This window comes from Sus scrofa, chromosome 6 (genome assembly GCF_000003025.6).
Source record: "Sus scrofa isolate TJ Tabasco breed Duroc chromosome 6, Sscrofa11.1, whole genome shotgun sequence".
Taxonomy (NCBI): domain Eukaryota; kingdom Metazoa; phylum Chordata; class Mammalia; order Artiodactyla; family Suidae; genus Sus; species Sus scrofa.
In genome coordinates this window covers 51,851,236-51,917,467 of record NC_010448.4, presented here as the reverse complement: position 1 = coordinate 51,917,467, position 66,232 = coordinate 51,851,236, and the positions used below count along the sequence as shown (strand labels likewise).

Genomic DNA, 66,232 nt, shown 5'->3' with positions numbered 1-66,232 from the left:
TCTGGCGTAGGCCGGTGGCTACAGCTCCAATTCGACCCCTAGCCCGGGAACCTCCATATACTGAGGATGCAGCCCTAAAAAGACAAAAGACCAAAAAAAAAAAAAAAAGAAGAAAGAAACTCATGATGGAGTTCCCTGGTGGTTCAGTGGGTTAAGGATCTGGTGTCAGTGTTATTGCTTGGGCTGTGGGATTGAACCTCTGCATGCCACATACCCCCAAACATTTTTTTAAAAAAGAAACTTTTGCACACTGGCTCACAAAAGCCTCAGATGGTGTCCCAAGGTCTCTGCCTCTCCCATCTCCTGGCAGTCCCTGCTGTCCCTATGCTGGATTCCCTGTTGGGCAGGCCTTGCCTGGAGAGAGCCACTCCAGGAGAAAAGGGGTTCATAAAGCTCCTGCCTGGGAGTCCCCGTCGTGGCTCAGTGGTTAACGAATCTGACTAGGAACCATGAGGCTGTGAGTTCGATCCCTGGCCTCACTCAGTGGATTAAGGATCCAGCGTTGCCATGAGCTGTGGTGTAGGCCACAGATGCGGCTCGGATCCAGTGTTGCTGTGGCTCTGGCGTCGGCTGGTGTCTACAGCTCCGATTAGGCCCCTAACCTGGGAACCTCCATATGCCGGGAGAAGCAGCCCTAGAAAAGCCACACACAAAAAAAAGCTCCTGCCTGAACCATTGGCTGGGACAGTCATCGCTGAGCTGGCTACTGTGATGCCACGGGGCCAGGCCACGGTCCCTTGGCCCCAGTAGAGGGAGAGAAAAAGCAGGTCCAAAGGAGAATTGAGTGGGCATCATTCACACACTCGCTAGGTAAATGTTTGCTGAGCACCTGCTGTGCTCCTGGCCCCATTTTAGTAGCTGGAATCAGCCAGGAGCAAGATAAGGTTGCCATCACCATGGAGCCAGCATCTAGTGCAGGAAACAGTAAGGAAATGAAAACTCATCCAGTGTCTCAATGATCAGGCTGAAAAAGAGTTCAGGTGTCATGGGGTCGCTGGTTTTTATTTTTGGCAACATTCATGACATGCAGAAATACTTAGGCCAGGGATCAAACCGGTGCCACAGCAGGGACAATGCCAGGTCCTTAACCCACTGAACCACCAAGGAACTCCCGAGAATGGCTGATTTAAATCAGGTGGTCAAGCCAGGAGCTGCCAGAGAGTTCAAAGGTTATTATTACCTATAGAGACCCCAAGGCTGGTGTGGGGTTGACTTCTTGCTGGGACAGCAAGAGGTCCTACTATCAGAATAGAGCAGGGATCAGTGGATCAAGGTGCCAGCGCTGCCTGTCTTTGTGAATTAAGATTCACTGGGGAGTTCCCATTGTGACTCAGCAGAAACCAACCTGACTAGTATCCATGAGGATGCGGGTTTGCTCCTTGGCCTCGCTCAGTGGGTTAAGGATCTGGCGTTGCCATGAGCTATGGTGGAGGTTGGCAGCTGTAGCTCAGATTTGACCCTAGCCTGAGAACTTCCATATGCCACAGGTGCTGCCCTGAAAAAGCAAAAAAAAGAAAGATTTATTGGGGGAGTTCCTTTTTGGCCAAGCAGTTAAATGGTGCTGTCGCTGCTCCGGTGCAGGTTCAATCTCTGGCCCAGGGAACTCCACATGCTGAGGGTGTGGCAAAAAAAAAAAAAAAAAAAAAAAAAAGATTTATTGGGACATAGCCACACCCATTTATTTATTTTTTTATGGCTGTTTTTGCACAGCAGTAAATAACCATATCTCTTTCAAAGATGAAAATGCTTATTCTCTAGGCCTTTCTGTTAAGAGTTTACCAGCCCCGGGAAGCAGGGGGAGAAGGATGGGCAAAGGGGTCAGGAGGACAAAACCTGGCCCCCTTGCCTCAGGTGACACAGCACTGGAGGGTCGTACCAGCTCCAGCACCCTGGCAGGCAGGACCTTCCTGCCTGGTCCTGCTTCTGTCACCCACAGGACCTCCTCCCCATCTCAGAGTCTCCATCTCTGTCTACAGCCACAAGGCACAATGAAACGTATGGTTTCTATCGTACACCATGTGCATGTTTATGTAATAAAGAACCAGTCAGCCTATATATATGTAGGGTAAATGTTGAGTAATTCATGCATTGTGTGACATGACAGAATATAAAAATACATTTTATGGGAGTTCCTGCTGCAGTGCAGCAGAAATGAATCTGACTAGTATCCATGAGGTTTGGGGTTTGATCCCTGGCCTCAATCAGTGAGTGGATCAGGGATCTGGCGTTGCTGTGAGCTGTGGTGTAGGTCACAGACGAATCTCAGATCCTATGTTGCTGTGGCTGTGGTGTAGGCTGGCAGCTGCAGCTCTGATTCAACCCCTAGCCTGGGAACTTCCATACGCCACTGGTGTGGCCCTAAAAAGCAAAAAACAAAAACAAAAACAAACCCATTTTATATAATATGTCACATAACCTATGTATTGTGTGTGTTGTGTATTTACCCTTGAATGAAAGTCACTAAATAATTACCTTTAATATGTGCAGCACAAGCTGATATTTACTTTTTTATTGTATTGCATTTCATGAAGAGGAAATACAGATATATATAGTATTATACCTAATGTATCATAAACGTATAAAATCCATTGTATTACCTAATACATGTACGTTAATATCGTATGTTGTCTATCTTGTTGGAACAAAAGTTTTGCTAAACAATAATTACCCTTGGAGTTCCATTGTGGCACAGCGGATTAAGGATGCAGCATTGTCACTGCAGGTGGCTTGGGTTGCTGCCATGGCACAGGTTTGATCCCTGGCCTGAAAACTTCCAGTTGGCATGGGCGCGGCCAAGAAAAATATTGCCCTTACTTTGTATGGTGCACTGTCACTTTCTAGTCAATGTTACTCTGTTTCATAAAGAAAAGCAGACGCCTGTGTACGGATTATACAGACCTACATAAAGTGGGCCACCTCAGGCGACAGGGACGACTTCAGCTTTTACTGTGCGGTGAGCAGGAGCCAGGCAAGGGCTCTGAGCAGAGAAGGGACGTGAGCTAGCTTAGTTGTAACAAGATCTCCAGACAGACTATAGGGGACAAAGGTGGAAGCCACCAGCCCAGAAAGAGGCGTCCGTGGTGGCGGGAGCGGGGGATGATGGTGGCAGGACCAGGCGGAGATGGCAGAGGTGGGGAGGGGTGGGAGCCTGGGCGTATTCATATTCCCGAGGTGGAGCAGACGGGATTTTCTGAGCCCTGGGAGGTGGGGAGTCACTGATGACTTCAAGGCTTTTGCTCTGCAGACCACGAAGGGACATGTTGGTCCCGAGATGAGGGGGCGAAACCGATAGCCTTGCCCCTTACCCGCTGGTGGCCTCTGATTTTGGCCCCCTTTGATGCTGTGGTTATTTGCTCTGAATTGGAGCTGGTGGAGTCCGTCCTGGTCTCTCTGCTCTCGTGTGTGACGGACGTGCTTTATCTCGCTGGTGCCTCCACCAGGGGGCGCTCCTGGGGTCCACCTGGGACGTCCTGGAGGAAGGAGGCAAATGGAGGTGGTGGGCTTAGACCTGGGACCCTGGTCTGAGGGCTCCCCTCACCCCTGGAACTGCGGTGAACAGACTCCCCAGAGGCACCTCCAGCAGGTGAGGGGGAGTATGGCTCTGGGGGCACCGGGGGCTCTGTCACATCCAAGATGCCTGCTTCCCTCAGAGGGCACATCCGTGTGCCTTGATACTCTATTTTATTTATTTGTTTTTGAAACTGCACAGTCTCTTCCTAAAGTTCAGCCATTTGAGAGAAACCACAGTCCCCTCCCTGAAAGGAATCCTATCTCCAGTTTGGGGGAGTATCAGCCTCCTTTGGGGAGTGGTCTGGCCATTCGAAGTCCACTCTAGGGTCCCCCCTGTGGGGGCCCAGGTGCTGTCCCCCTCTTGCTCCTTGCAACAGTGAACCGTCTGCACGTGCCTCTCTGGCCAGCATGAGTTTCCTCAGGGAGATGCCAAGAGCAAAAAGAACTGAATGCGTTAAAAACATTTATAGGGGTTCCCTGGTGGCTCAGCGGACCAGCGTGGTCACTGCTGTGGGGCAGGTTCAGTCTCTGACCTGGGAACTTCTGCACGCTGAAGGTGCGGCCAAAAAAAAAAAAAGAGTTTAAAATAACTTACAGTTAATATGAAAATATTCCCCAAAGCTCTGCAAAGTGTCCGAGAAACTGACAGCACTTGCAGTTATCAAACTTCAAGAATTTTGAAACCAGAGAGTTCCCGTTGTGGCACAGCAGAAATGAATCCGACTCGTCTCCATGACGATTCAGGTTAGATCCCTGGCCTGGCTCAGTGGGTTAAAGATCCAGTGTTGCCATGAGTTGTGGTGTAGGTTGCAGATGCAGTTCAGATCTAGCGTTGCTGTGGCTGTGGTGTGGGTCAGAAGCTGTAGCTCCGATTCGACCCCTCGCCTCAGAACTTCCATATGCCACGGTATGCCCTAAAAAAAACAAACCAAACACGTGCACAGTGGAGTTTCATTGTTCTTGTATTTGGCGTTTTCTTTTTTCTTTTTTAAAAACTGATTTTTATTTTTTCCATTATAGTTGGTTTACAGTGTTCTTTCAGTTTTCTGCTGGACAGCAAGGTGACCCAGTCACACATACATATATACATTCCTTTTCTCACGCTATCCTCCATCCCGCTCCATCATTAGTGACTAGATGTAGTTCCCAGTGCTATACAGCAGGAGCTCATTGCTTATCCATTCCAAAGGCAATAGTTTGCATTTATTAACCCCAAACTCCCAGTCTGTCCTACTCCCTCCCCCTCCCCTTGGCAACCACAAGTCTGTTCTCCAAGTCCATGAGTTTCTTTTCTGTGGAAGGGTTTATTTGTGCTGTATGGTAGATTCCAGATATGTGATATCATACAGTATTTATCTTTCTCTTTCCGATTTCACTTAGTATGAGAATCTCTAGTTCCATCCGTGTTGCTGCAAATAGCATTATTTTGTTCTTTTTTATGGCTGAGTAGTATTCCATTGTGCCCACATCTTCCTGATCCAGTCATCTGTCCATGGACATTTAGGTTGTTTCCATGTCTTGGCTACTGTGAATAGGGCTGCAATGAACATACCGGTGTATGTGTCTTTTTCAAGGAAAGTTTTGTCTGAGTATATGCCCAAAAGAGGGATTGCTGGGTTATATGGTAGCTCTATATATAGTTTTCTGAGGTACTTCCATGCTGTTTTCCGTAGTGGTTGGACCATTTACATTCCTACCAACAGTGTAGGAGGGTTCCCTTTTCTCCACACCCCCTTCTTACAGTGTAGGAGGACTTACTCATTTGCGGACTTATGCATGATGGCCATTCTGAATGGTGTGAGGTGGTACCTCATAGTAGTTTTGATTTTCATTTCTCTAATAATCAGGGATGTTGAGCTTTTTTTTTCAGTGCTTGTTGGCCATCTGTATCCTCTTTGGAGAAACATCTCTTCAGGTATTTTGCCCATTTTTCAACTGGGTTGTTGGTTTTTTTGCTGTTGAGTTGTATGAGTTGTTTGTGTATTTTAGAGATTAAGCCCTTGTCAGTTGCATCGTTTGAAACTATTTTCTCCCATTGGTTGTCAGTTTGATGAGGTCCCATTGGTTTGTTTTTGCTTTCATTTCTGTTGCTTTGGGAGACTGACCTAAGAAAATATTTGTAAGGTTGATGTCAGAAAATGTTTTGCTGGAGTTCCCGTTGTGGCGCAGTGGTTAACGAATCCAACTAGGAACCATGAGGTTGCGGGTTCGGTCCCTGCCCTTGCTCAGTGGGTTAACAATCCGGCGTTGCCGTGAGCTGTGGTGTAGGTTGCAGATGCGGCTCGGATCCTGTGTTGCTGTGGCTCTGGCATAGGCTGGCGGCTACAGCTCTGATTAGACCCCTAGCCTGGGAACCTCCGTATGCCGCGGGAGCGGCCCAAGAAATGGCAAAAAGACAAAAAAAAAAAAAGAAAAGAAAAAGAAAATGTTTTGCTTATGTTCTTTTCTAGAAGTTTGATGGTGTCTTGTCTTATGGTTAAGTTTTCAAGCCTTTTATTTATTTATTTATTTACTTATTTTTTGGCTTTTTAGGGCTGCTCCTGTGGCATATGGAGGTTCCCAGGCTAGGGGTCTAATAGCCACTGTAGCCACTGGCCTACACCACAGCCACAGCAATGCCAGATCCTTAACCCGCTGAGCCAGGCCAGGGATCAAACCCGCAATCTCATGGTTCCTAGTCGGATTCCTTTCTACTGTGTCACGATGGGAACTCCCAAAGCCATTTTGAGTTTATTTTTGTGCATGGTATGATGGTGTGTTCCAGTTTCATTGATTTACATGTGGCTGTCCAGTTTTCCCAGCACCACTTGCTGAAAATGCTGTATTTTCCCCATTTTATATTCTTGCCTTTTATGTCAAAGATTAATTGACTGTAGGTGTCTGGGTTTATTTCTGGGTTCTCTGTTCTGTTCCATTGGTCTGTGTGTCTGCTGTGGTACCAGTACCACACTGTCTTGATGACTGTGGCTTTGTAATACTGCCTCAAGTCTGGGAGAGCAATGCCTCTTTATTTGGTTTTGGTTCCCTAGGATTGCTTTGGCAATTCTGGGTCTTTTATGGTTCCATATCAATTTTTGGATTGTTTTTTCTAGTTCTGTGAAAAATGTCATGGGTAATCTGATAGGGATTACATTGAATCTGCAGATCGTTTTGGGTAGTATGGCCGTTTTTACGATAATAATTTTTCCAACCCAGGAGCATGGAATATCTTTCCATTTCTTTGAATCCTCTTTAATTTCCTTGATTAATGTTTTATAGTTCTCAGCATAGAAGTCTTTCACCTCCTTGGTCAGATTTATTCCCAGGTATTTAAATTTTTGGGTGTGTGATTTTAAAAGGTTCTATATTTTTGTATTCCTTTTCTAATATTTCATTGTGAGTATACAGAAATGTGACCGATTTCTGAATGTTAACCTTTTTTTTTTTTTTTTTTTTTTTTTTTTTTTTTTTTTTTTTTTTTTTTTTTTTTTTTTTTTTTTTTTTTTTTTGTCTTTTTGCTATTTCTTGGGCTGCTCCTGCGGCATATGGAGGTTCCCAGGCTAGGGGTAAATGTTAATCTTGTATCCTGCTCCTTTGCCGTATTCATTGATCAGCTCGTGTAGCTTTTGTGTGGAGTCCTTAGGGCCTTAGGGTTTTCTATATATAGTACCATGTCATCTGCATACGGTGACAATTTTCTTCTCTTCCATTTTGGATACCTTTTATTTCTTTTGTTTGTCTGATTGCTGTGGCTAGCACTTCTCATACCACACTGAATAAAAGTAGCGAGAGTGGGAGTTCTCGACGTGCAGCAGAAACGAATCTGACGAGGAGCCATGAGGTTTCGGGTTCGATCCCTCACCTCACTCAGTGGGTTAAGGATCCGGCATTGCCGTGAGCTGTGGTGTAGTTTGCTGCTCTGGCGTTGCTGTGGCTGTGGTGTAACCTGGTGGCTACAGCTCCGAATTGACCCCTAGACGGGAATCTCCATGTGCCTCGGATTCGGCCCTAAAAAGACCAAAAAAAAAAAAAAAAAAAAAAAAAAAGTAGTGAGAGTGGGCACTTGACCTGTTCCAGATTTTAGTGGGAAGGCTTTCAGCTTTTCTCCTTTGAGTATTATGTTTGCTCTGGGCTGTTATTTGTCATTTTATTGTTTACCTGTAGGTTGCGCAGCTTTTCAGCCACTGTTTGGACATTTGCACTGCTTTTGGATAATGCCTTTATGTTTATTTCTCGTGTGTTTTGTCCTACTGAAGTTTTTTCACTTTAAAGTAACCAAATCTATGAGTCTTTTTTCTCTTAGGCATTTTTTTTCTGTCTTTATTTGCAAAGGGCTCCTCTACCCAAGAATTTGTATCTCCAACTCTGCCTTCGAAGATTTTTATGGAAGTTTTCTTTGTGCTCAAGTCGTTCATTGAAATTGTGTTGCGCTGCGTTTTGGATTTTGATGAATGTGAGACTGTGGTCAGTGTTCTTCAGTTTCCAGGGGAATGAGGGGCTCAGGTCTCAACTGCAGGGAATGATCCACTTCTCCCCTCCTCGCCTGAGACTGCACATCAGTGTCTGACATGTACCCTGGACACAGGTCCCTTTTTCTCCATCCTGTTCTGTCAACCCTTTGTCCATCTGTCCCGCACCCACACCAACACCATTGTCTTTTGAATGATAAGAGCTTGGAATATGTTTTTTGGTCTCTTTAAGGCAACCTGACAGTCTCGTTCTTATTTTCAGACTTATCTGGGTTATTCTTGTGCTTTTGCTCCTTGATACGCATTTTTTTTTAAGTTAATAGGCTTTATTTTTTGAGCACTTTTAGGCTTACAGAAAAATGGAGCAGGAGTTCCCATCGTGGCTCAGTGGAAACAAATCTGACTAGAATCCATGAGGACTCAGGTTCCATCCCTGGCCTCGCTCAGTGGGTGAAGGATCCAGTGTTGCCTTGGGCTGTGGTGTAGGTCACAGATGCAGCCTGGAGCCCGCATTGCTGTGACTGTGGTGTAGGCCAGAGGCTGCAGCTCCAATTTGACCCCTAGACCGGGAACCTCCATATGCCAGGAGTGCAGCCCTAAAAAGACAAAAGACAAAAAAAGAAAGAAAGAAAAGCAGAAGAAACCTTCAAAATATTTAGAATCTTGTTTTTTACTTCTTTTTGAGAAATTGGCTAAAAGAGGGTAGGTTACAACCAAAACCTCGGGTCAGCTGGCAAATTAGTATCTGACAGTTAACCAACAGGCTTTGTAACTTCGTCTGTTTCTTCTCTGCTCTACTACTCGGATGTTTGGGGGCAGCCTAAGGTACAAGATTGCTGAAAACTTGCATTCATCTAGGTGAATTTTCTTGTATATGTGTCAGGAAATACGTGTTTTATAAACCCTTTTCTACTTAAATTCAGCATCTCTCTAATAGAGAATATACGATTAGTTTATCATAATCTTCATTAAGGTTGACATTGCACATGAAAAACTTTTTGTATTTATCAAGTGTCATACAGAAGGAAGTTGTTTTTGTTTGTTTGTTTGTTTGTTTGTTTACCTCCCATGAACAATTGTCATGGTCTGGGGTTCCCGCCATGGCGCAGTGGGTTAACGATCTGGCGTTGTCTCTGTGGCGGCACGGGTTCAATCCCCAGCCTGGCACAGTAGGTTAAGGATCCAGTGTTGCCGTAGCTGTGGCATAGGTTGAAGCCTCAGCTCAGATCTGACCCCTGGCCCGGGAACTTCATATGCTGCAGGTGCACCTGAAAAGGAAAAAAAAAAATTGTCACGGTCTTTGAGCTGAAAATATATAAAGTTGATATATTCAGCATAAACTTTTAAAAAAAGTTAGGATTTTACTATTTATTAATACTCAGTTATTTCATAATCAGCATCTGGAGGGCTCATCTCAGAGCATGGTGTGGTTGGAGTTCCTGTCGTGGCTCCATGGTTAACGAATCTGACTAGCATCCATGAGGACGAGGGTTCAATCCCTGACCTCCCTCAGTGGGTTAAGGATCCAGTGTTGCTGTGAGCTGTGGTTTAGGTTGTAGACGAGGCTCGGATCCTGGGTTGCTGTGGCTGTGGTGTAGGCCAGTAGATGCTGCTCTGATTGGACCTCTAGCCTGGGAACCTCCATATGCTGCAGGTGCAGCCCTAAAAAGCACACACACACACACACACACACACACACACACACACACACACACACAGTTTTAGTCCTGGCTTTCCTCCTTCTTTGTAACTCAGAGAAAGTTATCCTCTGAACCCCAGTTTCCTGATTTCTTCAAACAGAGGTGCAAAGACTTGATGAACTGGTGGCAAGTAATGAGAACATTGAACAAGCATGACTCAGAGCATGATCAGAGCAGACAAAGAAGAACGGAGTCTCCCCTTGGGCTTTGGGGAGAGAGCGCAGCCCGGCCAGCACCTTGATTTCAGCCCAGTGACGATGGTTTTGGAATTCTGTCCCCCAAGCCCGTGAGTGAACAAACCTCTGTTGTTTTAAAGCATCGCGGTCACAGTAATGTGTTATGAGAGCCGTGGGAAACAAATACACTCGCACAGTCTCTCTGATGGCTGGTCCTGAGTAGCTCTGATGTCTCAATTAAGAAAAGGGAGTTCCTGCTGTGGCACAGCCGAAGCGAATCCGACTAGGAACCATGAGGTGGCCTCACTCGGTGGGTCAAGGATCTGGTGTTGCCATGAGCTGTGGTGTAGGTCACGGAGGTGGCTTGGATCTGGCATCGCAGTGGCCCTGGGGTAGGCCGGCAGCTGTAGCTCTGATTTGACCCCTAGCCTGGGAACCTCCGTATGCCGAGGGTGTGGCCCTTTAAAAAAAAAAAAAAAAAAAAAAGCCAGTTACAGAAAGAACAAGCTGGAATCCCCGGTGGCTCCAAGTTAAGGAATCCGGTGTCGTCAAGGCTCTGGCCTGGGTGGCTGCCGTGGCTTAGATCCTGGCCCAGGAACTTCCGCACGCTGCACACGCGGCCGGAAAACAGGCCTCACTCCACTTAGCTGGGAATCTGGGGAGCCAGGAATCTGGGGAGCCAGGACAGGACTTTCCAGAGACGTCTCCTGACTGTGCACTCTGTTCCTCAGCTCTGGACCTGGGTGTTTTGACAGCACGTTTGGTCACGTGTGTCGGAAGGGCTGTCAGTCAGCCCTTTCCTAGCTCACACTCCGTGGAGGGCTTTATTTTCTCCGGATTGTCAGAACGCTGTCTCTAGGCTGGGATCATCGTTCTCATTTTGCGTGTTTCCCTTTTCGTCTAAATTTTTTTTTAGTTGGAATGAAACAAACTTATCATAATGTACACACTGGTGTATGGCTCACTGGATTCTTACGAATGGCGAACACAGGGCTCCAGCACCCAGACGGAGACAGAGGACCCTGCAGGAGCCCCGAGGGCCCTCCTGCCAATTCCCAGCTGTAACCGGATTCTGAAATCCATCACCGTAGATTAGCTTTGCCTGTTCCTGAACTTTGTATCCATGGACTCAGAGAGAATGTTCGTTTTTGGATCTGGCTTCTTTTGCCAGATATTTGCCCAATACTCTCTGGGAGACGCATCTGTGTTGTTCTGTGGCGCGATTGCTGGCCCTTTTTTGTTGTCATGTGGCGTCAACTAGACCATGCAGTACGCAGCAAACTTGTGGGCACTCGGTTGTCTCTAGGCTTCCCCTGTTCCGAGCGAGGCTGCTAGGACCACACTGGCACCAGGCTTTGGTGGGCATCACACTCATTTCCCTTGGGAATATTCAGGAAGGGGATTGCTGGGGCATAGGACGGGTGTATGTTTACCCTTAAGAGTCAATGCTGCTTTTTAAAAATATATTATTATTATTCTTTTGGGGCTGCCCCGCAGCATATGGAGTTCTTGGGCCAGGGGATCAGATCCAAGCCACAGTTGCCACCTAAGCCACAGCTTCGGCAACACTGGAGCCTTTACCCACTGTGCCTGGGCCGCGGGGATTGAACCTGTGTCCCAGTGCTTCCCAGATGCTGCAGATCCCGTTGCGCCACGGTGGGAACTCCTGATTTTTTTTTTTTTTAAGTGAGTTTTCCATGTACTATCCTCCTCCTGCTCCCTCCTGCTCCCTCCCACCCCGTATGAAAGTTCCAGCAGCTCCACCTCCCTGCAGTGCCCCATACTGACAGTCTTTTCTTTATTCTCTTTCTTTTTAATTGTAACTATTCCGGTGAGTATGTAGTGATGTCTTACTGTGGTTTTCATTTGTCTTTCTCTGCCGAGTCATGAGGTCGAGCATCTTTATATGTACTTATCGGCCGTTACCACTCCTTGGGGGGGAGATGATAATTGCATCTGTTCAAACAATTATTTGATACTAATTAGATCAGTTCACGTCCATTGTATGTGTTTCCTGTGGTTGCTGTCTCAAATTACCCGAAATTTGGTGGCTTAAAACAATGCACATTCATTCTCTCCAGTTCCCAAGGCCAGAAAACTGGAGTCAGTATCTCTGGGCTGAAATTGAGGTGTGGGCAGGGCTGTGCCCCCTCCAAAGGTTTGAGGGGGGAATCTGTTCCTTGCCTGTCCCAGCATCTGGTGGCTCCAGGCTTTGCTTGACTTTCGGTTGCATCACCCTAATCCCTCCATCGTCACGTGGGCTCCTCCTCCGTGTGCCTGCATCTTTTCTCCTCGCTCATATAAGGACACTTGTCCCTGTATTCAGGGCCCCCCAGGGAAATCCAGGATGATCTCAAGATCCTTGAATTCATCACATCTGCAAAGACCCTTTTGCTAAAAAAGGCAACGGTCACATGTCCAGGAGTTTGGGTATGGACCGATTGCAGGGATCAGATCTCCCCGCCTCCCTCTCATAAGGACACTTGGGATGCTTTTAAGGCCCACCTGGGAGTTCCTGTCGTGGCTCAGTGGAAACGAATCTGACTAGTATCCATGAGGCTGTGAGTTCAATCCCTGGCCTCGCTCAGTGGGTTAAGGATCTGGTGTTGCCGTGAGCTGTGGTGTAGGTCGCAGAGCCAGCTTGGATCTGGTGTTGCTGCAGCTGTGGTGTAGACTGGCAGCTGCAGCTCCACTTTGACCCCTAGCATGGGAACCTCCATATGCCACATGTGCAGCCCTAAAAAGACCAAAAAAAAAAAAAAAGCCTCCTTAGATAATTCCCCATTTCAAGATCCTTAACCCTATCACACCTGCCAAGTCCTTTTTGCCACATAAAGTAAGAATCACAAGCTCCGGGGTTGGGATCTGGACACATACGGGGGCCACTATTTAATATACCACATCCCCTGTTTTTGTGGCTGCATGCACAGTGGCACACACAGAAGTTTCCGGGCCAGAGATCAAATCCTGCACTGCAGCAGTGACCTGAGCCACAGTAGTGACCATGCCGAACCCCCAACCCCTCGACCTCCAGGGAAGTCTTTGGGTTTGTTTTTTTTTTTGCCACATCCATGTCTGTTCGGCTGTCCTGTCCTTTTGTTCTAGTGATTTACGGTGCTTTTCACAGAGTCTGCACACCACCACCCCTGCATTTGAGACGAGAGGATCCTTGTTGGCAAACCTCCCTAAGAGCTTTGGGGTGAGAAGACTGGCGCCGGGGGTGGGGTGCGGGGTCGGTCTGTGCTTCCCTGAGGATCCCAGCTGGGCTCAGCACACCTTCCACTGTTTATTGGACATTTGAATTCCTGCAACAAATGTCTCCTTTTCTTACTTGTTCTTCATGCTTGTTTATGGAGTTTCCTGACCTATAAAAGTCTTTCAGTTTTAATAAACCAGATTTCCCCGTTTTTCCTTTATCGCTCTTACTTTCCCTCCCTCTCTGGGAAGAGCCTCTTTGCCCCAAGTTATGCGCATCCCCACCCTGGGAGTTCCCTGGCAGTTTAGTGGTTAAGACTCAGTGCTGTCACTGCTGCAGCCTGGGTTCAATCCCCAGTCTGAGAACTGAGACCCCATAGGAAGCCGCTACATGCCACAAAGTGATGCTAATCCCTGCTTTGCTGAGGAGGAAACTGAGGCACAGAGGAAATGAATCTCTTCTAGGTTTCATTCCGTAGGTTCCTGGCACTGCGAGGATTCTACAAAAACCATATCTTTGAACCCTTGAGTCTCCTTGCGTCGGGGGTCCCCCAAACCACCCTCAGACCAGGTGATTTGCTGAGAAGGACTCCGAGAACTCAGGCAAGCTGATATGCATGTGGCTATAATTAATTAGAAGCGAAGGATACAGAGCACAGTCAGTAAAGGGAAAAGGTTCTTCAGGGCAAGTCCAGGTGCAAAGGAAATAGCAAGTGCAAATTCAGCTCGGATCCTGCGTTGCTGGGGCTGTGGAATAGGCCGGCAGTTGCAGCTCCGATTCGACCCCTAGCCTGGAAATATGTCTTCCATATGCCACAGGTATGGCCAAGAAAAGAAAAAAAAAAAAAAAATGGCCTAGTCCTGGAGCATAGGGAGGAAGAGGAGTCAGTGGTCAGATCACGTGAGGCCTGAGGGCCACTCCATGTCTTGGGTGACTTGCGTGCTGAGGGCCTGGTGATGAAGTCGGTACTTCAAGTGTGGTCACTTCTTTGCTTCCCAGTCCTCATTTTCTGTAGATTTCAAGACACAGCTGGAGTTCCCGTCGTGGCACAGTGGTTAACGAATCCGACTAGGAACCATGAGGTTGCGGGTTCGGTCCCTGCCCTTGCTCAGTGGGTTGACGATCCTGCGTTGCCATGAGCTGTGGTGTAGGTTGCAGACGTGGCTCGGATCCAGCGTTGCTGTGGCTCTGGCGTAGGCCAGTGGCTACAGCTCCGATTCGACCCCTAGCCTGGGAACCTTCATATGCCGCGGGAGCGGCCCAAGAAATAGCAAAAAGACAAAAAAAAAAAAAAAAAAAAAAAAGACACAGCAAGCTCACTGCAGAAATTACAACAATCACTGAGAAAAAAAAAAAAATGCAGTGAAAAAAATCATCTGTTGGGTAGGGAGTTCCTGTAGTGGCTCAGCAGTAAGGAACCTGACTGGTATCCATGAGGATGTGGGGTTCAGTGCCTCTCCTCGCTCAGTGGGCTAAGGATCTGGCGTTGCTATGAGCTGTGGTGTAGGTCACAGACTCGGCTTGGATCTGGCGTTGCTGTGGCTGTGGTGTAAGTTGCAGATGTGGCTCAGATCCCACATTTCTGTGGCTGTGGTGTAGGCCGGCAGGTGCAGCTCTTATTCAAACCCCTAGCCTGGGAACCTCCATATGCCTTGGGTGCGGCCTTAAAAAAAAAAAAAAAAAGAAAGAAAAAAAAAAGAATGGAGTGGGGTTCTGGGGCCAGAGGGAACAATCACAGCCCCATCATTCCCCAGCTTTCCAGGGGAGCATGAGGCCAAGACCCCCAACACCAACCCCTCACCTGAGCCATCCCACCTCACCCACCACGTTTGCACTGAATATTTATTTCAGCCCAGCCTCCGAGCAGTTACCTGTGACGTGTCAATCAGGGAGCTAAGGTTCCAGTCTCGGTGACTCGCACTCGGAGCCTTGGGTTGGTTCTGAGGTCTCCCGCCCCAACGAGCACCGCCGCCACCACCGCCGCTGCCGCCGGGAAGGCAGGTGGGTGGGCTGCCTTGCAAAGTGGGTACTGCCTGTGACTGGGCGTTAGTCCCTAGCACATAGCCTCCTCCCCGGGCGGGTGAGTGCATGCTCCTGGGAAGGGTTCCCTTTTGGAGATGGCTTGTGTCCTTTCCTTTCTCTCACACCTGCTCATATTCACCAGTAGGAAAGGAAAGAAGACTTGGAGTCCCAAATGTCGAGCCAAGAGGACATTGTGGTAGTAGGATTTGCTTTTCACCAAAATCAGATCAGACTGTGGGCCCTTCAGTATATCAGGCTCCTTCCATCAAGGACAGCTTTGGGAAAAAAAATTAATTTAAAAAAAAAGGATGGAGTTCCCGTTGTGGCGCAGTGGTTAAGGAATCCGACTAGGAACCATGAGGTTGCGGGTTCGGTCCCTGCCCTTGCTCAGTGGGTTGACGATCCGGCGTTGCCGTGAGCTGTGGTGTAGGTTGCAGACGCGGCTCGGATCCCGCGTTGCTGTGGCTCTGGCGTAGGCCAGTGGCTACAGCTCCGATTAGACCCCTAGCCTGGGAACCTCCATATGCCGCGGAAGCGGCCCAAAGAAATAGCAAAAAGACAAAAAAAAAAAAAAAAAAAAAAAAAAAGATAAGCGTTCCCGCTGTGGCTCAGTGGATTAAAAATCCGACTAGGAGGTTCCCATTGTGACTCAGCAGTAGTGAGCTCAGCGGGCATCTGTGAGGATACAGGTTTGACCCCTGGCTTCACTCAGTGGGTTAAGGATCTGGTGTTGCCGTGAGCTTGGGTCCCACGTTGCTATGGCTGGCAGCTGTAGCTCCAGTTCACCCCCTAGTCTGGGAACAGCCCTAAAAAGCAAAACAAACAAACCCAACCACAGCTTTTCGGGTCACTGGCGGCACAGGTTTGATCCCCGGCCCAGGGCAGTGGGTTAAAGGATCCTGCATTGCCGCACAGTGTAGGTCACAGCTGTAGCTCAGGTTCAGTCCCCGGCCTGAGAACTTCCCTACATCTCAGATACGGTAATAAAAAAAAAAAAAAAAGAAAATGAATGAAGGACAGCTTTGCCTGCAAACACACATGAATCTTATCACCATTCTTCATTTTATTCTGTGATCTACAGAGAGAAGAATGACTTGGAAAGCTCCAGACTCCTTCTGTTTGGAGAGAAGTTCTTGTGCATACCCTTTACTTGGTGACAGGCAGATTTGGCCCAGAGTGGGCAGGACACTTGTCCAAGATCACACAGTGGGAAGCGGGAATGCAACTAAGTTTCTGGCACAGACCCGCTATCTGGTAGCAGACAAGGCCCCCGTGAAGGCCAGAGCTCCCGGGAAGAAAGGAGAGAGAAAAAGGTCTCTGTGACCTCCCCCCGCCCCCCAGAGCAGAGGAGGAAGCTGCCCGTGGGGCCAGGACTCACCCAGAGTTTCCAGGGGGTAGGTCCTGCAGCCTTCAGCCTCTGACTTTTCCAGGTCGGCAGGGATGACCACGACCTTCCCCTAAGTCTGGCAGCACCTCTGGGTGGGGTGGTGGAAAGGGTAGACCTCTCTGCAGCAGCTCCACTTGTGGTCCTTGGGGTCCAGCGCCACGCGGCCACAGAGCTGCCACCGCTCCTTTGTCACCACCACCAGCACTGAGCCTGCAGGGCTGACATGGCTGGGCGTGAGGTCCTGGGCGGGGGAAATGGGGGGCCTCTGCCCACACCCTGCTCAGGGTCCTTATCTCCCTTGCATCCATTCGTCTTGGGTTTTTTTTTTTATTTAAATACCTTCATTAAAATAAAGTTCACATATCCTACAATTCACCCATGTCAAGGGTATAAGGCAGTGGTTTTTAGTAGATTCGCAGGGTTCCGCAGTCAGCACCACAGGCTGAGAACCCGTTCATCAGCCTACGAGGAAACCCCACGGCCATTAGCAGTTGTTCCGCATTTCCTCGAACCTCCCGCCCCGGCCCTGGGCAGCCAGCAGCCTGCTCACTGTCTCTAGACTGGCCTGTTCCGGACAGTGCCCCGTTTTCCGCCCCATCAGCAGCATCTAAGTGTGCTGATTTCCCGATTTCCCCACATCCTTGCCAGCGCGCTTGTCACCCGACTCTGGGACGATAGGCATCCCCTAGTGGGTGGGAGTGGTATCTCCTTGTGGGTTTTTTTTGCTTTCTGGGGTCCGCATTCACGGCATATGGAGGTTCCTGGGCTAGGGGTCAAATCGGAGCTGTAGCCACTGGCCTACACCACAGCCACAGCAACGCCAGATCCAAGCTCACAGCAATGCTGGATCCTTAACCCACTGAGCGGGGCCCAGGATCGAACCCACATCCTCATGGATGCTAGTCAGGTCATTACTGCTGAGCCACAACGGGAACTCCATCCTTGTGGTTCTGATGTGCATTTCCCGACCTCCATTCATCTTTTCCAGCACTCTGAGTGCGGTGCAGTTGGCCTGTCCCCAGAGCCCTCTTTCCTCTGGTCGCCTCCTTCTCACCCACCTTCTTCCCGGCCCATGGAACAGGTCCTGCGCTGTGGCTCTCAGGCCCTCAGAGGGCGGGATTGCCGACCATCCACCTTGGGCACCCTCCCACCCCGGCCCTGGTCACTCAGGGTCCAGGAAGAGAATGGGACAATGTGATGGCCTCACCCACCTCTCAGAAGAGCCAAAGGATCCAGTTGAGTCATGGACCTGATAGGTGGTTGGACAGAGGGACTTGAGCACCTCCCTGTCTCCTCCAGCTTGTCCCTGCCAGGGGAGCAGGTCGGGCTGGGCAGGCGAGGGTGACATTCACTGGGTGCCAGGCAAGGGGCGGCAGTCCCCACCCCTCTGTTGTTGCCACACATGCCCCTAGCCTGGGACCCTCCATATGCTGCAGGTGTGGCCCTAAAAAGCGAAGAAAAATTGGAAAAAAAAAATGGAGGAGGCTTGCTGGGTCACGGATTAAGCTCCCTTCTCCTCCTCATCTCAGGCACCTCACCCCTCTGAGCCACACTTTTCCGAGCTCCAAAGTGGGGTTCTCTGGGGGGTTCCCTAGTGGTCTAGAGGGTAGGCTCCAGCACCTTCACGGCTGTGACCCTGGGTTCAATCCCTGGCCTGGGTACAGAGATCCCACCTCAAGCGGCTGCATGCTCCAGCCAAAAATAAATAAAAAATAAAATGGAATCATCGGCTTTTTGGGGGTGTCACCCAGACTGAACGTGGCCATCAGGTCGTGGGGTTGAAATAAGGGGTAATTGATAAAGCTTGGCCAGCTGGGTCTGTGGTGGGATGGGACTCCTTTGGCTTTTTTGTTGTTGTTTTGGCTAGGGGTCCAGTCGGAGCTACAGCTGCCAGCCTACACCACAGCTATAGCAATGCCAGATCTGAGCCATATCCGTGACCTACACCACAGCTCACAGCAATGCCGGATCCTTAACCTACTGAGCAAGGCCAGGGATTGAAGCCACATCCTCATGGATACTGGTTGGGTTCTTAACCTGCTGAGCCATGACGGGAGCTCCCAGACTCCTTTGGCTCTTGACTCCCCTTCTTCCTCCCAGTCCAGCAGATGCCCCATTTCTGCTCCCTCCCAAGAAGCCCTCCCTGCCCCCCCCATCACCCATTGTCAGTGCAAGGGGCTGGCTTGGGGAATCCTCACAGAATCTACCCCAGAACCCAGGGATGGGAGGCGGGTCAGAATTCCACACTCAGCTGGCGTTTCAGCTGAGCAGGAGCGTGGAGGTGGAAGCCGGTGGGGGCGGGGGTGCCCTCAGCCCTGCCCCCCACCCCGGAGAGGTCACAGTTCCCTGTCCCCCACACCCATGCTCACCTCTGGAGGGAGGGTGCCGTCCATGCAGGCACGGGAACAGCAGGAAGAAGAGAGCTGCAGGGGAGACAGATGTGAGCGTTGGGGAGCAGGGCCGGAGGAGGGGCTGGGGGGAGGCCTCTACCTGAGCCGATGAGGAGCCAAGACTCCCAGCTGCCACTGGTCCTGGGCCCTGGCCTGCATCTGGCTGCCCCGGCTTGGCTCATGTCCCGGAGACCAGTGGCACCTGCGAAAGACAGTTTCTGTCTTCTGCCGTCTGCTGTCTGCCCTGCACCCCGCTCACCCCTGAGCTCTAGGTGCTCAACTGTCTAGAATTATGAGTAATAAAGGATGCATCTAAGGTATTTCGAAACCCGGAACTCGATACTTCATTCGTAAGTTCTCGAAGGATAGATGTGTCTTTGGTGTGCGATTGATGACTTAGCTCGCATACAGTGTAGAGGGTTGAGATTTTGTTCTTATTTTATTGGGAGTTTTGGAGCTTGAGGTCACTTGCCAAAGATTTCATCATTCTTTTTTTTTTTTAAACTTTTGGCCACCCGCGGCCTGTGGTTCTCCCAGGCCAGAGATCAGATCTGAGCCGCCTCGGCGACCTAAGCGGCAGCTGCAGAAACATCAGATCCTTAGCCCACTCTGAGGGGCTGGGGATCGAACCTGAGTCCTGGCGCTCCCAAGACACCACCGCCGATCCTGTTGCGCAACAGCAGGCGCTCCCTGAATTACTGAAACTGATGGAACCGTGGGAGCCTGAGTCTGTAGCCAGTCAGTTGGGAGTGCACGTGGCCCGGGCACCTCCCTTGTGGCTGATGTCCGCGTCGGGAAGTTCCATGGGACTGAAGCCGTACCTTGTGGGGTCTGCACGAATCCGGGTGATTGTCATCAGTATCCCATTGCAGGGCACCTCATGGGCATGGACCAGTCGGGGGAGAAATAGAGCAGTACCTAAACCGATTTCTCCTCAAAAGTTACCTTTTCTTTTTACATTGTGGCAAGATACACATAACATAAAATTGATCATTTTAACCGTTTCTAAGTGTACGAGTCAGTGGCATTAATACATTAAGTGTATTCACAATGTTGTGCCAGCATCACCACCAAATATTTCCAGAACTCTTTCATTATGCCAAACAGAAACACTTTTTTTTTTTTCTGTCTTTCTAGGGCCGCACCCGCGCCATATGGAGGGTCCCAGGCTAGGGGGTTGAATCTGAGCTACAGCCACTGGCCTACACCACAGCCACAGCAATGCCAGATCCGAGCCGCGTCTGCCACCTACACCACAGTTCATGGCAACGCTGGATCCTTAACCCACTGAGCGAGGCCAGGAATCAAATCCGCAACTTCACTGTTCCTTGTAGGATTCGTTTCTGCTGCGCCACGACGGGAACGCTCCCAACGTTTTATTTGTAAAAAATTAATACATTAAGTGTATTCACAATGGACCCCAAGAGCCCTTACTGGAGTCATCACTCGTTGACACTGTGCCCTGTTTGTATCCTTCGGATCTAGATCTACATCCATACCCACGTTCCTGGCTTCTGCGTGGCTGCTGTCACAGAAGACCATACGCTGGGTGCCTTAGACCACAAACATATTTTCTCACATTCCGGAGCCTAGAAGTCCAAGATGAAGGTTCTGGGCAGATGTCATTCCCAGCCAGGTCCTTCTCCCTGGCTGGTAGACGCCGCCTTCTTGCCGCGTCCTCACAAGGCAGAGACCACTGGTGTCTCTTCTTATGAGGACACGGATCCCATCGTGGGGCCCCATCCCGCCCTCATGACCTCATCTAAACCTAGTTACCTCCCAAAGACCCTGCTTTCAAATACTGCCCCACGGGGGCTGAGGGCTCATCGCGTGGATTTGGAGGAACCACATTCAGTCCATAACATGACACGTATTTCTATGTCTCTCTATATACATAGATTTCCTTCCTGCCTACCTGCCTTCCTCCCTCTCTCCCTCCCTCCCTCTTTCTTTCCTTCTTTCACTGCACCTGCAGCATGTGGAAGTTCCCAGGCCAGGGATCGAACCCATGGCACAGCTGTAACCAGATCCACAGCCGTGACAACGACAGGTCCTTAACCCACTGAACCATAAGGGAACTCCTATACAGATTTTCTTGCTAGATCATTTGAAAATAATTTGCAGACTCCGTGGCACTTCGTCGTTAAAAGCTTAAGGGTAGGGAGTTCCCGTTGTGGCTCAGCAGTAACGAGCCCAACTAGTATCCCTGAGGATGCAGGTTCGATCCCTGGCCCCACTCAGTAGGTTAAGGCTCTGGCATGGCCGTGACATGCAGTGTAGGTCACAGATGCAACTCAGGTCCCAGATTGCTGTGGTTGTGGTGTAGGCTGGCAGCTGCAGCTCCGATTTGATGCCTAAGCCTGGGGAACTTCCATATGCCACAAGTGCGGTCCTAGAAATAAAACAAAAACAAAAAGAAAAAAAACACCCAACATAATCTCTGTGAGGATGTGAATTCAATCTCTGGCCTCGTTCATTGTGTTAAGGAGCCAGTGTTGCTGTAAGCTGCAATGCAGGCTGCATATGCGGCTTGGATCTGGCATTGCTGTGGCTGTGGCATAGGCCTGCAGCTGCAGCTCTGATTCGCCCCCAAGCCTGGGAACTGACATATGCTGCAAGAGTGCCCCCCCAAATAACAATAGTAATACTCCACTACAGGAGTTCCCTGGTGGCTCAGCAGTTTAAGGATCTGGCGTTGTCACTGCTGTGGGTCTGGTTACTTCTGTGGTGTGGGTTTGATCCCTGGCCCAAGAACTTCTACATGCTGCAGGTGCGGCCAGGTAGTAATAAGAATAATAATACTCCACTGTATAAGTATACTGTATTTTATTAGCTGTTCACAAATTGATGGTCTTTTGGGTTGTTTCCACTTTTTTTTTTTTTTTTTTGTCTTTTGTCTTTTTTTTGTTGTTGTTGTTGTTGCTGCTATTTCTTGGGCCGCTCCCGCGGCATATGGAGGTTCCCAAGCTAGGGGATGAATCGGAGCTGTAGCCACCGGCCTACGCCAGAGCCACAGCAACGCAGGATCCGAGCTGAGTCTGCAACCTACACCACAGCTCACGGCAACGCCGGATCGTTAACCCACTGAGCAAGGGCAGAGACCGAACCCGCAACCTCATGGTTCCTAGTCGGATTCGTTAATCACTGCGCCACGACGGGAACTCCGTTTCCACATTTTGACTGTTGTGAATAACGCTGCTGTGGACACGTGTGCACAAGAGAGTGAACATATGTTATTTCTCCCGGGCAGCAACCTCGGTGTGGAATTGCTGAGTCATGTGGTCAATTTGTGTTTAACTTTTTAAGACACTGTCAGACTGTTTTCCAAAATGACTGTGTCATTTTACATCTCCACCAATGAGAGTTCCTTTTGCTCTGAAACCTTGAAAGCAATGGGTGTTTTTTGCTGTTTTGAGTATAGTTGTTAATAGTGGGTATGCAATGAAATCGCATCCTGGTTTTGACCTGTGTTTCTCTGCTGAATAATGCGTTGAGCATCTTTTCACTTGCTTATTGGAAATTTGCATATCTTCTTCAGTGAAATGTCCATTCAGATCTTTTGCCCATTTCAATTGGGTATTTATTTCCTATTGTTGAATTTTAAGAGCTCTTTATGTGGTCTGGAACAAGTCCTTTATCAGATATATGATTTGTAAATGTTTTCTCCGAGTCTGTGGCTTGCCTTCTCACTTTCTTTTCCTTTTTTTTTCCTTTCCTTTTTTTTTTTTTTTTTTTTTTTTGTCTTTTTTAAGGCCACACCCATGGCACATGGAGGTTCCCAGGCTAGGGGTCTAATCGGAGCTGTAGCCGCTGGCCTACACCACAGCCACAGCAACACAGCATCCAAGCGGCATCTGCGACCTACATCACAGCTCACGGCAACGCCGGATCCTTAACCCACTGAGCGAGGCCAGGGATTGAAGCCGAGTCCTCATGGATCCTGGTTTGGTTCGTTACCACTGAGCCACGATAGGAACTCCAAAAAACAATTATTTTTGATGTATAACTTCCATGGAAAAAGCTGTACTTTTTTTTTTTTTTTTGGATGAGTTTTATTTATTTCACTTTTCTATTGCCCAGGAGGAGATGTCCAGTATAATAGTAAGTAAACGTTGTAAGAATGTGCATCTTTACGTTGTTCATGCTTTTTTTTTTTTAATCTTTTCCTTTACCTGGAGCCCTATTTTTTTTTTAATAAACTGTACTTACTTTTAGTGTTCACTTAGATGGGTTTTATCCCAGGTATTTGCCATGAAATCACCACCGCGCTTAAAAATAGTTCCATCACCCCCTAAACCTCCTTGCGTCCCCTTGCGGTTCATCCCTCCTGCCACCCATCACCCCTGCCCTCAGGGAACCACTGACCTGATTTCTGTCACTGCACATTCATCAAAATCTTTCCTTCCCCAAATGGCCCGCAAATATAAATATTATTTCTTTTGAAATAATATTTTACTTTTTGGGGTGGGCACACCGCAAGCATGTGGAAGTTCCCCGGGGTCAGGAAGCAAACCCATGCCACTACAGTGCCAGCACCAGATCTTAACCTACTGAGCCCCAAAAGAATTCCTATAATCTGGGCTTCCCATAGTGGCTCAGCAGTAACAAGCCCGACTAGGATCCATGAGTACGTGGGTTCAATCCCTGGCCTCACTCAGTGGGTTAATGATCCAGTGTTGCCGTGAGCTGTGATGTAGGTCACAGACTCGGCTTGGATCCCAAGGTGCTATGGCTGTGGTATAGACTGGCAGCTATAGCTTTGATTAGACCCCTAGCCTGGGAACCTCCATATGCTGTGGGTGCAGCCGTGAAAAAACAAAAAAACCTATGATCTTTTAATTGTGAAATACTACAGATGTGGAGAAAATAATGTAACAAACATCATGTACCTACCACTGAGAATTAATAGATGTTAACATTTTGCCCTATTTGTTTTGGGTTTTTTCCCTTTTTTTTTTTTTTTTAATGGCTACACCCGGGGCACGTGGAAGTTCCCAGGTCAGGGGTGGAATCGTAGCCTCCAGAGGGACCCTAGCTGCTGCAGTTGGATACTTTCCCTTCTTTCCTTCCTTCCTTCCTTCCTTCCTTCCTTCCTTCCTTCCTTCCTTTCTTTCTTTCTTCCTTCCTTCCCTTCCTTCCCTTCCTTCCTTTCCTTCCTTCCTTCCTTCCCTTCCTTCCTTCCTTCCCTTCCTTCCTTCCTTCCTTCCTTCCTTCCCTTCCTTCCCTCCTTCCTTTCCTTCCTTCCTTTCCTTCCCTTCCCTTCCTTCCTTCCTTCCCTTCCCTTCCTTCCCTTCCTTCCCTTCCTTCCCTCCTTCCTTTCCTTCCTTCCTTCTCTTCCTTCCCTTCCTTTCTTCCTTCCTTCCCTTCCTTTCCTTCCTTCCTTTCCTTCCTTCCTTTCCTTCCTTCCTTCCTTTCCTTCCTTCCTTCCCTTCCTTCCTTCCTTCCTTCTTTCCTTCTTTCTTTTTCTCTTTCTCTCTTTCTCTTTTCCTTTTTCTTTTGTCTTTTTGTCTTTTTAGGGCCACACCCACAGCATGTGGAAGTTTCCAGACTAGGGGTCCAGGCGGAGCTGTCTGTAGCCGCCTACACCACAGCCACAGCAACATGGGATCTGAGCTGTGTCTGTGACCTACACCACAGCTCACGGCAACGCCGAACCCTCAACCCACTGAGCAAGGCCAGGGATCGAATCCATGTCCTTATGGATCCTAGTCGGGTTCGTTAACCACTGAGCCACGCTGGAAACTCCCTGCAGTTGGAGTCTTAACCCACCGCGCCGCAATGAGGACTGTTTTTTCCCTTTTTAGCCTCATCCTGTTTCCACGCCCCTCATCTGTCGTAAAGTTGCTGAGTATTTTTCCATGTGAAGCTTTATACTTTTCCTAAATATACATACACGTCCACAGTCACTACCCGTTCTTGTTTTGATCACACTGTTTGCATCTTTTGGAGCTTGTATTTCTTCTCCAAATTATGTGTGGGGGATTTCTCTGTGTTGAGATACATGAAGCGCATTCCATTCTTTTAATTTTTTTCCTTTGCGTGTCACGCAATTTATTAGTAGCAAAATATTTCAGAAGTGTTGGTAGTTGGCAAAAGCATGCCAGGGGATATAAGACACTGCTAGGGAAGCAAGCGTGTGATTTCACCATTTTTGTTTTGTTTTAACTACTGTGCCTGACAATGATAGCTTCGTTTTTAGACTGTGACATGAAAATCCTCCTCAATTTCAGGCTGAGATTCCCTTTTGAGCCTTTACCTTTAATGGACTGTCTAGATTTATGGAGGTAATTGAGAGATGGAATTTGAATTTTTAAAAAACAATTGTGGTTAATATCATATAAGAAGTTCCTGCCATGGAACTTATATGATAAGAAGTCCTTCCTTAACCTGCAGTGGGTTAAGGATCCAACTGCAGCAGCTTGGGTCGCTGTAGAGGTATGGGTTCAATCCCCAGACTGGTGCAGTAGGTGCCGTAGGTTAAGGCTCTGGCGTTGCCACAGCTGTGGCCTAGGTCTCATCATTGATTGGGTTAATCCCTGGCCTGGGAATACCGTATGCCACAGGTCAGCTAAAAAAAATAAAAAATAAAAAAAAAGAGTACCCGTGGTAGCTCAGCAGTAATGAACCCAACTAGTATCTGTGAGAATGCGGGTTCGACCCCTACCCTTGCTCAGCGGGTTAAGGATCCGGTGTTTCCCTGAGCTGCGGCTTAGGTCGCAGACGTGGCTCAGATCTGGCCTTGCTGTGGCTGTGGCGTAGGGAACTTCCATATACCACCGTACAGCCCTAAAAAGACAAAAAAGCCAAAAGACTCTCTTAACCACTCATCAAATTTTGTTTTTTATTTTTTTTAATTAAATTTTTTTTTGGCCATGCCTCTGGCATGTGAAAGTTCCCAGACCAGAGATCAAACCAGTGCCGCAGCAGTGACAATGCCAAAAGAGACCTCCAAACTTTATTTCATTTTATTTTATTTTATTGTCTTTTTAGGGCCGCACCCATGGCATATGGGAGTTCCCAGGCTAGGGGTCAAATCAGAGCTGCAGCTGCCAGCCTACAACACAGCCTCAGTAAGGCCAGATCTGAGCTGTGTCTGTGACCTACACCACAGCTCACAGCAATGGTGGATCCTTGACCCACTGAGCGGTGCCAGGGATTGAAGCTATATCCTCATGGATACTAGTCAGGTTCTCAACCTGCTGAGCCACAATGGGAACTCCCAAATTTTATTTTTTAAACAAGAAAGGACAGTGCTGTCATTTTTGAGTGACATTTTTCTGGGACTTTGAGTCCCTTTAACACAGGCTACAGTTGTGCCCATTCCCCTCCCATGTTGCGTGGGGGCCTGGACTTGCTCAGGCCTGGATTCTGAATCCATTTTGCCTTCTCACAGTCCCTCGGACACCAGGGAGAGTAAAGAGTTCGAGGTTCCTTGGGGGACGGAGGACGGACGGACACCGAAGGCCATCGTAAGACTAGGCTTTCTCTTGGGAGGGGCCGTGTAATTTCTCAGCAGGAAAGGCATCCAGTAGGCGGTCAGGGAGCCTTGAAGTTCGACATCTCAGGCTTGTCTGGCAGCTTGGCCACGTCCGGCTGCCCACGGGCAAGGGGGAGGAAACGGGCTGACAAAGGCCCCTTCCCCGGGCAGTGGCGTTTCTCTGGGCCTCATTAGATGTTGCAAGTGACACTCAGCTGGAAGAGATCAGGAAGGCGGCTGGACCACTCCGGTTCATTCGGGTTATGAAAACTTTCACCTGAAATACAAGATACTGAAAGCAAAGTATGTAAAACTTCAGTGTACAGGAGTTCCCATCGTGGCGCAGCAGAAATGAACTGACTAGGAACCATGAGGTTGTGGGTTCGATCCCTGGCCTCGCTCAGCAGGTTAAGGGTCCAGCGTTGCCATGAGCTGTGGGTGTCGGTCGCAGACACGGCTCGGATCTGGGGTGGCTGTGGCTGTGGTGTAGGCCGGCAGCTGTCGCTCCGATTCCACCCCTAGCCTGGGAACCTCCATATGCTGTGGGTGCGGCCCTAAAAAAGAAGCAAAAAAATAAAAACTTAAGTGTACAGTTTGACAAACTCTCACAGAATGAACAGGGAACAGAACATAACCAGCCCCCTGGCAACTCTCCGGTCCCTGCTTCTGGTCATTACACCTGCTGGAGGCAGCTGCCACCCTGCGTGGTCACCCCGTGGGGCTGCGTTTGTCTCTCTGGGGACTTTCACAGGCGGAATTACACAGTGTGTCCACATGCGTGGCCTCTTTCACTGAACATTATAAAATTTACTCAGCTTGTTGTATGTTGTTGCGGCTCATTTGTTCTCACTGCTGTTGAGTGTTTCTCTGTGTGTGTGTGTGTGTGTGTGTGTTTTAACCAGTCCTACCATGGGCAGGCATTTGGGTTGTCTTGAGTCTTTTGTTCACAGCACTGAGGTGACCCTGCAGGCACGTGTCTTTTGCAGAACACGTGACAGGATTCTGTGGGTATCCACATGGCAGCGGAATTGCTGGCTTATAGGACATCAAATGTTAAATTTATTTATTTATCCATTTATTTATTTTGCTTTTTTGGGCCTCGCCTGAGTCATATGGAGGTTCCCAGGCGAGGGGTCGAACCGGAGCTACAGCTGCTGGCCTACACCACAGCCACAGCAACTGGGAATTCAAGCCGAGTCTGTGATCTGCACTGAGCTGTGTCTGCGGCCTGCACCACAGCTCATGCCGGATCCTTAACCCACTGAGTGGGGCCAGGGATCCAAGTATTCTTATGGATACTAGTTACCGTTACCGCTGAGCCAGGACGGGACTGCCTGTCTTTGCGATTTTGATTAGTGTTTTCCTGGTGTATGATGGAGGTCAGCGTCTTTTCCATGTCTAGTGGCCATTGAGATGTTATCCTCTTAGGTGACTCGGGTCTTTCTCCATCGGGTGCTTTGCTGGTCTCTTATCGATCCCTAGGAGGTCATGGTGTATCTTGAACCTGAGTTTTTGTCACAGGTCTTGCAAATGGCTTTTCCCAGCCTGGAGCTTGCCTTTTCCTTTTCGTGCTGGTGTCTCTTGAGGAATGGAACGTCTTAATTTCAGGTGTGCGAAACTTTTTTTTTTTAATGACTAGTCATTTTTAGGTTTCATTATGTTAACAGAAAAAGATCAAAAGTAGTTAACCTTTGAGGAATAGGAGGACTCAAGCCGGAGGAGGGAAGGTGGACTCATCTTTCAGTTTACCCACTTCTCTGGAGTCTAGAAGATTCCCCCTCGTGTGCATGTTATTCTTCTAACTTAAAGGAAGAAAAGCTAATTAGATCAGCCTGGCTGCTATGGGGAGTGATTGGAAGGGGTCAAGTATAAACTGTTTTCAAAAATTCGTCCCTTAATGAGCCGAAGAAGGCTTATTGAAAAATAAGTTCATGTATCAACGGATGCATATTGCTTATCACTGCAGTGACTCAGGTTTCAACCTCAACTCTATGCTTAGGTTGCATTTTACCAATGATGCCAGTGCCAAGAATGGTTGTTCACATGAATAAGTGATTCGTGCGGAAGGAGTGGGCGTGAGAGCAGGTGTTCCAGCCCCGAGCTGGGCACTGAGTGCCCCACCTTTCCGGAGAGGAAAAGAGCCTGGCAGGTGGGCTGTGGGAAACACAAAAAGGAGCAAGTTTTACACCTGCCAGGACTTGTGACCTTCCCCGCTAGAGGTGCAGACCTCGCTCTGAACCTCCCTCCCAGGGCAGCAATTCTCATCCCCGGCTGCTGGGCATCATCTTTTGGATGTTTTCAAAAGCTGCCCTGGGCATCCGCGTGCAGGCCTTGGTGAAGGGACCGGCTCCCTAGCGCCACAGATTCTGGCTGCAGCATCCCTGTTGCTCAGACCCTCACACCCAGGAGTGGAGGGCTTGCAGTCCCCAGCAAAGGTCCCCGACCCCCCTCTTTCTGCGCAGTGAACCACTGCGCCACGATGTACATCCTGGACTTCAGTACTGAAGCCATCAAGCCTCTGAATGAGGAGGTGGCAGCCGAGCTGCTGGGCGAGGCCGTCTTCGTGGCTGCCTGCAGCCGCCTAGTGCTGGAGTACTGGCGCCACCAGGCACACCTGCATCACAAGGAAGGGCGGCAGCGCACCACCTGGGCCACTATGCGGGATGAAGTGGACCACCTGGTTCTGGTGATGCAGATGCAGGCCCTGTAGATGCAGGTGCAGCGGGGTGGCACAGCTGCCTGGTGCTCTGGAGGAGCTGCAGGCGCAGATGCAGGAGTTGTGCACCCAGCTCTGTGCCAGGGACCCCACCGTCTGAGCCCCCAACCGGGGAGGAATAGGATGTCTCAGGACGTGGTCTTGGACGTGGCTGATATCTGACACGACACGATGCCGACTTGGGCTTCTGTCCGCAATGGCCCTTCCTGAACTGGCCCAAGGTCCCTTTAGGGGAAGGAGGAATGCTGGACTGGGGCTTATCCAACCAGGCTTTGGGTCACCTCCCTACGAACAAGCCCAGTGAGGCGTACTTTCCTCAGGGACACCCCCATACACTGGTGGAACATTCCAGCCCTACCTCCTACCCCACCCCCACCCCCTGGTGTAGCACTTTGGAATGGTAGTGCAGTCTTCTATTGGACCCCACCCACCACTAGGAGGGCCAGCAGGACAAAGGGCCCCTGTCTTGCTTTGTCACTCACAGGCGCAACTTACCTGAGGAGCGGTCTTTTCCCTGGTGCCCTCACCCTTTGCAGGACACCCCCCCTTCCCCTTTCTTCTATGGTGGTGGGCAGCGTTGTGATGTAAATGCGACCTCCCATCTGGCTCACTTTTTGTGGGGAGGGGTGGGGAGTAGAAGGCTGGGTCTGGGCAAGTGTTAGCTCCAAAGAATCAGCCCGTGGCTCAGCCTTCAGTCCACCACTGGCACCTAGACCGAATCCTCCCCTCCTTAAGTGGATTGTTCCAACAGAACCTCCCTGCACACATATGCAGGCCACTGAGTGTGACACAAGTCACTGGAAAGTCTGTGTCTTCCTGTGCTGTTCCACTGACACCCCATCCTAACCTTCTGTGGCCCTTTGGAACGGAAGCCTTGGTCATCTTGGGCTGAACCATTTTGTGTTTTGGTCTCAGTCCCTTGTTTTCCTGTCGGGATGCACCAGCGTCCTTTCCCACCGTCCACCCTGCTGGTCTCATGGGGCCCAGCTCTTCCCCTGCTATGTGGGTCATTGTCACATGCCCTTTCTTCCAGCCACACCTGCTCTTCAGAGTACTCGGGGCTTCCCCCTTACTTCTGGCCTTTGGACTAGACACCCAGTACCCACCCCCTCCTCATGCAAAGGCTTCTTCCAGTGGGACCCCCTGCCCTCAGCCCTGAAGTTCCCTATCGCCAACCAAATGGAATATTCCACCAGGCAGTCACCTACCTCACCACATGGGGCTCTGTATGAGCTCTGTGATTTCTGAATTTTTTTTGGGGGGGGGTAAATGTTTTATAATTAAAGGAGCTCTGGGGGAAAGAAGTCACCTTAAGAATGTATCTGAGAACCACAGTGTATATCCGCAGAATGGGTACAAGGCTCACTAAAATTAGAAGCTGGGAGGGTTCTGCTGGGAAGGGGCTAGAATCATCCTTTCTGCCTGTTCCCAGTTGGGGAAACTGAGGCCCAGGGGAAGAACAGGGACATGCCCAAGGGCACACGATGCGGGACTGCCCTTGGCTTTCTCTAGGATGGCGTAGTGGAGGGGGTCAGGGTGGCAAGGAGGGAGGAAGCTGCCTGGTAAGGGAGGCCAGGAGGGGGCAGAGGCCACCCTGGCTGCAGGAGAAGGTGGGGGGAGGGAGGGAGTGAAGGGGAAGGTGGATTACTGGGGGAGGGAGGGGCACGCCCTGTGCTCATGAGAGCAGCCCTTCAAATCACTCCAGAAATCTCCACATGTATAAAAACTGGCAGATTTATTCCTCAGGGGCCCATTTTCAAGAAGCTAAAGGTGAAGGCGGGAGAGGGGAGTTCTCCTCCCCCTTTCCTTTCTCCCTCATCTTATTTTCCCCAGGGGTGAAAATGGCCTGGACCCCCAAACCTACCCAAATAAAAAAAACAAAAAACTGAGGTTCCAAAAAGTTACAGCATCTTAATTCCTCATAGAAAAGGGGAAGGAGCCAGAGGGAAGGGAGGTCCCTGCAGTGGGGGAGGTGCCCCCAGCCTCATGGGACACCCCCCCCTTAAACAGCTGTCCCAAATGGGACAAGCCAGGGGCACAGCATTTAAAAACTCCCCACACCCCATTTTATCAAAACCAAAGAGAAAAAAAATTTCCTCCCCCCAACCTAAATATATATATACTTTTTTTCTTAAAAAAACAAAACAAAACTTCAAAGGCATTAAGCGTTAAAGTGAATCTAGAACAAGGGAATGTGAAATTCCCTCCTTCCTCCCCCCTTTACTGTGGGGCTAACTGGTACATCCCCAGCAGAGGAACCAGCCCCAAGGGGATGGCTGAGGGGAAGGACCAAAGGGAACAAAGGGTGGGGGCCTCCCCAGCCAATCAGCAGCCAGTATGGGTGTGGGCATGGTGCCAGGGAAGCCACACCCCCTTGGAATTTTCCAAGTGAGATGGGGAGTGGGGGAGACGCATTCCTGTGTAGTCTTCAGCCAATTCCAAGTCAAGTAGAGGCAGGGAAAGCAGGGTGACAGGCGAGGGGGTGTGCAGAAAGGAGAAATTGGATCTTCTGGGGCCCTGTGGTCAGGGGGAACCCCGTTTCCTCAGCTCCTGGACAAAGGCTGGAAGGAAACAGGGGGCAGAAGTCAGGGGCAGAGCCGCTTTCCCCTTCCTTCCCAAACAGGGCTCATTCTGAGGGACAGGATGCCTCCAAAAGAAATACACGTTTAGAATAAAAAAACAACCTCACCTTCAATTATTTCCTGTTTCACTTTCTGCAATTCCTTCCTCACCTCTTCCAGAAGCTCCTGAAAATAATGGGGTACAACCAATCCGAAAGGATACCAGGATTTGCAGAAATGACAGCCAGCCCCCTACCCCCTACCCTCCCCCCCACTTCTTAATGACTGACATCACTGGCAAGGCCACAGAGTGACTGAAAAGTCTAGGCAAGAATTCTGGACCCTTGGAGCCAGAAGAAAAGTGCTGGAGAACATCCAGTACCAGGGCTGGCAAATACATTCTGGTCTCCTGCCAGCTCCAACTGGGGATAAATGTCTGCGGCCAGTGTGGTGAAAAGGATTCTGGGTACTCAGCAGGAGTGAGTGCAGTGATAGGTTGATTAGTACTGTCTGCCACAGGCACTGGATATGGTGCCGTGTCATCCCTGACCTGATCTAATCTCTCCATGTCTCAGACTGGAAGACAGGTTTCCAAGGCCTTTTCTAGAAACCCACAGCAGGTCAGTGCAGAGCGTGAATCCAGCTCTCCTTTCTTCCTGTAGCTCCTTTCTATCCGCCAGCCCCAAAGTACCTGTTTCACCCTCTCCAGGTCAGACTCATCACTGGAACTGGACGTAGCGGGGTGGGCCTCGGAAGCAGTCACTGAAGAAGATGACTTCATTCTGGGAGAATTGGTGTGGTTCAGGACAGAAAAGAGGTTAGAAAGAGGTTGGCTTCCCCTGCCTCCCATTCCAGGGATCACACTGTGTTCCTCCCTACAAATTTGGCAAATCCAACTATTTTTTGGGGTGGGGCCCCTGTATTGATGGCCCACCTTGGCAGGGTTGTGCTGTTCTTCTCCCAGGGTCTCCGCACAGATTCTGGGGGACAGGCAATAAATCAAAAAAGATCAGGGACAAGGAATGCCCTGCCTCAGTCTTTTCCCCCAGCCTCATCAGCCCCTGTTCGAGGAACCTTCTCAGGAGACTACAATCCCCAGCATTGTTTGTGCAGCCTCTCCCATGAAGGTGTATGTTATGTGAAAAGGGAGCATCCTGGGACTTGTAGTTCCTGTGACTAGACTGGGCTCTCACTCACCGGTGTGGGCTGGGACTCTGGGCTCTGGCTCCTCCTGCTGGTAGGAAACAAAACTATCATGAGCCAGCCCCCATCACACCTCCGTTCATTTTCCTCCTCCAGCTTCAAACCCAGCCCATCCTTATCACAGCCTCCTCTCCATATTCCTACCCAAATGGTACAGCCTACGGTGTATATGGCAGGAAGAGCCCCTAACTCACATTGGCAGATTCATCCTTGGTGGGTTTCTCCCCAACTTGTGTAGCTTTCCTTCTGTGAGAAAGGCAAAAACAAATGGCTTCCGTCTCCCGCAGCAGCTCAACAGTTCCCTTCCCAGAGTTCTGAAAAGGTGGATTCTAGGGTGTGGATTTCTGGAATTGGTCAAGGCTAAGAAAACTTCAGTTTTACTTATTTGGGGCCGTATCCGAGGCATATGGAATTCCCAGGCCAGGGACTGAATCTGAGCCGCAGCTGCAACCCAGGCCAGGGTAATGTTAGACCCACAGGCCGGGGACTGAACCTGCTCCTCTGCAGGGACCCAAGTCACTGCAGTGGGATTCTTAACCCACTATGCCACAGCAGGAACTCTGGGAAAACGTTGGTTAAGAAGTTAAAGAGGAGTTCCCGCTGTGGAGCAACAGGATTGGCAGCGTCTTGGGATGCAGGTTCGCTCCCCAGCCACAACTATGGCTCTGATCTGATCCTTAGCCTGGGAACTTCATATGCTGTGGAGCATCTCCCCCCCCCCCCCCCGCCAAAGAAGAAGTTAAAGAGAGTGCTGTTCTTGAACTGGAGTGGGGTTGTGAGTCCCATGTTCAGGAGTCACAGAGTTGTAAAGGGGAAGGAAGGGCTTTCTATTTAGACCGCTGGGATTCTAGGACTCAGAGTTCCCAGACTCTGAGGCAGGCTCTTCCAGGGGCCTAGAATTCTGGGTTTGACAACATTCCGGAGGCTACCCGGGTGGTTGCAAAGCTCAGCCATCTCAGGAGAATGCACTTCCCATCATTATATCCCGCACCTGCCTATCAAAGAGCTAACTTTCACCCAAAGAAACAAACGAAATGGGAATCTGAGCCCTCCACCAACCTAGCCCTACTGAACCTGGCCCTACTGAACTGGAATCTCCAGGTGATAAGTGCGGGTCTCAGGGCTTTGTCCCCAGGGCTTTCCACGGCCAGTGAGGGCTCTCGCCTGAGGCTCACCTGCGGGCCAACATGGCATTCATCTCTTCCATGAGTCCCCCGCCCGTGCTTCGACTGCTCTCAGCTTTGGGGGCCACGGGCCCCCCTGCGGCCTCCTCCTGCTGGAGAAATTACAAAGAAGAGGGGGCTCTATGGGTGGGCTTCCTAGCCTCCCTGCCATCCTGTGCAGCTCCCAGGCAACTCTGGCCTCAGCCCATTATTCCATCAGGCCCCTTCACCCCCCCTTACCTTGCTGACTTTCTTGAGTTTGGCTCCGGCAATGGCTGCTGCCAGGCCAGGGGCCCCAGCTCCTCCACCACTGGGGCCTTGTGCTGTGGGGAGGGGAGGAGGAGGGGGCGGGCCTCCCCCTGCTCCAGGCCCAGCAGCCGAGACCCCCGAGGAGGAGAGACCAGGGGGTGGAGGGGGACCTGGAGGAGGGGGAGGTCCTGGAGGTAGGGGTGGTCCCCCAGATGGGGGAGCAGGTGGGCCTCCTGTAAGACACACAAAAAGGAGGGGTGCTGAGAGATCAGCCTCATTCTTGGTTGTCTGCTTGACCCACCGCTCCGCCGAGGCAATCCCCCAACCTCCAGATCCCCGAGGCCATTCAAGCAATCACCTGCATTGGAGACCCTGCGCTCCAGGTGCTCCGGCTGCTGCTGCCTGGGTGGGGAGAGGACGAGCTGCCATCATGCAGGGCCCCGAGGAGGGCTAGCCACCTCCCAGACTGCCCCTCGTGCCCCTCAGAATGTCCCCGGTGAGGCTGGCTCCTAAGCCCCACTGTGCCTTCCATTCCCCAGGGGCCCAGGAAAGGGTTGCGGGGAGGAGGGCAGGAGACAGGGACAGGCTGAGACCAGGATGCGAGCAATCTAGTCATCAGACTGACAGGAACACCTCAATTACAAAATGCCTTTGAACAATCTCTCGTCCTGGACTCTGAGAATCAGGGGGACCAGGAGTTGAAGGGTCAGAAGGTTCTGCCGCAATGGGTGTCAGGAGTTTTTCAAACTCCAGGAGGTGGGGGTCTCTGAAAGCTAGCAATTTCTAGTCCCCTGGGCATTGGAACATTCTGGAAACTGAACATTGGAGCGTTCTGAACTCTAGGAGTCAGGGGTTCTGGAACATCCTAGAACTCTGGCAGGGGTGAGCTTCTGCACCCAGGGACTGGCCCCACCTTTTCTGCTGCTCCAGCTCCTCTGGGGCGGGGCCATTCTGCACAGACCAGGTGGGAGGTGCTGCAGCTGGTGGCGGGGGCGGGGGCCCACCTCCTGGAAGGTGAGAGTAAGGTGGATGAGTCACCCCAGAACCCAGCCCCAGCCCTCGGCTCTTTCCCTCCTCTCTCCCAGGCCTCCCAGAGGCCCTGACACCCTGGGCTGGGGTGTGGGCACCTGGGCGACCCGCAGTGACGGTCGCTGCCAGCTGACCTGACTGAGCTGATGTGAGGTGGGTGCTGAGAGGATGCCCAGATTGCGGCGGGGGGGCGGCGGGGGGGGGGACAGTGAATGCCCAGAGGGGGCAGTCACTTGTCCCAAGTCCCACAGACCAGAATTTGCAGGAACAAGACTTGAATTCAGGCTGCCTCTGGCATCTAGGTTTCCAACCGCCCCCCGCCCCAGCCGCAGCATGTAGTGGCTTGAAACTGGGCCACAGCGGTGAAAGCACCAAATCCTAACCACTATACCACCAGGGAACTCCCTGGCATCCAGGCTTTTTTTTGTTGTTGTTGTTGCTATTTCTTGGGCCGCTCCCGCGGCATATGGAGGTTCCCAGGCTAGGGGTCGAATTGGCATATGGAGGTTCCCAGGCTAGGGGTCGAATCGGAGCTGTAGCCACCCGCCTACGCCAGAGCCACAGCAACACGGGATCCGAGCTGCGTCTGCAACCTACACCACAGCTCACGGCAACGCCAGATCGTTAACCCACTAAGCAAGGGCAGGGACGGAACCCGCAACCTCATGGTTCCTAGTCGGATTCGTTAACCACTGCGCCACAACGGGAACTCCCAGGCTTTTAACCCACCGTCATGGCCCCTGAGAACCCAGGAAAGGCTGAGAGCCTCCCCCTCACCGCCCTCGGGCCTCAGGCTCCCAGGTATGTTTCTGGGCCGCAGACAAGCAAGCCCCTCCCCAGGGGCACCAAAGCTGCTCAGGAAGCAAACACCTCTGCCATCTGGTGATCTGACTTTCTAGAGCGGCGACCCCAGACCCCAGCTGCACAGCTGTCACGTAAAGCCTTGCCCCTTAAGGTGCTGCTTGTGGACTGGTGGCCTCGGCATCGCTGGGGAACTGGCTAGACATGCAGAGGCTCAGGCTCTAGTCCTACCCAAGTGGGTCAGCCATCTGCATTTTTTTTCTAGATGATTGGTGGGCACATGCAAGTTTCAGAAATACCAGCTGGAGATTTGTTTCTGAATACCACTGCCTCGAAACTAACTGATGATGACAGAAGTCAGAACACTGGTTACGTGGAGAAAGGGTACAGGGAGATTTCTGGGGCTGGAGGCATCCAGATCTTGATCTGGGAGGTGGTCACTCGGGGTTGTGCACGGGTGAAGTGCGCCCGTAGGAAGCACACGTGTTCTATGTGGGGGTGCACAGGACCCACAAAATCCTTGTGATAAATCTCCAGGGTAGTGGCGAACTGGCCCTATTTTCGGATGAGTCCACTGAGGCCCAGCACAGGGCTCAGGGCTCCCCTCCGCCCAGGCCCCTACCTTCCAGGGCCTCTAGGGCACTGGCCATGCCACTGGCGAACTGCGTTGCGTCCTCCTTGCTGCCAAAGTTGAGGCCCCAGACCTGGCGGGCGTCGCGCCACTGGTGGAAGTTGGGGGTGGCCTGGTTGTACTTGACACCCCGGACGATGGCACAGTTGATGACCACCTGGCAGGAGGGGAAAGGTGCGTGAGGGGTGCTGAGGGGTGCTGGGGCGCGTGCGTGGGCAGCGGGGAGGGGAGGGAAGCCTCGCCTGCTGGTCCGGCTGCATCTTCCGGCCGACCACCCGGAAGGAGTTGGCGGTGGGGTTGTGGTAGATCTGGACGCGGCTGAAGGCCTGGGGGCCCGTGCCTGCAGGCAGCCATCGCTTGTTGCTGTCATCATAGAGCATCACAGTGGCCCGGCTGGAGCAGATGACCGTCTCGCTGCCAGGAGGGGGAGAAAGGGAGAGGAGCCGGTTAGCTGAGGGGAGCCCGGCACCCTCCCTCCAGGGGCCCGTCACCTTCTCCACCTGGGTCCCCCTGGGAGATCTGAAGACGAAGGCAGCGTGAGGAGAGGAGGGACCCACGGAGAGGCGGAGGAGGACAGGCACATGGGGAGAGAGGGTCGGGGACAAACCTTCAGAGAGACCCAGGCAGACGGGGAGACTGGGAGAGAAAAGACAGACTGATAGACAAACGGGATGTGAGACAGACAAGGAAGGAGGCATCTAAACAGTCAGATGGGGAGAAAGAGACAGGAAGAGGAAGAGTCAGAATGACTGGGAGAGGCAGACATGCAGGCTGATGCGGAGAGAGCCGTGAGACAGACGGAAAGACAGAGAGATGGGAAGAGCGGGGGAAATCATGGAAAGGCAGGGAGCAGAGACAGAGACAGCCAGAGGAGGAAGATGAAGAGATGGACCGAGAGATGCCGAGTGAGAGCCGGAGGAGGGGGACCTGGGAGAAGCGGGTGGGAGGGACGGGGCAGGAGCCCCAGGCAGCGCTGGGACCAGCCCCTTGCAGTGCACTTGCAGCCTCAGTTTCCCCATCTCTGCCAGGGCAGGACTCCCCCCACGGCCGCCCCCGGCTCCCAATTCAGGGGGAGGAAGCTGAGGTTCAGCGAGGGGAAGGGTGAGGCTTGCACCAAGTTGAGGACCGAAGCTGGATCCCAGGCTCTTCCACTTCCTGCCGCCCACCCCATCCGGCCCCCCCAGGCGCCAATGGCCATCAGCAGACACTCCCTGCTCATGCCAGGCAGTGACCCAGACAGGCTCGGCCCCACCCTCCAATGTGGGAGCCAGTGGTGTCCAGATAGAGAGAACTCAAGGCCAGGCCTGGGGCTCAGAGTCCGTAAACTGGTTCAGGATTTGTCAGCCACAGACCTGGGTTCCCATCCCTGCTGGGCCACCTACTCCATGTGACTCAGGCAAGCAACCTTCCCACAACTGAGAACTCACCTTCCTCTCCTGCAGCCTGGGGAAGTGACAGACCCCACCTGCCAGGGCAGTGGCAGAAGTAAAATGGGTCTGGGCCTGTAAAGTGCTTGGCATGGCGCCTGGCAGGTAGTGAGTGCCTAGTAACAGCATCTCTTCCAAGGGCACCCTGAACAGGCCCTACTGGGGACAGCCACTGTCCTCCTACCCCACCCCCCGACCAGTCCATCTGGGGAAGTACATCGCCTTCCGCCCCCAGTGAGGAAACGCAGGCTCCCAGACCTCCCACACGGGAAATGACTTGCCTAAGGCCACACACAAACGGGGGTGGAAGCACGAGTCCCCGCCAGGCCCCACCCCCACCCCCACCGGACTTTTTCCTGAAAAGAGGAAGTTGGTGACCAGAGGTTTCCGGGGAGAGCTAAGACTCCGCAATGGCTCCTGTCTCTACCAGGGCCGGGGGCTGGCAGGGAAAGCCCCTCGGCAGACCCAGATCTGGGTTTCTAAGCCGGGAAGCCCGAGCCCCCAGACCCTCTCCCGAGTTTATGTAATCAGGCCCCTCCCTCTCATTAGACACTTCAGATGCCCTAAACCCTTTCCTCAGTCTCTGTTTAATCTCCCTGCAGCCCTTCAGATGGGCTTTCATCCTCATTCTGCAAGGACTGCAAACAGAGGCCCAGAGAGGTTGCATGACTTGTGTGCGTGTGGTCACACAGCCAGCACCTAGCAGAGCGAGGATCTGCACCCAGGCCACCTGGCTCCCCAGTCCGCAGGCATAACCACCCGGGACTGTGTGGGTCCTCCCCAGTCACAAGGTGCGGTTTCCAGACAGACAAGTGCAGCCTCGGGGGCTGTTTCTGGCTTCCACTGCCCCTGGCAGGGCAGGGTTGAGGCCTCGCCCACACCTGCCACCCACACCCAGGGCAGAATCTGGCCAGGCGCCCGGGGGCCTTCGTTGCTACCCCACCCCTTGCTGCACTTTGCTCTCCCAAGCGACCCTGCCCTGCTGAGTCTCCGGCCTGGTCAGAGAGCTGGGTGCCTGCTGAGTGACCCCAGACTGGTCTTGTCCTTCCCCAGGCCACGACGTCCGCATTACAGCTGAAGGATCCTGGTAAAACACAGGTCAGGTCGAGTCCCTCCTCTTCTCGGAAGCTCCTGCGGCGGCTCACACAGAAGAAACGCCAAGTGTTCTCCAGGGCCTTTGCGATCTGTGTGATCTCTCATCTCCTCCCTTCCCACCCCCCAGCTTGCTGTTCCAGCCCCACTGGCCTCCGGGCTGCTCCTTCCACATGCCAAACACATAACCGCCTCGGGCTCGGGTGCTTATTCTCCCTCAACCTGCAGTTTCACCTCTTTCAGGTCTCAGCCGGGCTGTCACCGCTTCTGAGAAGGCCTCCCTGACTGCCCTATCTGGAAAAGCTCCTCTCCCTCTCACTGCCTGTCCTGCGTTTCATAGCACCGATTCCTGCCCGACAGCTCCCTGTCTCCCCCACCAAAACATCAGGATGATGAGGGCAGGGATTCTTGTCCTTTCTGGTCACTGCTGCGTCCCCAGAACCTAGAATGGTGCCTAGCACGTAGTAGGTATTCTGTAGTTGTTAAATTAGCCATCTGTGCAAAAGGAAAGTTTTTTTGCAATGGCAGGGGACATTTATTGGTTAGCCTGTGTCCCGGACACTGTTCTGGGCTCCAGTTTCCACAGTGAATCTTGCAATGACCTCATGAGGTGGACGCTCGGGCTCACCCTTTTCACAGATGAGAGACTGTGGCCACAGAGAGGTAAAGACAGTATCGCAGGTCACACAGCAAGTAAGCACAGGGGCTCCTACTGGAAACCAGCCCCACCCCCCAGGTTCTTAACCTTATTTAAAGATGAGGAAACAGCTAGGCTGAATTTTTTTTAAGGTAAGATATAAAGTGGTGTGTTTCAGAGGTTGCAGAAAAAAAAAAAAAAAAGGTGTGGAGGATATAAATACCTCTGCACAGAGTGGTGGTGTGTGCGGGCGACTAGACTAACGGTGGCTGCTCTGAGGCACTGGGGGCCTGAAACAGACAGGGCAAAGGGACACGTCCTCCTCTTTAGCCTTTTGAATTGCTTGTTATTGAATTGCTTGTTACATCTTTTTGTTTTGTTTTACAATGGGCTGCTATTACCCGTAAAAAACCAATTCTGGAGTTCCCTTCGTGGCTCATGGGTTAACGAACCTGACTAGGATCCATGAAGATTCGGGTTCGATCCCTGGCCCTGCTTAGCGGGTTAAGGATCTCATGTTGCCATGAACTGTGGTGTAGGCTGGCAGCTACAGCTCCGATTGGACCCCTAGCCTGGGCACCTCCATGTACGGCAGGTGCGGCCCTAAAAAGCAAAAACAAACAACAACAAAAACCAATTCTTTTACTTAAGTTCAAAAAATAAAACTAGAAAAAGCTAGATCAGAAAATCCCACAGCCAGGAAGCAGGGAGTGAGGTGGAAATGGGGTCTGCCTAATGCCAGTGGTCTCTGGGGTCGTGTAGCCTCAATTTGGCCTTAATCCCCAGCCAGCCCAGAACTCGCCCCACAAGTCCTCGCATTCTGGAAAACTCTAGCATGCAGTAGATCAAAGAAGGTTCAAGTCACCCCCTGGCTGTGTGGCTTCACCTCTCCGAGCCTCAGTTTCCGGCCCTGGAAATCATAACTCACTGGATTGAAAGAGATAAGAAAAGCCCTAAATGCAGGACCTGGAATTTGGCACTGGCTCCATATGAGGGAGCTGCGAGGCATTACAGGAGAGAGCTTCTCATCACAGGAGGCAATCAAGCATAGTCACTCTGGATTACTCAAACTTTCCGGATTAGAAGCTTGCCCTTCCCTTCACCCCTTTAGTCTACAGCCCCTTAAACCATAAACCTTGGGATCCACCCCCCCAGACCTCCAGGCACACACAACTTTCCAAACTACAAATCTTTCCCATCTGGGAGGTGGGACAGTCATAATAGTATCAATCTCTTAGAACTGCTAGGAGGATCAAATTGAATCTAGGCACCCTAGTACAGTACCTGGCACACAGTACATGCTTGATCAAATGGTCTCTTACTTTTAAAAAAACATAAATTAAAATAATAATAATAATTACAAGTATTGGAAGACGAAAAAAATGGTCCAAGTTTTTCTTGAGCCCCTTCTGCCCTGAGATTCTCAGACCTCTGCCCCACTTCCCAGCCTTCCCAGAATCCCAGCTCAGAATCCCGGACACAGCAGACACTCAACAAATATTTGTCAAACCAAGAGAAAAAGAACTGTATCTTGTAATTTTCCATCTCAACATCCTCCCTTCCAACTGCCCCCAAGACTGTCCCCAGCCAAACCAGCCAGAAGTCAGAGGAGCCCAGCCCCCTCCCCTTCCTCAGTAGTGCTTAGGAATTTCTGAGCGATCTTGGGCCAGGTCTTTCTCTCTTTGAGCCTCAGTTTCCCCAGCTGCCCCCCACCCCCATACAGGGGCATGGGTCCTTTGGAATCCTGGCAGGGGGAGAAGGGGCCCGGCCCAGGAAGTCGGGTGTGGTCACAGGCAGGGAAGACCCCTCTCGAGGTGGGAGTAACCCTCTGGTGGGACAGGCCTCGGCTCGACTTCTGCCCACCCCCCAGGAGGTGGGAGGTTTGGCCGAGGCCAGCAGTCGGGGGCCTTGCGGGAGGGCGAGGGCCTCCGGGACTGGGGGAGGGGGGCGGGAGGCCCAGACATTGCTCCTGCCCTTTTACGGTCTCAGTGAGTGAGGCAGCACTAACTCGGACATCCGCCATCCGCCTTCCACGGTGCCTGGGACCGGAAACGCGGCGGGGGGGGGGGGGAGGCAAGGGGCGGGGCTGGGGGGCTGGGGGAGAGGAGAGTCCCCCGGGGAGGAAGGTGAAGGAACGGAGCCTGGCTCCCGAAACCTGCCCCCTCGGGGCGTACCTTGAAGGGATGTTGCTGTGAGCAGGGGCAGGCTAGGCAGGAAGTCTCGTGCGGGTCTGCGGGTGCTCCCTTGCTCCAAATTTTCCAACAATCCCTTTACCGCAGAAGGAACAAACGTGGGAATGGGGGTTCTCTGATGGCCGTAAAAAGCAATGCCACCCTGATGTGAGAGGGCAGGGGTACGGGGAATGTGGGGGAAGTGGGAGGATGTGGGCAGCAGGGGGTTAATCCCCAGCCGTCCTCGGGGCCTCCCCCTCAACCTGGGGGCTCTGGGGCAGGAAGTCCCTGCGAGAGTAGAGGAAGGGAGGTAGTATTGTCAGGCTCAAGGGAGAGATTATGGGGGGCCAGGGGGAGGGGAGAATAGGGGGGCCTAGTCGGGTCCCCCAGCCAACACCGGCCCCGCCCTCAGGTGAGCCCAGGAGTTTTGAACGAAGCCCAGGAAAGACAAAATCCCTGGGTGCCTTGGGCCCCCGGTCCCCAGGATTAAATTCCTGGGAAGATAGCTAGAACTCTTTGGGAAGCCCGGCTCCCAGGGGAAGAGGGCTATGACCTTGAAGCTTCCCAACGCCCCCTCCAACAACCGCACAACTCCGGACCGCTGGGGAAGGGGGGGCGATGTGGAGAGAAGGGGGAGGCGCTGTGGTGGGGAAAGCAGCCGGCCCACGGCGCTCCTTGCCCGCCCCCCACACCAGCTGTCTCGACAGGTGAGTCAGGAAGACAAAGGCCCCCCTTCCCCCAGCTGCCGCGCCCCCTCCCTCCCAAGGGCCCGCGCAGGTGGGAAAAGGGGCTGCCCCTCTGGCACGGGGCCGGGGTGCCGCCCTCGGCCCTAGGCACAGCCCGTTTTAAGCAAATTGTGAGTGGGAAGCGGCGGGGAGTCCGAACCAGATCCTCGAGGCTGCATCTGGGTCGGTGGATCTGTCCGCACCAGCCTCCTCCACAGGAGGACGAGAACCCCTAAATTTAGGGGGTTAAGAGCCCTCGAAGTTAAGGGGCAAAGTCCTCTTGGGAAGACGTTTCCCGGCACCATGTAAAGAGGGACCCCGAAAGCCAAGATCTTCGTTTCAATCTCTCTTCCAGGTCCCAGGGACCTCCAAACTGGCCCCCCCATAATCTCTCCTGGGGCCGGCTAAGATTTGGGGGGAGTCTGAGCCCTGCCTAAATCCCAGCCTCCCGGCCGGGAGTACCTAACAACTTAGAAGTCCTCCGAAAAAGTCTTTTAAAAATTCGGGAGTCCTCGGAGCGCCCCCAAATCTGAGGGCTCCCGGGAGAACCTCACCGGCACCACCCGGAGCCTTGGGAATCAAGGGAAAGTGATCAATATTTGGAGCCCGTCCAAGGGGGATCGGCCTCAAATTCGAGGCTCCCAGTGCCCTGTCCCTAAATTCCAGCCCGGAGCAAGCTGGGGGGAGGGGGACAAAGGCGGGGCGGGATCCCGCGCCGGGCAGGGAAGGGTCTAGAGGCAGTTCGAGGCTCACCTCATGGCTGCTCGGCTGGCGGGCGGAGCGCCCACGGGGTAGGTGCTCCCGGGGCGCCCCTGGCTCGAGGTTCAGGGGTTCGGGGCTGGCTCCAGGTTCTGCTCAGTCTCCCCCAGGGTCCCGCCCCATAGAGTCCGGCTTCCTGGGGGGAACGTGGACAGGGCCGGCGCGGATCCTCAGGCGCCTCCTCCCTTTGGGGAGCTGATCCGGGGTCCTTGCGGCAGAAAGGGGGTGCGGCGTCCCCTCCCCGGCGCGCCCCCTCAGCTGGCGGCGGCTACAATGTTACTCTTACTACTGTACTTCTCTTCGCTACATTTCGTTCCAAAATTCCACTCCCCGCACCCACAATGCCCTGCGCCTTAAAGGGGCCGCGGACACCTCCAGGCTGTGGGATTGGAGGGTGGAGGGTGCTTAAAAGGGCAACGCGGAACCTTAGACTTCCGCTATTTCCCTCTTCCCCAACGTTATTGCACAGCGATGCACTCTGGGGAGTCACCCCCAAATTAGGGGGGCAAGCTTGTTGGGGGGGAAGGGATCCTTCCTTCATCCTTAGTTCTCTCTCATGATAGAAATTCTCTGGGGACTCTCAGTGGGGGCACAATCTCTTCTCACCCTCCCCATCGACTTCTCCATTTCTTTACATTCTACTCAGTGTGGGGGGCGAGAAGGACCCTCTGGTTAAGCATAGATTCAAATTTTCTCCCTTAAATCCTACCTTCGGACCTCCCCCAACGTCTCTCTCCTCCGCCCGTTTATGAAGCTCTACTAAGGGGTGCACCCCCCCCTCCGAGGAGGGGGATGGGTGAGGAGGGGCCCCACCTCCTTCGTTGCCGCCCCCCCCACCGCGCCCGCCCAGGGAAGGTGAGGAGGAAGTGGGCCGAGGGGGCGCGGCTGGCCGCTGACTCACAGCCGCAGGGTGTGGGGGGGGGCGGGGGGAGGGGAGGTGCGGTGCAGGACCTGAGTGGGAATGGGACTCCTGGTCCCGCTGCGAATAAGGCCCACGACCCCCTCCCCACGCACTCCCCGCCGTGACTCAGTTTCGTCGGCGGATGATGGCGGGATCATCCAACAATCCGAGGACACGGAGGTGGGGGGACTCTCCCTAGCGCCTGATCCCGCGAGCCCCCACCCCCACGCGCCAGCTTGGGGCTGAGTCCCTACACCCTTCCCGGGCGTCCGCAGCGGGTCCCTCAGGCTCCGCCCCACGTGACGTCACCAACACGGTCATGCCCCTCCCGTAGAGCGCCACCTGGCCTGGGTTAGATGCCCTAGGCTGGTGTGGGAGCCTGGGAAATCATCAGTTCCACTTTTCGAAATGGGTAAACTGAGGTCTGGAGGCAGGTTGTAAGTATGGGCTCAGCATTCTTGCCTGAGCCTCCTAAAACTCCACTGGTGCCTGGGTGCAAGGTATGCGTGTAAAACAAACAGCTCAGGGCAGAGCCGAGGAGGTGAGGAAGTTAACCTTCCCAGCCTTTTTCCAAGCTGAATCTGCTGCCTGGGTGCCGTCCTGACCTTCACGTCATTTCTAGGCTGTGCTCTGTCGTTAAACCTTCTCTGAAGAATGGAGTGATCCTCTTCCCTTTTCCACTTCACTCTGGGAGACCTTGAACCCCGATCTACGGTAGGATACAGTTGTTTTGGTGTGTTTCCTCAGGCTGTGGGTTCTTTGTGGACAGAGGCAAACTTGATGGCTTTCTGGGTCTTACTAACCCAGCAAAGCAGCTCAACACACATGTACCCAACTGCATGAGAACCCCAGTTCTGTGTGACCGCCGGCAAGTCCTTTCTCTTTTCTAGGTCTCAGCTTTCCCATCTGTGAAATGGAAGGGGTGTCACTTCTGTGTGGCCACCTGGACTAGAGTCAGCAAACTTTTTTTTTTCTTTTTTCATTTCTGGCCCAGGCAGCAGCATGAGGAAGTTTCCAGGCCAGGGATTGAAGCTAAGCCACAGCAGTAACCAGAGCCACAGCAATGATAGCGCTGGGTCCTTAACCCACTAAGCCGCCAGGGAACTCAGCAACCTTTTTCTATAATCATCCAAATAGTATATATTTTAGGCATATTAGGCATAAGCTCTCTTTTGCATCTTCTTTTTTGAAAAACAACACTTTAAAAATGTAAAAACCATTCTTAGCTCAGGTGCTATACAAAACAGATAGCAAGACCCCTTACTCCAGAGAAACTCCTGCATATGCACACAGGAGCTCAATCAAGGATCTATCTGACAGCACTGATGTAAGGGCAAGAAAATTGGAAAGAGCCAAAATGCCCATCAAGAAGGTGATGGATAGCGAGTAAGGTGCCTAAGTGGCATGAAAGATGTCTTTAACACACTATTGAGTAAAAAAACCAAATTGCCAAGTGATACATAGGGTATGAAAAATATCTAGGCAACACCGCAGGTACCGTATACATGTGCGTACATGCCCAATAGAAGATCTGGAAAAATCTACTCCAGACTCACTGCAGTGGTTACCAATAGGACAGAGCATGGGATTGTGGCAGGTTTGATGGTCATAATCTCAAGCCTCATCTTGAAAATGCCAAGTTTAGTCTTGCCACTAAGCTTTCACAATGGCTGTTTCTTCTGCCTTGGGACACTCTTCTCTAGGGTTTTTGCATGGCTGTCTAGTTCCTGCTCAGCTTTCCCCTCCTTAGCGGTCTCACCTGATGTCCCTTGTCTAAAGCAATCATGCCCAGGTGGGAAAAAAAGTTGTTTTTTTTTTCTTTTTAGGGCCACATCTGCAGCATATGGAAGTTCCCAGGCAAGGGGTTGAATCAGAGCTACAGCTGCCAACCTAAGCCACAGCCACAGCCACACTGGATCTGAGCCTCATCTGTGACCTACACCACAGCTCATGGCAATGTCAGGTCCTTAACCCACTGAGGGAGACCAGAGATTGAACCTGCATCCTCATGAATACTTCATGTTCTTAACCTGCTGAGCTAACATGGAAACTCCCCCCAGGTGGAAAATTGAGTGGCTATGGGGCAGGGGATGGAAGAAAGACTTTTTATTGAGCCATTTTGTGTCCTTTGAATTTCAAACCAAGTGAACTTCTTACCCATTGAAAAATTAATAACATTGTAAAAAAACTAAAGTAATTTCCCTCAGGCATATGGGAGGTTCCCAGACTAGGGGTCCAATTGGAGCTACAGCTGCTGGCCTACATCACAGCCACAGCAACGCCAGATCCAAGCCACATCTGTGACCTACACCACAACTCACGGCAACGTCGGAGCCTTAACCCACTGAGCAAGGCCGGGGATTGAACCTGCAACCTCATGGTTCCTAGTCGGACTCATTTCCGTTGGTGCCATGACGGGAACCCCCCCTTAGCCGTTTTCTTATCACATCCCTGTTTCATTTTTCTTGAGACACTTCTCAGTGCCTGAGATGACCTTATTTATGAGTTCCCTTGCTTGCTGTCCCCCTACCCAATCCCACACACTACAGGGTTCTGGGGAGAGGAACCTCAATGGATCTGCCTGGTTGATGGCCTAACACATAGCAAGTGCCCACTACATGTCTGCCAAATGACTGGGCAAAAAATGTGTGTGGTTTTTATTTTTCCCATCAAAAAAAGGCATTTTGAATTACGTAGTTAAAATTTAATCATAGACTTTCCCCTCCTTTCCCCCTAAACAGATGAAAAATATGAACGGAAGAGAAAGGTTATTGAACTGGGTGATTTCTCAGGGTACATTCAGCTTTTTTTTCCTCCTTCTTCTTTTTAGGGCCACACCCGAGGTATATGGAAGTTCCCAGGCTAGGGGTCGAATTGGAGCTACAGCTGTCAGCCTGCACCACCTCCACGGCCACGCAGGATCCGAGCCAGGAGGTCTGGGACCTACACCACAGCTCAGATCCTTAACCCATTGAGGCCAGGGATCGAACCCGCATCCTCACGGATACTAGTCAAATTCGTTTCCACTGCGCCGTAACGGGAACTCTTCAGCTCTAAATATTTTTTAAAAAATTTGTGTGTGTGTGGAATTTCCCCCTCTCATAAGACCTTCTGTGAGAGGGAAGTAGGAGAAAGGGAAATAAATATTCTGGCGTTCCTCCATTGGCCTGTCTTCCTTCCGCTGGTCTGCATAGCTGAGGAGGGGGAGTTTTCTTCCTTAATTCCATTGAGGGCCCAGCTGGGGAGAGGGTCCCCAAAGGACAACAGCTGTCAGGCCTCCAAGTCCAAGGCAGAGCCTTAATGGGTGCCAGCAGGCTTCCCAGTCGCACTCTGCCCCTTCTGGAATACAAAACGTGGGAGACGGTGAATAGGAATCCCTTCTTGCCCGTCGCCATTTACTCCCCTCTATTCTGGAAGCACCACTGGGATATTCCTCCCAGGAGCCAGCATTCCCCATCTCAGTCCCTCAGTGTTGGGTGCCTGGACCTCAAGGCTAAGCCCTAGGGGTGGGCGTGGAACCCCGGTCTGGCCAATCAGAGACTCAGTGACCGGTCAGGCACGTGATCTGGTGTAGCCAATGAGAACCAGCTCCGGAATCAGGGCCGCAATTACTGAGAAACTGCCATGCTCCCTCCGCTGGGAATGGTAGGCTCCTGGGATGTGAGCCTGCTGCAGCTCTGCTATCTCATGTAGAGACTGTGCCTGGGAATGAAGCCAACTCAGAGAAAGTAAAACTAAGAGACAGTTCCTGATGACATCATCTGACAAGTGGATGCAGTCATGCCTTAAGTCCCTGAACTCTTCAATTACATGGCCCAGTAAAACCCTTCGTTTGTCTCCCCAGGTTGAATGGGGTTTCTGTCACTCACAACTCAGAAGAATCCTGACAAATACTTCCTTCTGCTGCTGAGAAACTATCAACAATCCTCCCTCCTCCAACTGGTAATAACCCAACTCCCTTCGCTGCCCTCCAAAGGCCTTCCCGGTTCCTCCCTCACATTTCCTCCCGGACTCCCACCTTATACCTTGATTTATGTGGCTCCACCCATCATCTCTTTGGACATCACCCAGGGGCTCTCTGGGCCCAATTTGCACCCTCTCTCTTCTAAGACCTGGACCACCCTCAGAATTGTCCTGGTGATCTCTGCAGTGCAATCAGCCCTTGGTATTGGTCATCAACATTCCCTGAATTTTTCTGCCTTATTCCTGGCTGGAGGGGTGGTGCTTGGGGGTGATGGGGCTTCACAGAGCCCTGTAGAGGGCACATTTCCTGGAGGGGAAGCACAATCTGTTCTCCTCTGCTTCTGCATTTCCTACCCCACCCACCCCCCAATATGGTTAGCACAATTCTTCGGGACCAGGTGTGAGAATTTATTAATACATCAGGCAAGTCCCTTGTCCCCGCTGGCTCAATTTCCCCATCATTTCAGGAGGTGAGGTTCAGGAAGTGAGGTGGGAGGCTGGATTACATGCTTCTATTATTATTATTATTATTATTTTGTCTTTTCTAGGGCCACATGTGCAGAATATGGAGGCTCCCAGGCTAGGGGTCTAATCGGAGCTGCAGCCGCCGGCCTACGCCACAGACATAGCAACATGGGATCCAAGCCGCATTTTCAACCTACACCACAGCTCATGGCCACACCAGATCCTTAATCCACTGAGCGAGGCCAGGGATTGAACCCACAACCTCATGGTTCGCAGTCAGATTCGTTAACCACTGAGCCATGTTGGGAACTCCTATTATTATTATTTTTTTGGTCTTCTGTCTTTTTAGGGCTGCATCCATGACATTTGGAGGTTCCCAGGTTAGGGTCCAATCGGAGCTGTAGCTGCTGGTCTACGCCACAGCCACAACAACAGGGGATCCGAGCCACATCTGCCACCTACACCACAGTTCATGGCACCGCATGACTGAACCCAGATCCTCATGGCTCCTGGTCGGGTTCATTAACCACTGAGCCACAAAGGGAACTCCCTGGATTGAACCCTTCTAAAAGAAACATTCAAGAACACAGGGTCCTTACCACGCAGTGCTCTTCCAAGTCCTGGCAGAACTGAGAGTAAGCTTCAGCGACGACTGCGGCCCTGGAGATCAAGGAAGGCCCTCAGGAGGGGATCCTCCTCCTACCGCCCCCTCCTCCCATTCCACCCTACCCCCCCCAACTCACTTGCAGTAGAGCCCTCCCCCAGGAGGTAAATCCGGGATGTCCTCAGAGGCCAGGGTCCTGAAAACTGTGTTCAGGCTGGGGGTCTCCTGGGCAGAGGCACACAGCTCTGAGAAGGGGGCAAGGGTTGTGAGGATGCCCTGCTTGCCGACCACCCCTTCTCCTGGGCTCCTGGAGCCTGCTCACCTGCAACCCTGTGTCCTAGGGCTGCGTCCAGCACTAGCTCCTTCCTGATGGCCTCCTCACAAGACCTGGGGGCCCCTGGGAAGCAGACCAGGATGCAGGTCATGTTGTCCAGGCTGCCCTGGAGGTGGAGAAAAGCGAGCCTGGTGGGACACGGTTAAAATACCCCCGCACGGCCTCCAGGCCCTTGGAAGCAGAGTACCCCAACACTCCCCTGTTCTAGGACCCTCTTCCCCATCTGGTTATGCCCATTTCTCTCAAGTCCCACCCTTCTGCCAGTCTAAACCAGGCCTCTCACTGTTCTAACCCCATCCTGTTAAAGAGAACCACCTCCCCTCTCCAAAGCTCCTCCCACTGTTGTTTAGCTGCTCTTCCTTCTGCTTGGAATCACACCTCAGGACCCGCTCTAGATCCAAGGGCCGGCCCATTCCAAAAGGCCACACCCCTTCTCTTAAATCCCTCCCATTTATCTAGAACTATGCATATTGCCTCAAGCCTCCCCTCAGTCTCTGCCCCCTGCATATTTTGGCCGGCCCCATTCCAACAGACCCACCCCTTAGTGGAGCCCCTCTCCTCCCTTTCTAGTTTTCCTGCTGCCTCTCCATCAAAGCTCCTTCCCGCTAAATCCCTTAGGTTCTTCCCCGAAAGATCTCAAGCCCCGCCCCCAGGACCTTGCTTAGACACGTGTCCAACAGCTGTGCGCAGAGAAGCTCTGGAGCCAACTCTGGAGCCAAGCCCAGGCGGAGGCGCGATGCCACCAGTCCCGCCAGGGCAGAGCCAGACATCGTGTCCCACACGCCATCAGAGGCCAGGATCACAAACTCGTCCTCTGCCCGGCGTGCCAGGGCGGTCACTTCAGGCTCCGCGGAAACGAGCTGCAGTTCCGGGGGTCTCCCAGGAGCTTCTTTGTAAGCAAAGTCTCCCAGCGCTTGTGACACTGCCAGAGAGCCCTCGAGGCGCCGGCGGCGGATAGTACCGCCCGCGTCATGGATGCGTTCTAGTTCCTGGGGACGGAGGGGCCGATGATCCTCGGTGCCGAAGGCCACGGCTCCCGCGCGACTCAGCACCGCGCGGGAGTCACCACAGTGCGCCAGGTACAGAAAGCGCGGGGAAACCAGCAACGCCACAGCGGTAGAGCCGCCCGGCTCGCCGCGAGGCCAGAGCGCGCGCAGGCGTGCGTCTGCATTCAGGAAAGCGCGGCGCAGCGCTCCACACACGCCGTCGGGCTCGCCAGGCTCCGGGCCCAGCGCCTCGAGCACGTGGCCCGGCAAGTGGCGCGCGCCGAAGAGGGCGGCTCGCACCCCGCCGTGGCCGTCGAGGACCGCGAAGAAAGCCCAGCCTGGGGGCAGTCCGGGTAGCGCCAGCCAAGCGCAATGCGCGTCCTCCATGTGTGCGCGCCAGCCTTGCACTGCGCTCGCCCCGAGACGCAGGCCCCACGGTGCTACCGCACCCCCGTGTGGCCGCTGGGCGCAACGCGGCGCGTCCAGGAGGGACTGAGGACAGCCTGGAGACCTGCTCTCTTCGTCCTCCTCCACCTCCTCTTCCTTGCGAGCTGGCCAGAGACGTCCCAGCAGGCGGGTAAGGACCGCCATCTTTCAGCCTGGAGATCAGGAAGGTTTCACCCTCTGCACCTGCTAACTGAGCCCCCCCCCCGCGCACCTCCACTAATCCCCTACACTGTGAGATTTTAAACTACCTAAATCTTCCTATGCCCTTGACCTGCACTCGAGTCACTAGAAGGGATTGAACTCTTCAATCTCCTCTCTTCCACACCTTCAAAGCGAGGTTTGGAATTTGGGTCAGGGGAAAAATGATCAGAGCACCAAACTAGCACTGCGAACTGCACACCATTTTACATCATCATCTCCAATCTACCGAAAAGGAAACTGAGTCACAGATGTAAACAAGTGTTACAGGGAAACAGTCTCTAGAATCTGCATTTTCAACGCTGGTCTTTGGGTCCCCAGCTCTGATCTGGTCAAGCTCCGCCCACATCAGTGATTCCCAACCCGGTTTCAAAGGCTTTAAATTATTTTTAGGTCAATCCCTCCCCTCTCGATCTCCTCCCGGGATTTCAATCACTTCCCTTCCACACCCGGTCCATCCATTCAAGCCTCCTGCCTCAGAGGCTTCTGAGGTTCTCAGTCCGAGATCTGCTTCTAGCTCCGCCTCTTAGCTACAGGCCTAGCCCCGCCCCCTTGGTTACGCCCACCTTGTCCTTTGCCTGTTCTGCTCTATTCCCTGTAGGCCACGCCTCTAGCTCCTCTGTCTCTGACTAGACCCGCCCAACGCTGAATAATTCTACATTGGCTTAAGATTCACCTGTGCTTGAGCTCCTCCTCTTTTCTCAAAACTTTCTGAGTAGTTTCTTCCCGCTCCCTTTCCCACTCCTTCTGAGAATCTAGGCTCATACCTTACCTCCTTGCAATCTTTATACCCTCTCCGCAATGCCACCTCTAGCTCCACCCCAACCCACTCTGAGATCCACGCCCCCATCCTTTGCGCCTAGGTTCTTTCGTCATTATCTCCCCGAGCCCCTCATCCTACTCTAGGCCCTGCTCTTTTTTCCCTAACGGCCCCGCCCTCTTCTGTCTAGACCCCGCCCTTCAGACCGCCTTCCATGCCTGCTCGGACTGTAGCCTACCGTCCTAGCTCCGCCCCTCTTTTAGGAAGGACACACCCACCTCTAGCCTCCCGGTGTTTCCCCGCCCCTCTTGCCCTCCCTCAAGTTCCGCCCCTCCTCCTGTTCTCTGGCCCCGCCCCCGGCCCCAGAGCTGCAGTGCCCCCCCCCCAGCGGCCCCGCCCGCCCCCGCGGAGCGGAGCTGAGGGCGGCGGCAGCGGCGGCGGCGGCGGCTGCTGGAGCGGCCCGGGAGGAGGAGGCGGCGAGGATGGCGGCGGCGGCGGCGTCCTGGGCGCGGCGGAGATGAGCGCCCGCGGCCCCAGGCCCAGGGCGGCGTGGCCGGAGTGGGCGGGGGTCCCGATGCAGGCCCGGGGAGGGCCATGGGGCAGGTCCTGCCGGTCTTCGCCCACTGCAGTGAGTAGAGGGAGGCTCAGGCCTGGTGTGGGGCCCAGAGGCCCGGGTGGGCTCCTCTCCGGTTTCCCTTCCGACACTGACCACAGGAGAGCTGAGATGGGAGAAGAGGTGAAGGAGACAAAGGAAGCTCTCCCCTCCCCCCGTGTTTTAGCGGCGATGGGGGCGACTTGACCCGGAGAACCTGAGTGATTCGGGGCAGAGGTGGGGGGCACTGAGATAGCCAGCGGGGGGCGCACTGGGTGCTGAGATGTGCCACGGGGCTCCGCCCGGGGATGAGGAAGATCTCTAGGAGCTGTCCCCTCGCCGTGGTGCTGGCCGTAGCCAGCGGCGAAGAGATTTGAAAGGAGGGGTAGAGCCAGAATGGAGAAGAGGGGTCTGACTCCCCCTATCCCATCACCCATCTTTGCATCCCACCTCCATTTTCTGCCCAGACTCCAAGGAAGCCCCGACCTTGCCCAAATTGTCTAATGCCCAAATTCTGGGGAAACAGCCATCCCTGAGTTGGGGCTGGGACTCCTAGGTCCTTAGCAGGTTTTACCACTGATTAATAGTAACCCTGGAGGAGACCCACTCCACTCCAGGCCTCTGATTCCTGGCCTCCTATCCCCAGCTGAGCAAAAGAGGTGGGGGCAGGGCAGGGGGAGGCATCTGATTGCAATTTCCAAGCAGTATTGACACCTCCTGCAGGCAAAGCCCCAAGTTATCTCTGAGGGGCTGGATTCCACAACTGAAAATGCCTTGTCTGAGCCTCATGATCTCTGAGCCCAGGGCTCTTAACAGCTCTTGTCTAACGTTGTCTGTCTCACACCCCTGTGGTTCTGACAGCTGGAGATTTCAACACCGGCCAAGCCCCTTACATGTCTTGGGAGTCCAGGTGCCAAAATTCTGAGAAGTTGTTATTTTAACATTGTAGAGTAGCATCCTAACATTGTAAGATCTTGTATTTACCTGGGCTTAGAAAGGAAGGCCCTACATTATCCCCCCACCCCACCCCCTGGCCTTAATTCCCTGCCCTCGTCTCCCATCCCTCTCCCCTTCAGTCGCTCCTCCAGTCACATCTGCACGCTTCTCTGTTTCTGTTTCTCAAGTATGAAAAGCATATTGCTTGTCTAAGGGCCTTGGCCCTGGCTTTTCCCTCTGCCTGAAAGACTCTTCCCGAGATATCCTCATGGCTTCCTTGCATCATTCAGGTTTCTGCTCAGATGTCATTAGAGAAGTCTTTCTCACCACCCTGTCTGAAATAGCATCCCCTTTGCTTTCTCTCCCCTTACCTTGACTTTTATCCACACACTTGAGACCCAACACCCTAGTGTAATTGTGTATTGTCTGTGTCCCCTATAGAGGGTAGGCTCTTTGAGGGTAGGGATTTAATCTGTTGTATTCACCATTGTATCCTCAGCATCTAAAACAGTGCCAGGCATGTATCAGGTGCTCAATTAATGGTTGTTGAAAGACTTCATGAATGGAAGCCTCCTCAAATCCTTAACATGATGCTTCTGAGATCAAGATCCCTGGATTTGAATTTTTAAAATTGAGCTTCTTTGTTTCCCTTTGGCCTCGCAAAACATGCGCCAAACAGCAGTGACCCAAGCCGCCTGCAACGATGTGAGACCCTTCACCCGCTGTGCCACAAGGCAACTCCTTTCTGAAACTGAGCTAGAGTTTCCTTGTGCCATAGCGGGTTAAGGATTTGGCATTGTCACTGCAGCACCTCAGGTCGCTGCTGTGGCACGGGTTTGATACCTAGCCCGGGAATTTCCATGTGCCCTGAGTGCGGCCAAAAAATTAAAAATTAAAAAAAAAACTGAGTTTCTGCTTGCAGAGATACTAAGGTTTTATGGTCTGTATGCAGAATATCCTAAAGGTCTTGTGGTTAAAATGATCAGATTCCTTAGTTCAGACAAGTTTCCAGGGCTGGCACACTGCTTCTGTAATTTGGGCCATCTAAACTTCTAAGAGTCTTCGATTTTTTTTTCCGTCTTGCAGAAGAAGCTCCATCTACAGCTTCCTCTACTCCTGACTCCACAGAAGGTAAGTTGAGAGGGAGGATGTGAGAGTGGAACTTGAAGGGGGCTCTCAGCTGAGTAAGGGGGTTAAGGAGGGTGAGGCAAGGTCTTGCTTGGTCAGAGGAGTTGATGGCCTCCTTTGCTCATGGCAGGAGGCAACGACGACTCCGATTTTCGAGAGCTGCACACAGCCCGGGAGTTCTCAGAGGACGACGAGGAAGAGACCACATCGCAGGACTGGGGTACTCCCCGGGAGCTGACCTTCTCCTACATTGCCTTCGACGGTGTGGTGGGCTCTGGGGCCCGCAGGGATTCAGCTGCCCGCCGCCCACGACCGCAGGGTCGCTCCGTCTCAGAGCCGCGAGACCCACCCCCTCAGCCTAGCCTGGGCGACAGCTTGGAAAGCATCCCCAGCCTGAGCCAATCCCCAGAGCCCGGGCGCCGTGGTGACCCGGATTCTGCCCCTACGGTCGAGCGCCCCCTGGAGGACCTAGGGCTCCACCTGGACCAGTTGGGCTGGGCGGCTCGGGGAGTAGGGTCCGGGGAGGACTCTGCCACCAGTAGCTCTACCCCGCTGGAAGATGAGGAGCCGGACGGATCAGAGGCTGGAGAGGCTAGGAAAGGTGAGATGTCCACGGTGCTGGGACCGAAGCCATAAGGGGTGGGTGGTCTCTACTTAGGGCACCTCTAAGGTGAAAGCTTACAGCCTTCTCTCTCTACCGCACCAGAGTTGGACCTCCAACTTGGACTTGCTCAGTCCTCGCTGCCTGAAGTCTTGAATCTGCAGCCCAGCCTTGGCTCTGGGGACCCCCAGGCGCGTACCCCATCCCCACCTCAGTCCCGGGATTCGAACTCTAGTCCGGTTGAGCCCTTGCCGGACGAGAAGGAGGAAGAGCCTTGGGGGCAGCAGGAGCGGGAGCCAATCACGGGGCAGTGCCTCGATAGCATGGACCAATCAGAATTCATTTTGGAACCACACCTTCTAGGTAAACTGTGTGAGGGAAGGTGCTTGCTTGGACTACAATCAGGGTGGAGGATTGAATGGAATTTAAAAGGACCCACCTCTCAGAGGAACAGAGCGTGGAGTAGGGAGGAAGTATTGCTATTGGCAAGACGTTATAAACTTCACCCTTTAAAAAAAATATATATTCCCGTTACCTAAGGTTGCCATTGGTTCCTTTTGTATAGTTGCCCCTCCTACTTCAGAAGTTAGTCCTCCTTGGAGCATGGGGATTGGCTGATTGCTAAAAAAAATAATTCCCTCTGTTAGAGTGCTCCCTCTAGAGGCTGATTTTGGACAGGACAAATCCCCGAAAAAATAAGGCTCTCTTCTGGATGTGGCCACGGGGCTTGTAAAGGTAAATTCCGGGCCTTTTAAAAACTCTCTGCTTCCCTGACCACATACATTGCCCAGTTGTAACTAGATCCCGCCCTGCCTTAAAGCATGCTCAGCCTCCACGGTTCCTAGGAGTTGGTTGTAGATGTCCCTGCTTTTGGCTGTTTACAAAGAGAGCCACCCCGTTTTGGTATCGCTCCCACCTCTGCGGAGGGCCATTGGCTGGGTACGAATGGGCCCCGCCCCCTTACTCCCTCCCTCCGGTTCCGCTGAAGTGGGCAAAATCCCTGAGAAGAAGCGGTGTCCGTAGCCTCTCGCTCTGAGCCGAGATGGGGAGTAAAGGTGGGCTTTCGGGACAGGCTGGGTCGCGGGGCTGGGGGACCGCGTAAAGGCTTCCAGATTCACCCCTTTGGCCCTCAGATCTGGGGGATGTGTCCTTTTGGTCCCAGATTCCCTGGAGCTGCAGACTGGGGCTGAAGGGCTGCGGGGGTGTCTAGGGACGGTGTGGATGGAGTGTGGGGTCCCCTCTGTCTCCAGCTGAAGCTTTGGGGCCCAAGAGCAGGGAGGGCCCCTCCCCCAGCCTCAGGCCCAGGCGGCGCTGTCACTCAGGAGCTGGACAGGCCAGCACAGCTGCGGGTGAGGCTCCCTCCCCCCAGCGTGCCTAAACTTAGCCCCCGCCTCAGGCGACCCGACCCCTCCCCCACTCGGGGGGAGCCTGCAGAAGAAGGTTGGGCGGGAGGTCTACCCTAGCTGGATGTTGTGGGCAGGATGTGTTTAGGGAGGATACAGAAGTGACGGGGAGTCAGGCTCTGAAGGGGACTGGTTGGGATGGGTCAGTTTGATTGCAGTTAAAAGTGGGAGAATGGAGACTGTCTGGAGGTAGATGGAAATGCCCTGGGCTCTCAGTTCAGGGAGTTCCCTGGTGGCTGTATGGTTAAGGATCAGGCATAGTCACTGCTGTGGCTCGGGTTGTGGGTTCTGTCCCTGGCTCTGGAGTCTCCCTAGGCCATGGGCATGGCCAAAAAAGAAAAGTTTAGGTGTGTGAGATGAACCGCGGGGGTCCAGAGGTCACTGATCAGGGCTTAGGAAATGGGTTTAACGTCAGAAAGGGAGCAGACATTTGAGTGAGGGCCTAGGAAGGTATTATTAATATATTTAGGAAATATGTTGGTAGGGGTATTGAGGAGGTATCATGTTACACTTGTCAGGGTGCAGAAAAATAAAAAGAACAATAAAACCCATTGCCAGGCAGAATGCCGTGGAAAGATTCCTTTCACGTTGCTCATGGAAATAAGGATTGTTAGAGTCTTGCTAGTAAGCAATCGGATGATATTTATGGCATTTGAAAATACATAATTAGCCCACCCAGTGATTCCACCCCTGGGATTCTATCTCAGAAATAGAACCTCTTGGAGGTAAGAATATCTGTAGGAGGCTAGTGCTTGCAGTACTGTCAGGGAAGAAGATGGGGGGAGGAAACAAAGCGAATAACCCAGCAATAGATGCATGGTTGAATAAAATGAATGATGGCATAGCCCCACGACAGAACATCTATCGCAGAGACCTTAAAAAGAAGAGCTGTTCTTAACTTAAGAGCTATTCCAGGGAATTCCCGTTGTAGCGCATAAGAAATAAATCCGAATATTATACACGGGGGTGCGGGTTCCATCCCTGGCTGCACTTAGTGGATTAAGGATCTAGCATTGCTTTGAGCTGTGGTGTAGGTCACAGACACAGCTTGGATCCCATATTGCTGTGGCTGGGGTGTAGGCCGGCAGCTGTAGCTCTGATTTGACCCCTAGCCTGAGGGTTGGGCCCTAAGAAGCAAAAAAAAAAAAAAAAAAAAAAAAGCTATTCTAGGAGTTCCCCTGTGGCTTAGTGGGTTAAGGACCCAACATTGTTTCTGTGAGGATGTGGGTTCAATCCTGGCCTCTTCAGTGGTTAAGGATCCAGTATTGCCATGCGGCGTGGGTTGAAGATGTGGCTCGGATCCCATGTTGCCGTGTTTGTGGTGTAGACTGCAGCGGCAGCTCCGATTTGACCCCCAAACCTGGGAACTTCCACATGCCACAGATGCGGCCATAATAAAAGGAAAAAGAGCCATTCCAGTTGACTAGGAGGGCATCCTAGGAGGAAAAATTAGGGTGAGATATGTATGATGCAGAAGAGTGAGTTTCATCCCGAACTGTGCCCACACATAATCCATGGGCAGGTGTAAGCTTGCAGGGTCTTGCTAGACACTTAACCTGGGTTTTCCAGGAGGCAAGCATGGAATAAAAGAAGACAGTTCGAAATCGGGAAGCTGAGTTAAGGCTCCAACAGGTGTGCCAAGAGGTCCTGGTTCAGCTCTGAGACAGGACATAGAAGGTCAAGAGGTCAGCCGAGCCAGCTCCAAACCCCAGCCTGACCGCTGCCCCCTCCCTCCACAGTGGCGGACCTGCTGTACTGGAAGGACACCAAGACGTCAGGAGTGGTCTTCACGGGCCTCATGGTCTCCCTGCTCAGCCTCCTGCATTTTAGCATCGTGTCTGTGGCCGCCCACGTGGCCCTGTTGCTGCTCTGTGGCACCATCTCTCTCAGGGTTTATCGAAAAGTGCTGCATGCCGTGCACCGTGGGGACGGCTCCAACCCCTTCCAGTGAGAACCCCCAGCCCAGCCCCAGACCCCAGCACTGACCCTAAGTCAGGACCATGACCGTGACTTCTCACCCTGGCTCCTCCTATTCCTGACGCCAGCCTGACCCAGACACTAAACCAGACTCTGAGCCTGGCCTTCCAGTCCCAACCTGCGGCCCTACCCTCTGACCCTTAATCCTTGATCCTCTCTCCTGACCTCCTCCCAGACTCTCTTGTCTGGCCCTTAATCCAGCCAAGCCCCTGGGCCTGGGCCCCTGCCACCCACTGGGACACGGCACACACCTTTGTTCTCTCAGGGCCTACCTGGATGTGGACCTGACCCTGACTCGGGAGCAGACAGAACGCCTGTCCCAGCAGATTGCCTCCCGTGTGGTCGTGGCGGCCACGCAGCTGCGGCATTTCCTCCTGGTCGAAGACCTTGTGGACTCCCTCAAGGTGCCCCGAAGCCCCCCGCCCTCCTGGCTCCCAACTTCCACCTCCCTGCCCCTGGGGGGGAGGAGGGCCATGGCTGGGTACGTTCCCAGCCTGGGTAGCACCCTTGAGGCTCTGCCGACCTTGACCCTCTCCCTCAGCTGGCCCTTCTCTTCTACATCTTGACTTTCGTGGGTGCCGTCTTCAATGGTTTGACTCTTCTCATTCTGGGTGAGCTGGGAAGGCTGTGGGGGTGGGGTGGGGAGGTGGGTCGCTGGGGTTTGGTGGGGGACAGAGCTCTGCATGGACCCATTCATCTCCCGGGAGAACCCTGACCCCCATCTCTGTTCCCGCAGGAGTGATCGGTTTATTCACAGTCCCTCTGCTGTACCGGCAGCACCAGGTGAGTGCGACAGGCACTCAGGTGGCGCTAGTCCCGCCAAACACGGGTGATCTGACTGCCCCCGGCCCCGCCCCCCTGCCAGGGTCCATGACAAATGTCCCAGCCAGAGACAGGAGGACCAGCTGGTGCTCCCACCCCGCCACAGCCAGGGTCTGACTGACACATGCCCTGGCGGGGCACAGGTGGTCTACCCACTGCCCCTCCTCCCTGCAGCTAGAGTCTTTAATGTGTCGCCACAGCCAGAGACAGCCATTTCGATTGGTGTCCCATGACAGCCAGGATCTGAGTGACACACCCCAGCCCAAAGCAGGTGGCTGAACCGATGCTCCTCCCCAGCCACGATCCAAGGTCTGACTTGACATGTCCTAGCTACAGACAGGCAGCCTGACTGGTGTCTTCTGTCCCTGACACTCAGGCTAGCCTGCAGTCAGTGGGCAGATGAATGCCTTCTCCTCATACCCTGATAGCCCCTGTTGCCCCTCATACTACCCCCAGAGACTGACAAACACATATTCCATTTGCAGACAGACAGACAGACTGATGTCATCTATCCCTACACATAGTCTGGGTTTGACTGACACCCTTCCCAGCCAATCAGGATGCCCTGACTCCCTGAAACTGCGAGGGACTGACATCTCAGTTAAATCAGGTGGGATGTCTGCTACCCAGATCACTGACAGAACCAGGGCCAACTGACATGTATTCTATTCAGAGATGGGCAGATGGACTGACATTCCATTTTTGACATTCTCTAGCACAGCTGAGAGCCAAATGCTGCCCGTCCCTGCCAGGGAGATAGTCCTTACTAACTCCTTCAGGTGCTGGAATCAGCAAGACTCACAAAATCAAGTAATAGTGTGAATCAAACTAGTATTTAAACCAATCCACTCAGCGACTCGACAACCAACACTCATGCCCTCTACTCTCCCACTGCCCCTAAACACACCCACACATACACGCACACACAACCCACTCAAAATTAGCAACAGTGCCCAGGACACAAACTCGCTAGCAAATTCTCGTGCCATCACTTCCCACACAGAGCGTGGTCCCATCTGACTTGACACTTCAACTTGAACTTCTGACTTCCAAGCGTACCTTATTAGGTCTCAAGGTGGCAGAGTGGGCCACTCCCCCCAGCTCCTGATGTGGGGATTGGGGAGGAAGCAGCTTCCTTAATGAATTAGGGAGAACCCCCTCCATTCTCTCCCTTCACCCTTTCTTGGTCTCCCCAGGCCCAGATTGACCAGTATGTGGGATTGGTGACCAATCAGTTGAGCCACATCAAAGCTAAGTAAGGGCATGTGGTGGAGAAGGATGGGTGGGGAATGGGGAAACTTGAGAACGCTTTCCCCAGGCGCCCCTACCTCCCACCCCACCCCATATTGCCTGACCCTAAATCTCCTAAGGCAGATTATCTCCTTCAAGAAACGTCAGTGTCAGTTCCATCGGAGACCAGTAGGTGGAGGGCAGGGGCTGGCTTGGGTACTCTGTTCCTCCATCCTGTTTTGCGCTTAGTCCTCTGATACTTCTCCGGTCTCTTGCCACACCCCTTGACTCCACCTGTTTCTCCTCCAGGATCCGAGCTAAGATCCCAGGGACCGGAGCCCTTGCCTCGGCAGCAGCCGCAGTCTCCGGATCCAAAGCCAAAGCCGAATGAAAAGGGTGTCTCTGCCTGCGGGACGCCTGCCCCCACCCCCTTTAGCCCTCTGCCCCCTCCGTGTCCCTTCTATCCCCACCCTCTCCCCGCCTCAGCCCGAGCCGTTTCCCGGTGGGTGCCAGGATCCCTCACACCAGGGAGTTTGCGCAACTTGCCTGAGCGGCCAGGACTACATTTCCCAAGAGGCTCTGCTCTAGGAGTCCAGGAAAGGCGAGGCATCTTGGCCGCGGGGCCTACTGGGGCTTGTAGTTGCCTAGATAGGGCGCCCGCCCCGCACTTCTGTGACCTCGCCGCTGGAGGCGCAGTGAGGGGTTGGTGTCTCCTGGGCACCACTAGCCCTGACGCTGGGGCTTTGCATGGGGCCCAGGGGAGGCCTGAGCTTGGATTTACACTGTAATAAAGACTTCTGTGGAAAACCCAAGGCTTCCTGTGCTTCCAGCCCCCTCTGGCTTTCACCTTCCTGCACTGAAAAGCACCTGAGGGATACTCGAGGAACTCTCTACATCTCTGCGGAAGAAGAAACTTCCCCTCTGCCATGAGACATGGCCGACCCCAGGGCTAGCCAAGCCTTGACAGCCTCTTACCCTTCCTGAGTGCCAGGCAGACATCACGAGTCGATCCCCACGCTCTGCCTGCTGTGCAGCCATCTCACCTGAGTCCCAGACCCATGTATCCAGCTGCCTTCTAGACCACTGCTCTGGCAAACATATCCAAACGCTTCCCTGGTCCCACCTGATTTCCAACTCAGGGACGTCCCCTCTTGCCCACGTTGTCACGTGGCCAGGGACCTGGGTATGGCCCTCCTTGGACTCCTACTCCCTCACCCCCCACATCTAATCTGTCAGGAAGCCATGTCCCTTCTCTCTCTCTAACTTTTCCCGTCACTCACTTCTCTCCGTTCCACCTGCCTTGGGAATAAGCACAGGGCTTCAGATTCCAAAACTAAATGGGGAGAAGGAGGCAGGAGACTGGTGTCTAAAGCCCTGCAGACCTGGATCTGGATCAGCTTCGCTACTTTTTGGCTGCATGACCTTGAGCAAGGGACCTCACCTCTTGAAGCCTCATGGAAAGTTGTTGACATAAGCTACTTACATGTAAAGCCCTTGTCACAGGGCCTCAGCGCTGAATAAACATCCAGTAAACAGAAGTGGCTCTTGTCAGCTGTGATATTGCCCAAACCTCAGTCCTTTCCTCATGACCTCGATGATCTTTATATCACCTGTTCTGCTATTTACCTAATTTTTTCCTTTAAATTTTTTTATTAAAAAAAAAAAAAAAAAAAAAGGAGTTCCTGTTGTGGCTCAGTGGTAACAAACCCAACTAATATCCACGAGGTTGCAGGTTCCATCCTTGGCCTTGCTCAGTGGGTTAAAGATCCAGCTTTGCCGTGAGCTGTGATGTAGGTCGCCAGACGCAGCTCAGATCTGGCCTTGCTGTGGTTGTGGTGTAGGCCGGCGGCTGCAGCTCTGACTTGACCCCCTAGCCTGGGAACTCCCATATGCTGCAGGTGTGGCCCTAAAAAAAAAAAAAAAGTCCTTCCAAATAAATATATAGCAACATTTCCTAAAGAGTCTTTTTTTTTTTTTTTTTTTTTTGCGGGAGTGGGGAGGGGGGCCCTGTGCCTGTGGCATGAGGAAGTTCCTTGACCAGGGCTCAAACGTGCACCACAATGACCCAAGGCACTGCAGTGACAATGCCAGATCCTTAACCCAGTACACCACAAAAGATCTCCTCCTAAGATTCTTTTATTCACACTCTCCATAGGACAGTGTCCATTTGTCCATATCAAAGGATAGAGAAAGAGGGACTGGCTGAGATTTGGGTCCACGAAGGGCAGGGCTTCCCCCCCGGGACACAGGAAACAGGTTGGAGATGGAAATGGCCTTTATTGTGTAACTCCCGGTTGCCTGGCACCATGCTGGGCTTTTAATTTAATTTTATTTTATTTTATTTATCTTTACTGCCGTACTTTTAATTGCTCACAATGATGAGTTGCTGGGGCCTAATGTTCTCAAATGACAGTAAAAAAGCAAAATTTGTTGTCCCTTCTCAAAGAATTGAGAGTTGTGTACAAAAGCCTTCCATAAATTAAAAAGATGAGTACATTCACAGGTATGAATGCCTTTTCCAGTTCAAGGCAAGTAGAAACCCACGGTGTTCTGGTGGGAAAACTTTGGGTAAGAGAGGAAAGCAGGTCCCATTGGACCTTCCCAACCCTGTCGGACCCAACAAGACAGAAATGACAACCAGTTCAAACTCTTGCCAGCTTCTAGAGAAATCCTGAAATAGGCAGCTTTTACATATTAATACCCTGCACAGATCAAGAGACTCGTGGTCTACCAGATTCTCATCCCATCAACAGACTTCTCTTCAGTAACCACCTTCTCACCTCAGCCGTGAAACGGCAGAGCTGCATGTAATTGGGGATTTAGATCAAAGATATGCACAGGGGAGTTCCCGTCGTGGGGAATCCCATAGGAACCATGAGGTTGCGGGTTCGATCCCTGGCCTTGCTCAGTGGGTTGTGGTGTAGGTCGCAGACTTGCCTCGGTTCTGGTGTTGCTGTGGCTGTGGTGTAGGCTGGCAGCTGTAACTCCTATTTCAACCCCTGGCATGGGAACCTCCATATGCAACCAGTGTGGCCCTAACCAGCAAAAATAAAATAAAGAAAAAAATTTTTAATTTTAATTAAAAAAAAGATATGCACAGGGTATTAAACATATACCAAGGGAAGAATTAACTTGAATACAAGGTCAAAATCAGCCACAATCCAGTGCTGATATCAGATACAAACATCAGGGACAAAATTTCCTTTCACAGGCTTATCCCAGTCTCAGGAGGTGAGGAAGAGGTGAATTCACTCGCAGCAAATGCTACGGATCTGCTTTTGGTCGGTTTAGAAGCATTTTTGGTGGACAACGGGGGGGGGGGGGGGTGGCCAGCTAGTCATTCTTCTGCTTGCTGATCCACATCAGCTGGAAGGTGGACAGTGAGGCCAGGATGGAGCCCCTTCCACACTGAGTCCTCCCGCTCCAGAGGAAGTCATGATCTTGACCTTCATCGTGCTGAGGGCCGGAGCCCTGATCTCCCTCTGCATCCTGTCGGCGATGCCGGGGTATATGGAGGTCCCCCCGGACAGCATCACCACGTTAGCACACAGGTCCTTCTGGATGGCGACGTCCTCTAGGCAATGCCGTTGAAGGTCGTCTCGTGCTTGCTACCCAACTCCAGACCCGGGAAGGCGGGACACCGGAAGCGCGCCTGGCGGCGGCAGCGGCAGGTAGCTGGGTGGGTTGATCACGTGACCAGCGGGCAGCTCGCAGCTCTTCTCCAGGGAAGAGGAGGACGCCGCGGTGGCCATCTCCTGCTCGACGTCCAGGGTGACACGGCAGAGCTTCTCCCCGACGTCACGCGCCTCTTCCAGCTCCGCCGTAGTGGTGAAGCTGTCGCCACGCTCCGCTGAGGATCTTCATGAGGTAGTCAGTCGGTCAGGTCCGGGCCAGACAGGCCCAGACGCAGGGTGGCGTGGGGGAAGGCGTACCCCTGTTAGATGGGCACCGTGTGGGTGACCCGGTCCCCGGCGGCAGGAAGCGTACAGGGAGAGCACAACCTGGATGGCCACGGACGTGGCCGGGGTGTTGAAAGGTCTGGAGTGAGACCTGAGTCATCTTCTCACTGCTGGCCTTGGGTTCAGGTGGGCCTCCGTCAGTAGCCCGGGTGCCCCTCCAGGGCCACGTGCAGCTCTTTCTTTGTAGGTGTGGTGCTGATCTTCTCCAAGTTGTCCCAGTCGGTGATGACACCGAGGTCGATCCGGGTACATGAGGATCAGGATAACGTGCTTTTTGCTCTGGGCCTCATCGCCCCTGTAACTCTCCTTCTACCCCATACCCACCGTGATGCCCCGGTGCAGCGGCGCCGATGCTGAAGGCAACACAGCCTTGGGGGGCGTCATCCCTAGCAAAGCCAGCTTTGCACATGCCAGAGCCGTTGTCGAGGATGAGCCAAGCGATTTCTTATTTCGCTGCGGTGCATGCCAGGCTTTTACATCCATCTGCTCTTTGTGACCTCTTAGTTGCATTAGTCTTGTTTTCCGGAGGAGGAAACGGAGACTCAGAGAAGGATAGTGATCATATTTCTTGCATTCATCCTTCAAACTTTTTTTTTGTCTTTTCCAGGGCCGCTCTCGAGGCATGTGATTCCCAGACTAGGGGTCCAGTTGGAGCCCGTAACTGCCGGCCACAGCCACAGCCACACAGGATCCGAGCCGTGTCTGCGACCTACACCACAGCTCACGGCAATGTGGGATCCTTAACCCACTGAGCAAGGCCAGGGGTCGAACCTGCAACCTCATGGTTCCTAGTCAGATTCATTAACCACTGTGCCACAACAGGAACTCCATCCTTCCAACATTTAGTGCTCAAGCACTCTTTAGGTATCAGGGTCACAGAGGTGAACTAAAAGTTTGTGGTTTCACGGAGCTGATATTCTAGCGGGAGCAGCCATACAGTAAGCACATCGACCTAGAATATGGCAGGCGGTGATCAGGGTGATGGAGAAAAGTCTGTCCTCGGAAGAGGATAGAGTGACAGGTCTTGCTAGTTTAACTTGGTGGTCAGGGAAGGCCTCGTTAAGTGGTGATATTTAAGCAGAGGCCAAAGTGATGGGAGGCAGTGAGTCATGTGAACATGTGGAGGAAGGGAGATTCAGGCTTCAGGCAGCGGGATCAACAAAAGCAAAGGCCCTCAGAAGGGAGCATGCCCAGTGGGTACAGCAAGAGATCTGTGTGCCAGAAGCCACGTATATGAGGAGAGAGGAGGAGGAGATGGGTCAGAGGAGTGAAAGAGCCTGGATCATTGGGATTATAAGGCCGTGTTAAGAAGTTTGATTGTACTCTGAGATAGGAGCCATGGGAAGACTTCATGTTGGAAAATGATATTTTTTGGAAGGATCACTGACTAGGGTTTTAAAAGGATCACTTTTTTTTTGTTTTGTTTTAGAGCCACACCTGCTGTATATGTAGGTTC

General features: G+C 52.5%; 3 protein-coding genes, 1 long non-coding RNA gene and 1 pseudogene across 12 annotated transcripts; 2 read left to right on the top strand and 3 right to left on the bottom strand.

The window, feature by feature from the left end:
- VASP (vasodilator-stimulated phosphoprotein) lies at positions 30,739-44,658 on the bottom strand. Of its 9 annotated transcripts, none has more exons than XM_021094567.1 (14): positions 43,465-43,807; positions 41,990-42,083; positions 36,902-37,073; positions 36,651-36,816; positions 35,112-35,205; positions 34,557-34,600; positions 34,190-34,431; positions 33,962-34,062; positions 32,981-33,032; positions 32,781-32,814; positions 32,518-32,563; positions 32,275-32,365; positions 31,712-31,769; positions 30,741-31,583 (listed from the first exon to the last, which is right to left on the bottom strand). In XM_021094567.1, exons 3-14 carry the CDS (start codon positions 37,037-37,039, stop codon positions 31,546-31,548), a joined length of 1,104 nt encoding a protein of 367 aa, XP_020950226.1. In that variant the 5' UTR covers positions 37,040-37,073; positions 41,990-42,083; positions 43,465-43,807; the 3' UTR covers positions 30,741-31,545. The 9 variants fall into 9 exon arrangements, with proteins under 9 accessions (XP_020950220.1, XP_020950222.1, XP_020950223.1 ...); XM_021094565.1 differs by having other exon boundaries at positions 30,909-31,583; positions 32,781-32,817; positions 43,465-43,786; XM_021094566.1 differs by having other exon boundaries at positions 30,909-31,583; positions 32,781-32,817; positions 33,962-34,059; positions 43,465-43,751.
- Positions 42,391-50,762, top strand: LOC110261012. The gene is made up of 4 exons (XR_002344692.1): positions 42,391-42,693; positions 44,994-45,085; positions 48,216-48,313; positions 50,356-50,762. It is a non-coding gene; the product is annotated as an uncharacterized LOC110261012 (long non-coding RNA).
- On the bottom strand, positions 46,322-52,407 carry PPM1N (protein phosphatase, Mg2+/Mn2+ dependent 1N (putative)). The gene is made up of 5 exons (XM_021094558.1): positions 50,394-52,407; positions 49,726-49,843; positions 49,543-49,648; positions 49,399-49,459; positions 46,322-47,710 (listed from the first exon to the last, which is right to left on the bottom strand). The coding sequence occupies exons 1-5, from the start codon at positions 51,312-51,314 to the stop codon at positions 47,669-47,671; spliced, it is 1,248 nt and encodes a 415-aa protein (XP_020950217.1). The 5' UTR covers positions 51,315-52,407; the 3' UTR covers positions 46,322-47,668.
- On the top strand, positions 52,715-61,624 carry RTN2 (reticulon 2; the record flags this gene model as incomplete). The annotated part of the gene is given in 10 exon segments (NM_001129960.1): positions 52,715-52,756; positions 54,743-54,787; positions 54,915-55,385; positions 55,491-55,748; positions 58,528-58,735; positions 59,031-59,169; positions 59,307-59,376; positions 59,502-59,548; positions 60,784-60,842; positions 61,127-61,624. Coding segments are annotated over 10 exon segments (1,413 nt in total). The 5' UTR covers positions 52,715-52,722.
- LOC110261356 lies at positions 64,151-65,286 on the bottom strand (annotated as a pseudogene).

Bases quoted from the DNA above. Each gene is read 5' to 3' on its own strand.
- VASP (XM_021094559.1), bottom strand. From the start codon at position 37,032: ATGATGACAGCAACAAGCGATGGCTGCCTGCAGGCACGGGCCCCCAGG. The intron at 32,818-32,980 runs GTGAGTTAGGGG...GTTTCCTACCAG, and splicing joins CCAAGGATGAATCTGCCAAT to CAGGAGGAGCCAGAGCCCAG. The intron at 31,770-32,274 runs GTACTTTGGGGC...CATTATTTTCAG, and splicing joins ACCTGGAGAGGGTGAAACAG to GAGCTTCTGGAAGAGGTGAG.
- PPM1N (XM_021094558.1), bottom strand. From the start codon at position 51,314: ATGGCGGTCCTTACCCGCCTGCTGGGACGTCTCTGGCCAGCTCGCAAG. The intron at 49,844-50,393 runs GTCCTGGGGGCG...CTCCACCTCCAG, and splicing joins TGGACACGTGTCTAAGCAAG to GGCAGCCTGGACAACATGAC. The intron at 47,711-49,398 runs GTAAGGACCCTG...TTTGTATTCCAG, and splicing joins ACTTGGAAGAGCACTGCGTG to AAGGGGCAGAGTGCGACTGG.